At 37.9% G+C, this 72,089-nt stretch overlaps 1 protein-coding gene and 3 gene segments (V, D, J or C); 2 read left to right on the top strand and 2 right to left on the bottom strand.

Moving 5' to 3' along the window:
• Positions 1–372: 372 nt before the first annotated feature.
• LOC119807224 lies at positions 373–889 on the bottom strand. The segment is given in 2 exon segments: positions 373–695; positions 816–889. Coding segments are annotated over 2 exon segments (372 nt in total).
• A 19,879-nt stretch (positions 890–20,768) lies between these two features.
• On the top strand, positions 20,769–26,230 carry LOC121677082. The segment is given in 3 exon segments: positions 20,769–20,779; positions 25,662–25,783; positions 25,920–26,230. Coding segments are annotated over 3 exon segments (444 nt in total).
• A 186-nt stretch (positions 26,231–26,416) lies between these two features.
• On the bottom strand, positions 26,417–31,053 carry LOC119807223 (abl interactor 2-like). The gene is given in 5 exon segments (XM_038319319.2): positions 26,417–26,536; positions 29,890–29,903; positions 30,121–30,249; positions 30,252–30,790; positions 31,019–31,053. Coding segments are annotated over 5 exon segments (837 nt in total).
• An 11,311-nt stretch (positions 31,054–42,364) lies between these two features.
• LOC119807222 lies at positions 42,365–43,185 on the top strand. The segment is given in 2 exon segments: positions 42,365–42,429; positions 42,785–43,185. Coding segments are annotated over 2 exon segments (450 nt in total).
• The last annotated feature ends 28,904 nt before the right edge of the window (positions 43,186–72,089 follow it).

Genomic DNA, 72,089 nt, shown 5'->3' with positions numbered 1-72,089 from the left:
AGTTCTTTTCTTCTAATAGAGGAATGCCTCAGTGTGATCTATGCTGCAACAAGGTATCAAGGATTTTATTCAGAATTAAAGTGAACATCAGGAAATAAAAAATTCAACAGAACAAAAGCCCTGCATGAAATCTACAACTCAAGAAATGTTAGTATTTCATGTAAGTCAAGAGAACAACCCCCACAATTTTAATGCTACTTAGGGTTGGGTAAGATACTTAGGACAGAAAAGTTTATCTGGTCTCTATACAAAACCATAACATAGACCCTAGAATCTTGGGCATAAAGAAAAGAGAAACACTCTCAGCATCTGCAGACACCACAAGGAGCAATTGGGGCAGCCTAGTCTCTCACTTCTGCTTCCCCGGGTGGTTTATGTTATGACTTGAATCACTGTGGGAGGTAAACTATTATACTGTTGACAGTAATAGTTAGCCACATCTTCAGGCTGCAGGCTGCTGATCTTGAGAGAAAACTGTGTGCCAGATCTAGTGCCACTGAACCTTGATGGAACCCCTTCTGCCAAGCTGCTTGCATAATAAATCAGGAGCTTAGGAGGGTTCCCTGTTTTCTGCTGGTACCATGCTAACTGGCTACCAATGTTCTGACTTGCCTGGCATGTGATGGTGACACTGTCTCCCAGAGATGCAAAGTGGGAGTCAGGAGACTGGGTCATCTGAATGTCACATTTGGCACCTGAGATGGAAAAATTGAAAACAAATTCACAATTCTATTATAAGAGAACATTTCGGGACACGAGACAACACTGACCACACTTGCTGAACAATTTTCATTTTCTAATGCTGTCTTCCTTACCTGCAAGCCAGAGCAGCAGCAAGCCCAGGAGCTGATTGTGGGACCTCATGTCTGTGCTGTGTCCTGTGTGTGTAAGGCTGACTCCAACACAGGGTGTGACCTGACTATGAAGAATTCCTCAGGGTGGGACTGTGGTCAGGGCATATGCAAATCAGTAAGGGCTGGACACAGACACAGGATTGGTCAAGTGACTCAGGATAGGCCTGTGGTACTCCTTTTGAACAACAGAGGACACCATCTCACTATGAGTTACATCTTATTTTGATTTCTGTCATGTTCAAAGTAGAACAGGCTTGTTATGTTTTCCTCCAGGGCATGGTCTGTCAGATATGGGACAGTTCTAGAAAACATGTAAATGGTTACTGGTCTTTTCATAGGGAGGCACAGATGTCACTGAGGCCATGCAGCTTCTCCTTTCTCCCCAGTTTATTGTTAGAGTGTATTTGATTACAATATTTAAACCAGTTTCTTCTGCCAAACTTTCTGAAATATCCCTCTTTCAAATTCTTGGCCTTTTTTTTCATTTTATGGCATGAATATATGTATTTTAGATGCACATATATATTTAGATTATATATCTCTATCTATCTATCTATCTATCTATCTATCTATCTATCTATCTATCTATCTATCTATCTATCATCTATCTATCTATCTATCATCTATCTATCATCTATCTATCTATCTATCTATCTATCTATCTATCTATCTATCTATCTATCTATCATCTCTGAGCCTTAGCCCATATCAGTGGACAATCAGTTTCTCTGAACACCTCTAACACCCACAATTTTAATTGTAGTACTTGATGTAGAACTAAGGCTTCATGGGCTTTCCACTGTCCTGTTTCACATGTTTGCTTGTGTCTACATTATTTAGATCCCATTTGTTTGGTAATACTGGTGAGTCTTTACAGGTATAGCTTCTTATGGTATGAGAAGACACAATATCACAGCAAACTCCCTGATTCTATGGCTCTCACAATCTGTCCACCACCTTTTCCAAAATATTTTCTGAGCCTTAGTTATTGAGCATTTCATACATGCATTCATTAGGACTGAGCTCCATAACTCACTATGTCACGCCTTGCTCATGATAATCCCCACCAGAATACTGAGAGCCATGGCTTTTAAGGAAGCATGGGATCTCTCATAACTAATCCAGCTTTTCAGGTGAACAATCTTACCTTACTCTGTTTTTCACTGCTCAGTAATTCATGAACTACTTTCACTAAGATAAGACAAGATCAGGGGTTTTCTCTCCCTTCATCTGTGCATATGAGCTCCTTTTCTAAATCAAGCAGGGATTATATCTATGTCTAATGTTCCTTTGAGGTTTCAGATTATAGGATCAGATGTGCATCCCATTTAAACACACGATATGGTCTTTAAGGTATATGAGTTTTCTTTCAAAAGCAATCATTCATGTCCTTGTACACAGTGTTTTGTAAACTTGAATATGCTATGGGCATCATATCTATTCCAGATACTAGGAGGATATGCATGTTAGATTAGGCTTAGGGAAGAGGGGCACCAGATGTGTGTTAAGAGAAGCATGTAAAAAATGTAAAGAAGAAGCTACACAAGGGGAGTTATATACCTAGGAGGGTCTAGAGTCTGTCCTCATTGGGAGTAAAGATGTGGTGAATTTAGTGTGAGTTTTTTTTTTTTTTTGTTTTGTTTTTTTTTTTTCGAGACAGGGTTTCCCTGTAGTTTCTAGAGCCTGTCCTGGAACTAGCTCTTGTAGACCAGGCTGGCGTCGAACTCAGAGATCCTCCTGCCTCTGCCTCCCGAGTGCTGGGATTAAAGGCGTGCGCCACCACCGCCCGGCCAGTGTGAGTTTTCATGAGGAGTTGAATACAAAGAATTTTATATTTGCAGACAAATACTTTGTAGGAGATAGTAATAATGTAGGGTGAGAAGGACAACAAATAGGGACTGAAAATGGTGACAGTCACAAGAGAAGTGCCAGAAGGAATAGGTGGGGGGATTTGTTAAGAAACTTACTGACCAACAATTCAATGCCGCTGGTGTCTCTGATGTTTGTGATCATAGAATTTGTGTTGAGAGTTATAACAATGAGTCTGCAGAAAAGATAAAAATAATTGCCCTGAAATAATTTTATGCATTTTATGAGTATATCTCATATAATTACACCATATATGTATGTTTTTATTAATCAATAAAATCATTTTCACAGAGTCCAAAAAAATGGAAATTTATTCTACAGCTGGCAAGAGCTGTTATAAAAATACAGTTAATATACAAATGTTTTTCCTTTAGAGTCTGTGCTGAACATTACTGAAAAGTTTCATTAAGTTTATAGAAATTGGCCACGCTCTCCAGGCACAGTGGGGTGCACGCTGACCCTCATGGAAAACCACGCAGAAAATGGAGCCTTAAAGTGCCCGCACCCACCTTTCTGAAGTGCGCGGCCCAGTGTACAGGTGTCCAGCCATAGAAGGAGTCCTCGGCATCCAGGAATCCCTGATTAGGTGCAGTGGAGTTCCATCTGGATGGGTGAGTGTGTACAACCCTGGGGGCAACCTGCCCTAGAAGAGAGCACAGACCCCCCTCCACCAGCTCCTGCTGCAGGATTGTCTTTGCTTCTCACGTTGCTGCCTCTCCCAAGCCTTCCCTAGTGTATTCAAGTGTCCTGCTCCTGTACTAAGGCCATCCACCCAAAGGGGTGAGAGGCTGCGCTCCAGGCAGGTCTGAGGATTCCTGCAAGGGAGTGCCGGCTCCTTCAGATTGTGCTGCCAGGTTCGCTGTGTGATACTCCATCCCGCACTGCCCCCACCTTGGACCTTTTATCCTGGCGGCTTCCCTGGGCTGCCAGGAATCCCTGATCAGGTGCAGTGGAGTTCCATCTGGACTGGTGAGTGTGTGCGACCCTGGGGCAACCTGCCCTAGAAGAGAGCACAGAACCCCTCCCCCAGCTCCTGCTGCAGGCTTGTCTTTGGTTCTCACATCCCTGCCTCTCCCAAGCCTTCCCTAGTGTATTCAGGTGTCCTGCTCCTGTACTAAGGCCATCTACCCAAAGGGGTCAGAGTCTGGCCTCCAGACAGGTCTGAGGATTCCTGCAAGGGAGTGCCGGAACCTTCAGATTGTGCTGCAAGGAATAGCTCCTGCTCTGACACTGAGGAGATCCAACCAGATTCAGTCACAGCAAAGATTGGTCTAAGACACCAAGTACCTCCTGGATCCATTTGAAGGGAGAGATGGGCAGGCACCAATGCAAGAACTCCTCCAACAACATGAAGGCCAACAAGACATCACCAGAATCCAGATATCCCAAAACAACAGGAATTGAACACCCTATTTCCAGAAGAAATAGAAGAAACCGATCTTAAACAGTACTTTATGAAAATAATAGAGGACCTTAAACGGGAGGTAAAAAACTGCCATAAAGAAATGGAGATGACAAACAAAAAGGTAGACGAAATAAATAAATCTCTCAAAGATATCCAAGAAAAACAAGAAAAACAAGAAAAAGCAATCAAACAGGTAAGGGAAACAGTACAAGACCTGAAAAATGAAATGGAGGTAATGAAGAAAACACAATCCGAGGGATGACTGGAAAGGGAAATTCTGAGTAAATGAACAGAAACTTCAGAGACAAGTATTTCCAACTGAATACAAGAGATGGAAGAAAGAATCTCGGACTCTGAAGATACTATAGAGGAAATAATGACACAGATTAAAGAACAAAACAAATCCAACAAATTCTTAACACAAAACATCCAGGAAATCTGGAACACCATGAAAAGACCAAACCTAAGAATAATTGGGGTAGAAGAAGGAGAAGAAATACAACTCAAAGGCCCAGAAAATATATTAAACAAAATTATAGAAGAAGATTCCCCACGCCATATAATAATCAAAACACAAAACATACAGAATAAAGAACAGATATTAAGAGCTGGAAAGGAAAAAGGTCAAGTAACATATAAAGGGAAACCTATCAGAATTACAACTGACTTCTCAATGGAAACCATGAAAGCCAGAAGATCTTGGATAGATGTGTTACAGACACTAAGGGAACATGGATGCAAGCTTAGACTACTATACCCAGCAAAGCTTGCATTTACCATCGATGGAGAAAACAAGATATTCCAGAACAAAAAGAGATTTAAACAATACATAGCCACAAATCCAGCCTTGCAGAAAGTAATAGAAGGAAAATCACAAACCACGAAGTCCAGCAATGCCCACAATAACTCAGACACCTAGCGACCTTTCACCAGCACAACTAGAAGAAGGGAAACACAAAAACTCTACTACAAAAAAAATGATGGGAGTTAACAACCACTGGTCATTAATATCACCTACTATCAATGGAATCAATTCACGTATAAAATGGCACTGGCTAAGGGATTGGATACAAAAACAGGATCCAACATTCTGCTGTTTACAAGAAACACACCTCAACCACAAAGACAGACATCTACTCAGAGGAAAGGGTTGGGAAAAGGTTTATCAAGCAAATGGTCCTAAGAAACAAGCCAGTGTGCCCATACTAATTTCTAACAAAGTTGACTTCAAACTAAAATCAGTCAGAAGAGATGGAAAGGGACACTTTATACTCATAACAGGAAATATTCACCAGAATGAAGTCTCAATCCTGAATATCTATGCCCCTAATATAAAAGCACCCACTTATGTAAAAGAAAAATTACTAGAACTCAAGGCAGCCATCAAACCACACACACTAATAGTAGGAGACTTCAACACTCCTCTCTCACCAATGGACAGGTCAATCAGACAGAATCCTAACAGAGAATTAAAAGACTTAAAGGAGGTAATGAACCAAATGGACTTAATAGACATCTATAGAACATTCCACCCAAATAGGAAAGAATATACCTTCTTCTCTGCGGCTCACGGAAACTTTTCGAAAATTGACCATATACTCAGTAACAAAGCAAACTTCCACAGTTACAAAAAAATATTAGTAACCACCTTTGTCTTATCAGATCACCATGGATTAAAATTAGAATTCAACAACAATGCTACCCCCAGAAAGCCTACAAACTCATGGAAACTGAACAGTCAACTACTGAACCACACCTGGGTCAAGGAAGAAATAAAGAAAGAAATTAAAGTCTTTCTTGAATTTAATGAAAACAAAGACACAACATACTCAAACCTATGGGACACAATGAAAGCAGTGCTAAGAGGAAAGTTCAAAGCACTAAGTGCCCACTTAAAGAAAACACTAATTGGAGACTTAACAGCATACCTGAAAGCTCTAGAAAAAAAAGAAGCAGACTAACCTAGGAGGAGTAGAAGACTGGAAATAATCAATCTGAGGGCAGAAATCAACAAAATAGAAGCACAGGAAACAACCCAAAGAATCAATGAAACAAAAAGCTGGTTCTTGGAGAAAATCAACAAGATTGACAAACTTCTAGCCAAACTAATCAAACGGCAGAGAGAGAACAAGCAAATTAATAAGATCAGAAATGAAAAGGGGGACATAACCACAGACACAGAGGAAATTCAGAGAATTGTTAGATCTTACTACAAAAGCCTGTATGCCACAAAATTGGAAAATGTAAAAGAAGTGGACACTTTTTTAGATAAGTACCACATACCAAAGTTAAACCAGGACCAGGAGAACAATCTAAATAGTCCTGTTAGTCACGCAGAAATAGAAACTGTTTTCAAAAACCTCCCTACCAAAGAAAGCCCAGGACCAGATGGTTTCAATGCAGAATTCTACCAGAACTTCCAAGAAGACCTAATACCTATACTCCTTAAGGTATTTCATAATATAGAAACAGAAGAGTCATTGCCAAATTCCTTTTATGAAGCTACAGTTACCCTGATACCAAAACCACACAAAGACTCAATCAAGAAAGAGAATTATAGGCCAATCTCACTCATGAACATTGACGCAAAAATTCTCAATAAAATATGGACAAACCTAATTGAAGAACACATTAGAAAAATTATCCACTACGATTAAGTAGGCTTCATCCCAGAGATGCAGGACTGGTTCAACATATGTAAATCTATCAATGTAATCCATCATATAAATAAACTGAAGGAAAAAACCATATGATCATCTCATTAGATGCTGAAAAAGCATTTGACAAAATTCAACACCCCTTTATGATAAAGGTCTTGGAGTGATTAGGGATACGGGGGTCATTCCTTTATATAATAAAGGCTATTTACAGCAAGCTGACAGCTAACACCAAATTAAATGGAGAGAAACTCAAGGCCATCCCAATAAATTCAGGAACACGACAAGGCTGTCCACTCTCTCCTTATCTCTTCAATATAGTGCTTGAGGTTCTAGCAATAGCAATAAGACAATATAAGAGGATCAAGGGGATTCGAATTGGAAAGGAAGAAGTTAAACTTTTGCTATTTGCAGATGATATGATAGTGTACATAAGCGACCCAAAAAACTCCACCAAAGAACTCCTACAGCTGATAAACTCCTTCAGTAACATGGCACGATACAAGATCAACTCCTAAACATCAGTTGCCCTCCTATACACAAAGGAAGGAAGCAGAGAGGGAAATCAGAGAAGTATCCCCTTTCACAATAGCCACAAATAGCATAAAATATCTTTGGGTAACTCTAACCAAGGAAGTTAATGATATATTTGATAAGAACTTTAATTCTCTGAAGAAAGAAATTGTAGCGGATACCAGAAAATGGAAGGATCTCCCTTGCTCATGGATTGGGAGGTTCAACATAGTAAAAACGGCAATTCTACCAAAAGCAATCTATAGATTCAATGCAATCCCCATCAAATTCCCAACAAAATTCTTCACAGACCTTGAGAGGACAATAATCAACTTTATATAGAAAAACAAGAAACCCAGGAGAGCCAAAACAATCTTATACAATAAAGATTCTCCTGGAGGCATTACCATCCCTGACTTCAAACTCTATAACAGAGCTACAGTATTGAAAACAGCTTGGCATTGGCATAAAAACAGAGAAGTTGACCAATGGAATCGAACAGAAGACCCGGATCTTAATCCACAAACCTATGAACACCTGATTTTTGATAAAGGAGCCATAAGTACACAATGGAAGAAAGAGGGCATCTTCAACAAATGGTGCTGGCATAACTGGATGTCATCCTGTATAAGAATGAAAGTAGATCCATATCTATCACCTTGCACAAACCTCAAGTCCAAATGGATTAAAGACCTCAATATTAATCAGAACACACTGAGCCTGATAGAGGAGAAAGTGGGAAGTACTCTACAACATATGGGCACAGGAGAGGGAGGGGAAGTAGAAGGGGGAGGGGGGTAAATGGGAGGTGCAGGAGGCAGAAATTTTTAATAAAAAATAAATAAATAAAAAGTTTATAAAAATTTTAAGTATATGACAGTTTTTCCTGCATTATTCATATATATGAATAATATATATATATATTCAGTTATTCCTGAATTATACATATATATCTGAAACACAAGGAAGTCAGAAGATGGTGATCCATCTCATGGAACTGAACAGGTTTCAAGTCATCATGCATGTGGGCACTGGGAACTGAACAAGGATCATCTGTAAGAATAAGTTGTGCTCTTAGCTTCTCAGCCATCTTTTCAATCAGTTCCTAAAAATTATAACTTTCATTTATCATTTTTCCCTTTCGATTTTTTGGCTTTATATCTCTCCCTAACCACATACTTATTTTCACATTCTCTATTGTATTCCATAGAAGTATGGCACAGAACATTCACATATAGTGATTATATGAAAAATATATATATTTCTTGTAGACTGTGAGAAGAGTATCCATTGTTACTCAGGTAACAGAGGGGTAATGTTGCTTTGGAAGACTGTAGTAACATTTCATTTGTATTTTAATAGATGAAGCTTGCTTGAGGATCAGAAAAGTAAAACAGTCATGCTGACCAGCCTTACAGACCAGGCAACAATGACATACTCCTTTAATCTCAGTAGCCACACTAGTGTGCCATAGAAATCAGAAGGTAGTGGTGTAGATCCTTAATTCCAGAAATAAAGAAAATTATAAAACAGGAAGAGACAGCTCTAATTCTCAGTCTCATTCTGAGATTTTTGGAGGCAGCTTTGCCATTTTGGTCTTAGGTAGAAGGAAGAGCCAGTGGACTTGCTGCTTTGCTTTTCTGACCTTCAGGTTAAACTTCAATTTCTGTATCTGAGTCAGAAGACATTCCTTGCATGCTGCACCAGCCCCACACCTGAATGAACCAACACAGAAACACATTTTCTGTTTTATTCTCTGGAAAAACTTTACAAGGAACATGTATTTTATGGTTGGATTGTCACAGTGTCTAAGCTCTATCAGGTGGCTACCTCTACTTTCACAAAGTTTCATTCTCAGAACATTCTACAGATATTATTGTGCAAAAGATATGATAAAATGGAGAGAAACTGGTCAGCCTTTGACCACCATAAATCATTCTTCTTTCCACAGTGCTCTGGAAGTCAATTGTCTTTGATCAAAGAACATTGTGGTCCATCTGTCATATAATTCCTGGACTGCTGTTTAAACCTCCATAGCATCTATAATGTATAAACTATAAAAGTAGGTAAAATGATGAGATTAATCAGAGGAAAAAGATATTGTCAATGGTAGGAGTTGTCTGGTTCTGATATCATGGGCTAGTTCCTTAGAGTATGACTTATGTGTTGATGATTGAAGGTTACTGGGAAACCACATGTTATGATGCTACTCATTTAGTATAGATATGGTACTGCAAGCATTCAGATCAAAAGTTTTCAGAGATATGAAGTTCACACTAACATTAATTCACAACCATTTTCTTCATGGCTCCAAATAAAGGGATGGTGTGGTCTATTTTCTCAATTCTAAGAAGTTTTGAACAGTATCCCAAAGAGGAACATAAACAGGGAGAAAGTTAATTTGCCTACTTAATATCACTACCAATATTAAACATAGAAAGCAGGGTCTGTACCTGGGCAGAAAACTAGAACAAATTCTGTTGTTGGAGATGCAGATGAGCTGAACCTGAGGGCATGAGAGTAGGAGTGTGGACATCCCTATGTCCTCCTTTCTATTTCCCCTACAGCAATGGGGAGAGAGTGTCCTGCACCTCATTTGGGTAAAACAGTAGTGCCTGACCCTAGAACTACCAGGGCTTGTTATCTAGATCTTAGGACCTTAGAATGGGAGAATTGTCCCTTTCCCAAGCTGAGGCTCTACTGGGTAAGCTACCTGATACAGGGATGGAGAGCTTGCCCCAGTAGTGATGATGAGAGAAAGCTACCCACCGAGCTCAGCTACCACCCAGTCCCAGACCCCAGGGCTATGAGTTAGTTCATCATAACCCACTGCATCTATGAACTGGTGGAGCACGTGAAGGGGAAAACCTACAATCAACACTGCAGGATCTCTGTGACTCAGGACAAAAACAGGATATCCAAGACAGGATTCATTATCGATAGATAATGTAGCATAAACCCGAGGGCTCGAACCAGACCAATGACACATAGCAATGGACACTTATAAGTAAAGATAAATGGCCTAAATGGAAAATTTCATGACTCAGTGGGCTACAGTACAGTAGCCAGGACAAGATTCTACTCCTTTCTTTTCTTTTGGTATTGTTTTTAGTTTACTTTTGTTTAGTTTGAATTTTTTTCTTTTAAACTTTGTTTTAAAGAGGAGGTTGCAAGAACAGATGGCAGCTACATGGGGATAGGGAGATAAGTGGGATTAGGATGCATGATGTGATTTACCTCAAATAAAAAATTAAAATCTTTTAAAAATGGACAAAAAAAGACTTTTCAGTAAAGTCATTCCTTACCTGTGTTTCACTTCTTATGATGATCTTTTCTGGTCAGAATGGTGACAATGTATTTCAGCTGCATCATGTCAAATGTTTTCTCTCAGATTTAGTGACATGATTTCTTCTCATTCCATTTTAGTTGCCAACTTTAAAAGCTCTTTAGCACAATAACCAGCTACTTCTGTACAGGTTAAAAGAATACACAATTCAGCAGTGGAGCAGCTACACTGTACTGGAAGACAGTGGGTGCCAATTGAGAAAGAATCAAGAGTGACTCCAATCTTACTAACCACAAAGATTATTATTCAGGGCCAGAGTTCTAGGACAGATTTTTCTAAATCAGCAACACACGGAATTCTCAGGATCTCCAGTCTCCATTGACTAAGAGTTGGTATGAAATGTACCTAGACCACTCTGACTGAAAAGAACAAGTACTAGGAGAAAGTTCAGGATGACAAGTGAATCATAAACTAGAAACATTTTTTGTCCCTAGAATTACAATGATAGACAGTCCAAAGGTGGGTGGGATTAACAGGATAGAAATGTATTATTGCCTCCTACTGCAGCAGAGATTGTTAAAATTAAGACAGGGTGTCTTCTTTGGTTTTTTTTTTTTGTTTTTTGGTTTTTCGAGACAGAGTTTCTCTGTGGCTTTTTGAGCCTGTCCTGGAACTAGCTCTTGTAGACCAGGCTGGCCTTGAACTCACAGAGATCCGTCTGCCTCTGCCTCCCGAGTGCTGGGATTAAAGGCATGTGCCACCACTGCCCGGCCAGGGTGTCTTCTTTGTAAGTGCATCCTAGACAAATATAGATGATGATAGGTGGCAAATTGCAAAAACTCAGAAAAAAGCCAATGCTTACATGATTTCTGCCTGAGGATGAATAGAAACAATAGGAAGAATTTTGGGTAGGCTATCACTCATAAATATGTGCAGAATATATATTTACACAGTTCAATTCAGTTCAATTAAGAAGTGAAAGAAACTATTATGCTGGGAAATAGATTGCTATTTTTATTTCCCAATATAAAAAAAAATCCCTGGGTTAGAGACTCAACATTGCAAGAACTGGGCCTGGTGATGCACTCCTGCAGTCTCAGTTCGTGGGAGTTGAGAACAGGGGTGCTAGAAGTTCAAGGTTATCTTTTCCTACACTTCTGAGGCCAGCCGCTGCTAGTGGAGACCAAGAATTTAACAGGAAAAGAAAATTTAATTTTGAAACAAGCTCTGAAGTATTAACAACAAAATATGACATATAGTAGTAAAAGTTAGTAAGGTAGAGAGCTTAATAGTTCCTACACAAGCATTCAACACACATTTAAGTTAGATCAGATCAAGTCATATAGATTGGAAATAATATTAGCCAGGAATACAGTCAATATAGCTACTCATTTTAATATTTTATGTATACTAATATTTGGCAATATTATGGCAAGACTATCCAATATGAAGCCATTCTATAGTTCTATAACAAATTGTATGCAGTTTATTGAAGCTTATAAGTAAATAAAATACATTGGGGGGGGTTTTCAGTGGTCACCTGGTATGCTGGTTATTGCTGCTGTTAGAGCTTCTAAAACTCAGAATAAAGGAAAAATGCTGGCAGCCAATCCACAATGCAGAAGAAGTAAACATTTAAAATCTGAAAGAAAGATTATATTGAATATGTAATGCTTTAGAGTAAAATTTTTAAAGGTGATCCATTTGAGTCATTGTATTTAGGACCATAGTTGGGGGATTCTTTCTTTAGATATGTGCATCTACAATCTCTTAAATTGGAAGCCAGCATTATATACAATGTTCTCAAGCAGTAGAATGAAGACACTTTGGCACAATTTGAAAGAGTTACATCTTTCTTATATTAGTGCTTGTTTAATAGGCACACCCATTTCTACAGGGCTTCATAGTCTGCTAATATGCAGAAAGATATTATCATTAATATTTTTCACCTCATGAAGAGATGATAGAGAATTCTGGTTTCAGTGTTTACTTCTTCGCATTAGAGACCAAGATGATCTCTAAATAAAGAACTGTTCTGGAGGAAGAACTGTTGTTTCTGCCCAAATTGGAAACAGCTATGAAAATATGAGTCCTACAACACTGTATATCTTCTCAAAATCCCAATGACTTCATCTATAGACTCAGTACCCAGCCCTCACATATTCTTCTACACAGGGGGGCAAAAAATGTGGCCTCTGGTTGCCTTCATCCAGTATATCCATTTACATTTTTTTTCAAGTTCTTTACCAGAAGAGGGGGCTTAAGACCTTCAACTGAAACTTAGCCCTCCTTCCATTGCTGAAATATTTGGAGATTTTTTTTTTGCCATATACCAGTCAAAATCTCCACCATATGGTTTCTTCTCATCTGTTCCTGAGAGCATAAAAGAGATTTTTGTTCTTCTCTGTAGAACTGTGAGAATAGGACAGTTACAAATGGCAGCATCTCCAGCTTCCATGCTACTGACTGTAATATTGCGAAAGATCCCAGACCCACTGCCACTGAAGTGAGCTGGGACTCCAGAAACTAGATTGGATATTCCATCAATCAGAGAACTCCTGGCTTCTGGAGGTACTAATGGAAGTAATTGGAGCTTATAATTGAGCTGGCACTGAAGGTGATGGAGACATTCTCCCTTGTGATATAGTTATGTATAATGAAGACTGAATGAGAATAATTTCACCATCTGATATTATGGAGAGAATGATGAAGACCGATAGACATTAGTAGAAAACAGGATTCCAGAATAGCTTCATTTTACACAGTATGCAAAGAAGGGAAAGATGACAACAAAGAAGTAGAGGAGTCAGAGGATAAAAGCAAGGAAAGGAAGAAGGAAGAAAAAAAGGGAGGGAGGAAGAAAGGAAGGAAGGAAGGAAGGAAAATAGGAAGGAAAGAAAAAAGGGAGGGAGGAAGAAAGGAAGGAAGGAAGGAAAAGTTTTGCTTTTAAACTAAAACTTCCATAAGGAAAAGGATGATTTGTTTCAGGTGGAGCCTCCTTTCTTTCTGATCCACTATACCAAGCAGCAATTAAATTGACAGCTTGAAACCAGTGAACCCATCTTGTTGTCTGGTCTTTGTTTCTGACTACAAAATTGTCTATTCTAAGTTAATTCTCTTAACAGCAACTCTGAGCTTTCTGTGCTCTGAGGAGTAAATCAGCAAACAGCAGTGTGTTCAGCCAGGATGTTCTTGACTCATAAACACAAGTGTGCTTACACTTACTTGTAGTATTTAAGTTGGTAAGGACAAAAGTGGTCAACATTTTGCTTTATTTTGCTTTGATTTTAGCTACAATATCCCCCACACCTGGTCAAAAATATTCTTTACATGTTTTCTCCTAGCATGACAAGTTCTCTTTTTCAGTGTGTGAGACTTATTTTTTTCTATGAAAAACTCAGCTGAGGATGACTCCAATGTATCTTGGAAATATTATGCCCATATCTGACTCCTCATTTATCTGGCAGATGCTCAACTATGACTTACTTCATCCATCCCAGTCTAATCTAATAGATCTGATCCCACGAGCATCCCCGATAAAACCATTGTGCCAGTATGTGTTCTGGAACTTACATATTTTCAGGGAAATCTCCACAGGAGCCACGCACACTGATAAACCCTCATTTCTTAAACAGAATAAACCATGTATTGATTTTATACTAGCTATCATGGTTCCAACCCTCTGTCTCATGCTGCTTTTAGGAGTACCTTGAGCTTCTTATCTTCCTGAGCCAGGCTTGTTATAAATAAGAATGAGATCCTGAAACAAGTTTTCCAGGGTCCCCAGCTTTAGTGAGTCTGTCAATGAAATATGCTTGGACCAATCTCACAGAAGGTGTCAAAGGCTTAGAGACATTTGTGGGTTTTTTTTTTTTTGTTTGTTTGTTTGTTTTTCGTTTTTGGTTCTTGGTTTTTTCGAGACAGGGTTTCTCTGTAGCTTTGGAACCTGTCCTGGAACGAGTTAGATCTTGTAGGCCAAACTGGTCTCGAACTCACAGAGATCCACCTGTCTCTGCCTCCCAAGTGCTGGGATTAAAGGTGTGCACCACCACTGCCTGGCCAGGAAACTTCTTTAATACTAAGTATTACCATGGTTGTCAACACTGAGGCCAGTGAACTTGACTATAAAGTATGCTATTGCCCTCTGCTGGAAAGACTAGAAATAGGCCAAACTGGAGCCTAAAAGAAAACTACAAAGATAGTGCAAATCCTACTGTGCTAGGGAAATGGGTGGTTGGAGAGGAGGAACTAAAAAAAGCCAAAGCCTGGAGAGTTCCTCACAATGACTGATGTAACAAAAATGAGTAATTGAGCAAATGAGGTCAGATATACATTTTACACACAATCATTTTTCCCTATTTCTTTTATTATTATTATTATTACTATTACAAATTTTCACCTCCTCTCCTCCTCCTATTTCCCTCCTCCTTCCTCCATTTCCCTCCTCCTTCCTCCATTCCCCCTCCCCCTCCCTCTCCAGTCCAAAGAGAAGTCAGGGTTCCCTGCCCTGTGGGAAGTCCAAGGTCCTATCCCCTCCATCCAGGTCTAGGAAGGTGAGGATCCAAACAGATTAGGTTCCCACAAAGCCAGTACATGCAATAGAATCAAAACCCAGTGCCATTGTCCTTGGCTTCTCAGTCAGCCTTCCTTGTCAGCCACGTTCAGAGAGTCTGGTTTGATCACATGCTCCATCAGTCCCAGTCCAGCTGGCCTTGGTAAGTTCCCATTAGATCAGCCCTACTGTCACAGTGGGTGGGTGCACCCCTCAGGGCCCTGACTTCCTTGCTCATGTTCTCTCTCCTTCTGCTCCTCATTTGAACCTTGGGAGATCAGTCCAGTGCTCCAATGTGGGTCTCTGTCTCTATCTCCACCCATTGCCAGATGAAGGTTCTATAGTTATATGCAAGATATTCATCAGTGTGGCTATAGTATAGGGCCAGTTCAGGCGCCTTCTCCTCAGCTACTCAAAAAACAAAGTGAGGACATCTCCTTGGACACCTGGGAACCCTTCTAGAGTCCAGTTTCTTGCCAACCATCAAATGGCTTCCTTAATTAAGATATATACTTCCCTGCTTCCATATCCACTTTTCCTCCATCCCAACTGTCCCATTCCCCCAAGCTCTCCCCATCCTCCCCTTCTCACTTCTCTCTCCCCAACTCCCCTTACCCCTACCCCACCCCCACCCCCAAGCTCTCAATTTTTGCCTGGCAATCTTGTCTACTTCCAATATCCAGGAGGATAACTACATGTTTTTCTTTGGGTTCACCTTCTTATTTAGCTTCTCTAGGATCATGAATTATAGGATCAATGTCATTTATTTATGGCTAGAATCCACTAATGAGTGAGTACATACCATATTAATCTTTTTGGGTCTGGATTACCTCACTCAGGATAGTGTTTTCTATTTTCATCCATTTGCATGCAAAATTCAAGATGTCATTGTTTTTTTACCGCTGAGTAGTACTCTAATGTGTATATATTCCACACTTTCTTTATCCATTCTTCCATTGAGGGGCATCTAGGTTGTTTCCAGGTTCTAGCTATTACAAATAATGCTGCTATGAACATAGTTGAACAAATGCTTTTGTAATATGATAGGACATCTCTTGGGTATATTCCCAGAAGTGGTATTGCTGGATCCTGGGGTAGGTTGATCCCGAATTTCCTGAGAAACCGCTGGGGAATATAGAGAAGGCATTAAAGTAGTTGTGAACATGTGTAAACTGTGTGTACAAACACATCTCTCCTTATTTTCAGCCATTATTTATTATATTGGATCAAATTAAATTATGTTCATCAGAAAAGTCATAATTCAAAAGTTCATTTGACACACATATCAAATGTGCCCATAAACTTACAGTGACATACAGAGGGACAGAATCACTTAATATAAAACCATTTCATAACACACTGTTGAATATCCAATGTAATTCATTCTATACAGTACAGTGTAAATGGCCTGCAGCTTTCAGCTGTGAATTACAGTCACTGCTCAGCAGCAAATATGGACATTTATAGTGTGAGATACGGTTTCTATTGAGCATATAGGCTTTGTGAAAATTATAAAGATAAATTCACTATAAGTATTCACATGGAAACTTTAGAATGGCATATATATGTTTGCAAATAAATGAGTGTCACCAAAATACAAAATTTAAAGTGTTGTCCAAATAGTTTCCTATTTCTTTCTATATAAGAGTATGGCTAGTTATGAATTAATGAGTCACTCTTAGGAAAATGTAAATAAATAATAATTGTTTTAATTTCTGAAAACACATAGGAAACATGATCTTTGGCTTGCTTGGCAAACTTCACTAAAAGCCAAAAGGAATGAACACAGAGAAATTGTGACATTCAAATAAAAATTTAAGATTAAGTAATTTAGCAGGAAATAACACAACTTTATAATCATTTCTATTGTTAAATATCTGAGAGAATATCAGACTATATTTTAGGTTTGTGTTCTCCACTTTTCTTAGGCCAGTTCCCTTTGCTGGGTTTCTATTTTATAATTGGATGTAGGTGAAAAATGTCATGAAGAATGGGCTGCCTGAAAACAGATATAAACTTTATTATAGTGAGGATGCAGGACTAATGAAATGTGTGTACAATGTTGTTGGGAATGTCAGTCAGTCAGTATGGCCTCTAGAAAAAATAGTAAGGAGTTTGCTTTGTAAGCTAAAAGCATCGATCCCATAAAATACAGATTCACATGCCTGGTCTTTAATGTAAATGTATCTAAATCAATGTGTAGAGAGACAATTGCATGCATATTCATTTTGTCCACATTGTCCACATCAGTTAATCAACCTAGATTTCTGACAATTTTAAATAGATAAATAATATATGGTATATTTACACACTTGTTGTTTATTCAGCTATAAAAATGAACCAACTTATATATGCAGGCAAAAAGTGACTTAACTGGAGATGATTAGGCTAATCTAAGTAAGGGAGGATCAGAAAGAAATCTTAGAGGGTATGGGGAAAGGAGAGGCAAAGGCAATGTAGCTGTATTTTCATTTTAAAAAGTGAAACAATCTCAACAAAGAAAAAATATTTCAAGAAACAGAAGAGAAGGTAAGGAAGCCAACTAATGCTACACAACAGGGTGAGGTTAAGTCTCTTCCCCACTTTACTTGGTCTCAGCCTGAATGACAACAACTAAACTATCAGTGTGGGTCACATTTTTACTCTTCAAAGAGAATCAAAAATCTGCTTGCAAGAAACACAGATGAGAAACTGAAGAATAAAATAGTTAATTTGCTATGGAGAAATCGAGATATTTAAAGGAATGCTATAAAGGATCTGTGAAGATATGCCAAAAACATCTAATCAGAGTATAGATTTTTACAATCCTAAACATAGAAAGTCATCTGTGACCAGAAGTGAAATAAAAGGAAAATGAAGGTTGTAGTTTTCACAGACCAAGGCAGTGAGCACAGAATTCCCACTGATGGAGATAGAGACAGAGACCCACATTGGTGCACTGGACTGAGCTCCCAAGGTCCAGTTGAAAAGCAGAAGGAGGGAGAATATGAGCTGTTATAAGGAGAAAGGTGCCCTTTGTTTGTCTCAGCCACCTTGGCTAGCTTACATAATAAAATACCACACAGAAATTGTATTAATTAAATCACTGCCTGGCCTATTATCGCTAGGCTCTTATTGGCTAACTTTGACATCTCAGTTTAACCCATTTCTATTAATCTGTATATTGCCACATGGCCCCGTGTCCATCTAGGAGGAGGATCCATGACTTCTCTGTGACTCTGCATTCTTTCTCCCCAAATTCAGTCCTGTCTTCTCCTCCTACCTAAGTCCTACCCTAGGCCAAGACAGTTTTCTTTATTTATTAACCAATGAAAGCACCACACAAACAGAAGGGACTCCATACAATTTCCCCTTTTCTGTTTAAACAAAAAGGAAGGATTTAAAATAGTAAAATTATGTGGGTCTCCATCCCTGTTACTATCTGTTGTTGGAAAAAGGGTATATGGTGATATTTAAGATAATTATCAGTTTGACTACAGGGCAACATCAGTTCAGGCAACCTCTCCTCTATTGCTTAGGGTCTTAGTTGGGGTCACCTAGGAATTTTTCTGGAGACACTCTTCTTGCTAATCCCATAATGGCTCCCTCAATCAAGATATCTCTTTCCTTGTTGTCATATCTGTCCTTCCTCCATCTCAACTATCTCATTCCCTCAAGTTCTCCTCAATCCTTCCTTTCTCCCCTTCCTTATACCCCTGCCCCAAGTCTCCTAATTTTGTCAGGTGATCTTGTCTATTTCCAAATTCCAGGATGGTCTACAAGTAAAATAGCTAAATATAAAAAAGTAGTATACAGCAAGCCAACAGCTAACATCAATGGAGAGAAAATCAATGCAATCCAAATAAAATAAAGAATAAGACAAGGCTGTCCACTCTCTCAATATCTCTTCAACATAGTTCTTGAAGTTTTAACAATAGCAGTAAGACAACATAAGGAGATCAAGGGGATTCAAATTGGAAAGGAAAAAGAAAAACTTTTATTTTTTGCATATGATATGATAGTGTACATAAGTGACCCCCCAAAACTCTACCAGATAATTTCTACAGCTGATAAATACCTTCAGTGATGTGGCAGGACACAAGATTAACACACACACAAAAAAAAAAACCCAAAACAAAACAAAACAAAACAGTTGCCTTACTATACACAAAGAATAAAGAAGCTGAGAAAAAAATTATAGAAATATCACCTTTCAAAATATCCTAAAACAACATAAAATGTCTTGGCTAACACTAAACAAAGAATTAAAAGATCTATTTGACAAGAACTTTAAGTCTTTGAAGAAAGAAATTTAAAAAGACACCAGAAAATGGAAAGATCTTCCATGCTCTTGGATTGGTAGGATCAACATATTAGAAATGGCAATTCTACCAAAAACAATCTATATATTCAATGCAATGCCCATCTAAATTCCAACAGAATTCTTCACAGACCTTGAGAGAACAAGAGTCAACTTCATATGGGAAAAATAACAGGATAGACAAAACAATGCTGTACAATAAAAGAACTAGAGGCATTACCATCCCTGACATCAAGCTCTATTACAAAGCTACACTAATGAAAACTGCTTGGTATTGGCATAAAAAGAGAGGTTTTAGCAATGGAATTGAATTGAAGACCTGGATATTAATCTACATACTTATTAACACCTGATTTTTGACAAAGATGCTAAAATTATACAGTAGAAAACAGAAAGAATTTTTAACAAATTGTGCTGGAAAAGCCAACATGTAGAAGAATTAAAATAGATTCATTTCTATCCATGCACAAAACTCAAGTACAAATTGATTAAAGACCTCAATATAACTCTGAGCGCACTGAACCTGATAGAAGAGAATGTGGGATGTAGCCTTTAATGCATGGACACAGGAGACCACTTCTTAAATATGACTCCAGTTGCACAGGCAATAAGAGCAACAATAAATAAATGGGACCTCCTGAAACTGAGAAGCTTCTATAAAAAAAGGACACAGTCAATAAGACAAAAAAACAACCTACTGAATGGGGAAAAAAACACATCAGACAAAGGACTGATCTCCAAAATATATAAAGAACTTAAGAAATTGGACATTAAAATTCTAAATAACCCAATTAAAATGGTGTACTGAACTAAACAGAGAATTCTCAACAGAAGAATTGCAAATGGCCAAAAGATACTCAGGGAAATGCAAATCAAAACAACTATGAGATACCATCTTACACCTGTCAAAATGGCTAAGACCAAAAACACTAATGATAGCTTACACTGGAGAGTATGTGGAGTAAGGGGAACACTCATCCATTGATGGTGGGAATGCAAACTTGTACAACCACTTTTGAAATCAGTATGGTGGTTTCTCAGAAAATTGGGAATCAACCTAACTCAGGATCCAGCAATACCACTCTTGGTAATATACCCAAAAGATGCTCAATCATACTATAAAAGCATTTGTTCAACTATGTTCATAGCAGCATTATTTGTAATAGACAGAATGTGGAAACAACCTAGATGCTCCTTAACTAAAGAATGGATAAAGAAATTGTGGCACATTTACACATTTGAGTACTACTCAGTGGTAAAAATGAAGGACATCTTGAATTTTGCATGCAAATGGATGGTGGAATTAGAAAACACTATTCTGAGTGAGGTATTATGAGTGAGAGGTATGTACTCACTCATAAGTGGATACTAGCCAGAAAGAAAGTACATTGAGCCTATAGTTTATGATCCTAGAGATGCTAAGCAATAAAGTGAACCCAATAAAAAACATATATAGACCCACCTGGAAGTTAATTTATCTCAATTTACATTTTTGTAGAATGTGTATCACTGTGGAAATGTCATACACGTCATGTATATGTATCTTAATATATTTCCTATATGTACCTAAAAAGCAACCACTATTGTAAAACTGTCAAATTATGACAAAGCATCTCCTTTATATGATCTAAAGTACGTGTTAAGAAAATTGTATAATATAGCCTTTAAATTTTAGAATCTGGAAATATGCATTATTTATATATACTCACATACAGATGTTACAACAATTTTCCTGCATAAAATGATTTACCTGAATAATTCGAAAACACATTACAAGCCATTACATACTCAAACAATTCTTCTGCCAGATTTATAAATGTTTATCTCTTCCTGGACTGGGATTTATGGGTGCTAGGATTTTTCTTAACTGGGAGCTACTGCTTCTACAGTAGGGGTAGAATCAGCAAAGCCACTGTTGTTGTTACAACAACCATGTGAGAACAGTGGTAAGACCAGTATCCCACAATAAAGTAAATTAACTAAGCTACATGAAAAATCTTCAGTTTGTTATAGAACTAGGGAATACCTTCAAATTGGATGGACTTGCCACAATATAACTAAGATACAAGTTCTAATCACACACATGCTTAGAATGTTACAAGGATTAAGTTTAAACTGTATTATTAGCTAATACTTGTCTCAATCTACATGATTTTATCTGATGTAACTCAAATATATATTGAATGTGTTGAAAGTAAAAAATTCTGCACTCCTTTAACTTTTACAACAATATTGAATCAATTTCCATTATATTTTATTAATGTTTTCCAGACTTATAAATTTTCCTGATAAAGTCTGGGTCTCATGTAGCTCTGGCTGGCCTCAAAAAGTAGTGAATAATCACCTTGAAATTTAGGAACTGCTGCTCGAGGCTCCAAGATCTGGAATCCAGTTCATGCAGTGCTGTAACTGTAATTCAGGATTCATTTTTTTATAGTAGGCAAGAAAACCATGATTAAGCTTTATCCAAGCATGATATTTTATTACTTTTTGGTAGCAAGAATTGTATTGCATATATATCTGTTTCTGTACACATTCATTACCAAATCTGCTGATTAATTCACAGGGAGAAAGAGTGCCAGATTTGGTTCACTAGTTTTTGCTGAGTGCACTGCAATTTTCAACAAATCATTGTCACCTCTTTTGGTATCCCACTTGGACAAAACTTAGTCCTGTCCTTATTTTAGTACACTCTCTAACAAGGGAGAGAATAGTGAATGCTTATACATTCACAGTCACCAGTTCCAAAAACTGTACCACAAAGGACAAGAAAAGTTTATCTTTCCTGATTCACTTGGCTTACAGCATTTTAATTCTAGCCCTGCCCACTTACATGAGAGTGGTCCTAGCACTTTTTCTTACCCACTGTTAGTCAGTCAGAACTGGAGATCCTGACAATTCTTTTTGATGCAAATGGAGAAAAGACTGTCCCAGACATCTGGCTCTGAACAATGATATTCCTGAATAGGGGGTCAGTGTGACACCCACTTCATTTTCCTGGCACCTTATGTAGTTCAGTGCACAACTGATGCAGGCTGTTGAAAAATCTCTTTTGCCCATTTTTCCAATCTTTAATATTGCTGATGGTATAAATCTATGAAAATGAACTCTTTCCATGCTTGTAGGTTTCTTTCTCTTTTTAAGGTTCTCCATATCTTTTTAAAGCATTGAGACAGGATATTTGTCTCAACAATATTACCCTAACAGGATATTTTGGGTAATGAAGAAACTTACTATGGAACAATGTTGTAGTGAACTTCATGATTTCCAAATGCTCTTGTCACTATAGTGGGAAGGATCTAAAGACCTGTACTTTCTCCACACTAAATTAGTGGCACTTTAATATATGTTTTTTTTGTTTCCCTCTCAAGCCAAAATGTAGACAGTTCTCTAGGGACCATACACATGATATTAAAATTAGGCTAACTCTACTAATGATAATGTGTTGTTTCCATTGATGAATCTCATCATTTTACACACTTTTATATATAATACATTATGGATGCCATGGAGGTTTAATCAGCATTCCAAGAATTAGAATGTAGTTTGACTGTATTATTTTTTTCTGTGGCAATGGCATGTAATGGAAAACAGACTTCTAGAGAGGTATGAGGATGACAGATTTGGCATGAATAGGGACTGACCAGTTTTTTTTTTTATCATATCTTGTGACTCATAGTAACTGTGAGATATTCCTGCAATGCAACTTCATGAAGGGAGTAAAGATAGAGGTAGCCACCTGAAAGCTGGTCAGACACTGTGCTAATCCCACCATGAAATAGATTTATTGCAAGTTAAGTCTTAATTCCCAGAGAATAAGACAGAAGATATTTTTCTTCATTGATTTCCTTCAGGTGTAGGTCAGGTATAGCATACACAGATTGATATCCACCAGCTTTCCTGACATGAGCTGTGAATAACAATGAATTCAATTATGTTAGTATGTAGAGAACAAATACACTCAATATAAACATTTTGTGGGTAATGATCTGGGCCAAGGTTATGTGATGCAGCAAAAAATGTTGAGTCAGTTCATGGTTGGAGTAAGTTCTAAGAACAGAAAACAGGAAGGAGAGAACAGTATAAATGTGACTTTGTTTGAAAAAGAGGTATAAGTCAACAAAATATATAATATTCAGAGACTGTTTGGAAAGATGGCTTAGCAGTTAAGAGCACTTATTGTTCTTGCAGAGAAATCATTCTTAATCCCCAGTAGTCACATGGTGGTTTGAAACAGTTCTAGTTCAGCTATGTTACCCTCTTCTGATTTCCATGTGAGAAAGACGTACTGGTATTGCACATGCAGCCAAATGGTCATTTACACAAAAGAAATCTTTAAAATTTTAATTTTAATTTTTAGAATTGTTCAGATAAGAAACCAAATAAATAACATTTCCAGATCAACTTGTTTTTTTCAAGGCAGTTGTTTACAACTGTGAAATAAGTTACTACATTGATGGATTCACTATGTTTAAACTAAACATACACTTACAGTGTCAGCATGTGAAATATGTTCAGGTTAATGCATGTTAATGCATAGAATTTGGGCAGAGGGCACTGATTTTATCTCTGTTTTAGACTCTTTGGTATATCCCTTGATGCAAATCTATGAACACATACAACAAAATGCTGCTGTCATTTATTTACAGGTCAATCAGTTTCTGATTATTCAATTTCTCATAAGCCTATTATATTACTGCTGCCTGATATTGACATACTCTAGACCTTACTTGGGCTATAACTCCCTATGTTTGCCTCCAACATTCACTTTCTTACATATTTTCCTCACCATGAAGCTTGTATTTTTCTGTACAAACCTATAGCTACACATCCTCTCAATATATGCAAGAAAAAATGATGCCCACATCATGTGCAAACTATAAACTATTTTACATTCAAGGACATAAAGGATAATTTCTTAGTGAAATCTCATATTCCTTAAAGACAATAATTTGTTACAAGAAGGGAGAATAGTCAGGTCCTATAATCTGAAGACTCACAGGAACTTTGGGCATAGATATAATCCCAATGTGATCTGGGAAGAGAATTCATATGCACAGATGCAAGGAAAGAAAATCCATGAGCTTTTCTGGTCTTGATTGAAGTAGTTCTGGTGTACTTGACATGTGATAAATAAGGAAAATTAGAATGTTTACTGGAAAAGATGTGTTACTTACAGGAGATCTTGCCCTTCTTTAAAAATCATGTCTATAAATAAAATTCTATTCCTCATGTGGGAATCTTTGTGGGCAAGAGATTGCATCATACTTTGTAGAGCTCAGTCCCAGTGGATGCATCTACACAATATGCTGAAACAAAAGGCTCCAGGAAAGTTTTTAAAATTGGGATGAAAATATTGTCAGTGGAGTTTGCTGAGAGATTTTTCTTTCTAGTAACATTAGGAGATATGCACACAAATTCTCTGCAACATTACTAACAAAATATGAGTTTAACAGAGAGGACACTAAAATAATGCCAAACTAGATGGGCCCATGAGGTTCAATTTTGCACCAAGGATTACAGACAATTGAGTACAGTTGGGATCGAGATAGGTGTTTCTCCTTAGAAAAGAGCACACTAGTTTGTTACCCAGGCCCAATGAACAACTAAGAAAACATACATACAAGTATAATGAACAGTTAAAATTTAGGAATATTCTTACACACACACACACATATATGCACACAATAACAAATAAATAAAAAATAATGAATTTTAAGTCATAGATTTTAAGGTAGTGAAGAAGAATATAAGTGAGATTTGAATGGAGGAAATGATGAGAGAAATGTCTTAACTAAAATATAATCTCACAAATAAATAGAAAAACAGAAGTCACTGTATATCATCTTCTGCTAACTATGGAAAGACCCTTTAATTTTTTATTCTTTATTTTATTTTTTGCTTTTTCATACAGGGTTTCTCTGTAGCTTTACAGCAATGTTTTTAAATTTTTATGTACTTTTTAGAATTATGCCATGTTTTACAGTCCCTACCATGATGGGAAACAACACGAAAATTGTATGTTGAACATGAAAGAAGTCAACATAAAATACAGTAGTTAGATGGACACTGTTATTTATTATCCAAAGAGGAGCACATTTCCTACAAAGAAACATGTGTTGCCTTTCTAATCTGAGATGCAAGAATACCATGGTCTTTTAATAAGCCATCAATCTGGCCAATTCTGTGACTGTATTCAGTTATTGCTGATTTGCATGTGCCCAGAGCATGCCTACTGCTCTTCTTCATAATCAGGTCACATATGTGCTGGAGTCAGTTCCAGACTGGTCACAGAACAGACATGTTCCCCACAAAACTCCTGGTTCTGCAGCTGCTCTGGCTTATAGGTAACAAATTTAATTTCTATAAAGAGATTTCCAAATAGCTTTGAGTTTATTCTGGTTAGTACTTGGTTGTGTAGTGAAAGCTCTTTTTATAATAGGATTAATTGTAAAGAATTTTCTTTTCAATTTCTGATCTCAGGTAGCAAATGTGATATACAGATGACCCAGTCTCCAGCCTCCCTGTCTGCGTCTCTAGGAGAAAGTGTCACCATCGCATGCCAGCCAAGTAAAAGCATTGACTGGAGTTTAGCATGGTATCAGCAGAAACAAGGGAAACCCACTAAAGTCCTGATCTATCTTGCAAACAGGTTGGCAAAAGGGGTCTCTTCCAGGTTCAGTGGCAGTAGATCTGACCCACAGTATTCTCTCAAGATCAGCAGCCTACAACCTGAAGATGTGGCAACTTATTACTGTCAACAAGGTTATGAGTATCCTCCCACAGTGACATAAGTCATAACACAAGCCTTCTAGGAAGCAGAAGTATGTGGTTTGGCTGTACCAGCTGTTCCTTTACATGGACCACCCACTGAAACTGTTTCTCAGACATTACAGTATTTTGAACACAACTGGTAATAAGTCATTTTATTTTGTTAGAAGAGGTTAATCAGTCCTCTCTGTAGCCTATTAGTCTTCTGCTTAATCTCCAACACTACAGAGTATGAATGTCTTTTCTGCCTTAACAGAGGACACAGTTGTTCCCTGTGATGAGTCTGAGTTGTATCTCCAGTTGAGACTCATAAAGAAGAGTGAATGCTTCTATGAACATTCAATACATGTTCTTTATGTACAGAAAATTAACCCTGTATACTATATTTAAAAGCCAGGGTATCATTTCTGAGAAAAAGGATTCCAGTTTTTCTGAGAAAAGCAGGAGTAAGAGAAAGCTGATTACCCATAATCTTCTGCTGTGACTTGAAATTCAAGCAGTGTGTGTTTATGCTTTTATCTGTCTGCTATCACTGTGATAACACATCACATAGAATTTTTATGACTTCTCTGTTCAATGGTCTGCTTACAAGATTCAAACCATATTGAACCACCCTAATATGACTTTTAATCTCACAGTATTAAAAGAAACATAGACATTTCTATATAAAATCAAAGAGAGTACAGGACTCTCTTAAATATGATTCCAAAAAGATATTGATGAAGTCTTTATTACAGGGTATACTTTTAGGAATGGTACAAAACACTAAATCAACAAAAGTGAACTGTACTCCATTCCGTCTGTCTCTGTTTCTGTCTCTCTCACAGAAATATCATCTATCTTGTGTGAATACATTTCCACTTCTTAATGATGTCATTTTTATTGTCTGTGTATGTACAGTTCATGAATATTTAATTACTATAGATTTATATAAATAAAACAAATGTGTCAGAAAATATAGTACCATATTTCTAGAATTTTCTTAATTATTCTATCTAATGAATTTCTATATAAATTATAGACTGAGTTTATCAACTTTTGAAACTTCAAGAATATTGATTGCATTACATTGCATTTGTGTACCTATTTGAAAAAATATATATTTTTAAGTGTTTTACTGAGATGGAAAGAATGCCTCTGGTAAAAAAAGACTTGGAGAGGACCTTGGTTTGATTCTCAGCACCTGCATGGAAACTGATAGCTATCTTAACTTCATTCTCAGGGATTACACTATCCTCCTCTATTTTATTATTTTTATTAATTGCAATTACATTTATTTCTATATATTTTGAGCACAGGGGTATGTCAAGCATGTGATGTGTTTTTTTATTTTTTTATTGATTTTATTGAGCTATACCTTTTTCTCTGCTCCCCTTCTTTCCTCTTCCCTCCCCTTCAACCCTCTCCCATGTCCCCATACTCCCAATTTACTAAGGAAATCTTGTCTTTTCCTACTTCTCATTTAGATTAGATCCATTTATGTCACTCCTATGGTCCTCTTTGCTGTCTAGGTGCTCTGGAATTGTGATTTGTAGGCTGGTTTTCTTTGCTTTATATTTATAGACCATTTATGTGGGTTCATATTATAATTATCTTTCTGGGTCTGGATTACTTACTCAAGATGATGTTTTCTGGCTCCATCCATTTGAGGTCTGATCTTCAAAATATACAAAGAACTCAAGAAATAGGTCATCAAAAGAACAAATAAACTAATAAAAATAGAGAAAGCACTAAACAGAATTCTCAACAGAGGAATCTAAAATGACTGAAAGACACTTAAGGAAATGCTCAACATCCTTAGCCTTCAGAGAAATGCAAATCAAAACAACTCTGAGATTCCATATTACACCTGTAAGAATGGCCAAGTTCAAAAACACTGATGACACCTCATGATGGATAGGGTGGGATAAAGGGAACACTCCTACATTGTTTGTGGGAGCGCAATATGACACAGCCCCTTTGGATATCAGTGTGGAGATTTCTTAGAAAATTAGGAAACAATCTTCCTCAAGACCCAGTAATACCACATTTGGACATATATATATATATATATATATATCCGAAGAATGCTCAATTTTACCACAAGAACATGTGCTAAACTATGTTCACAACAACATTGTTTTTTATAGAAAGAATCTGGAAACAACCTAAATGGCCCTTGACCAAAGAATGGATAAGGAAAATGTGGTACGTTTACACAATGGAGAACTAAACAGCAGAAAAAGTAATGACATCCTCCTCTATTTCTAAACTCACCAGGAATGCACACTGTATTCTTACATGGATGCAATCAAAACACTCATGAATTTAAAAGTGTTAAATAGCTAACATTATGAACATAGATATATTTTCAGTTCATTTTTATGCTTTCAATTATATAAGGTCTATTCTGCTATCCTCAGTCTATGTGTACTCTTTTTTCTTTTTTCTTTATTCTTCTTCCTTACAATATATAATGACCACATCCTCCTTTTTCTCCTCTCCTCACAGCAGACTCCAAACACCCTTGTCCCCCAGATCCAATGCTCCTTCATTTCCCTTCAGAAAAGAGCAGAACTCGGAGATTTCAACCAAACAACATGGGATAAGTTGAAATAAGACTAGGCACAAACCTTTATATCAAGGCTGGACGAGGCAACCTAGTAGGAGTAAAAGTGTCCCAAAACAAGGAAAAAGAGTCAGAAACATCCATACTCCCATTTTTAGGAATTTCACAAAATCCACAAGCTAAACAACCACAACATAATAGCATTGAACCTAGCACAAACTCATGCAGCTGCCATGATTGCTGCTTCAGTCTCTGTGAGACCCTATTAACCCTGCTTATTTGATTCTCTGGGCTGTGTTCTCTGGGTATCCTTGAAAACTCTGGTTCCTACAATTCTTCCACTCTTTCCTACTTCAGAGGTGTTTCCTGACCTATACCTAATAAGTATTGCTTTGGGTCTCTGTATCTGCTCCAGTCAGCTGTTGGAGGAAGCCTCTATGATAATAATTGGTCTAGGCACTGATATATGAGTATAGCAGAATAGCATTAAGAGTCATTTCATTGACTTATTTTGCTGTCGTGTTTGAGTCTACCTTAGGTCTCTGACCCATCCAGTTTCCAGTTCCTGGTGACAGGCCTGGGTGCTTTCATGTGGCATGGACATCAAATTATCAGTCATTGTTCAGCCACTGCCACAAGCTCTGTACTACCATTGCTCCATCATATTTTGTAGTCGGAAATGGCTGTAGTGAAAGGATTTGTATCTTGATTGGTGTCACATTCCTGCCTTATTACAGAATATGGCATGTTTAGGTTTTATATCCTCCATTAGTTGCTTTTCCTGCTAGCATCACCCTACTAATTTCAGGGAAGTTTTCACTGCACTAGAGTTCAACATCACCCTCCTGTACTCTCCCTCCATCCCTCTGTTCTCTGCCTGATCCCTTCTGTTCCTATCCACACCTGTGTCCAGTCCACCACAAAATATATTATATTTCCCCTTCTTAGGGCTAGTGATGCACTACCACTAGAACCCTCCTTGTTATTTAATATTTTTTGGTCTATGGATTCTAGCTTGTTTATCATTTACTTAAGATATAATGGTCACTTATAAGTGAACATATACCATGCTTATTTTTCTGGGTATGAGACACCTCCCTCTGATTTTTTTTTATTCAGACTCAAATTTGATTTTTTTGTTTTTAATACTAGGAGATGAACCAAAACATAGAAAAAATAACTTCATCATTTGTATGCTTATTTGTTTCACTGGGAGGAAATTCCCAGGGCCTCTAGCTAACCTTGGAAGACCTGACTTTCTGAGAGTGAAGCACAGCTGTGCTGAGCTTTCCTCTGAGTAATGCATGATGGACTCAACATCGGGGAAGAGCCCAGTCACTCCATTCATAATTCCGTCATACCAACCATCGTCGTTCTTCTTGATGACATAAATAATGGCTCCTCCCTGAAAGGACAGCTCATCTTCCTTGTCTTTTGTATAATCATAAATTGCCACAACCTTTTCCAAGTAAGACCTTGGAGCCCACAGTGGTCCTCTTCAGCATAAGGATCACTGTACTCAACCACCGCTGCTTCCTCCTCCTCATATTCTTCTGGAGGTGGCGGTGGAGGAGGGAACTCATCAAAGTCTGGCTCTTTCACAGGTGGTGGTGGGGGTGGTGTATCTGAAACTGGATTCTGGTTATAAAAAGGCCCTCCATTCATCTGACTCTGAAGGCTTGCCTGCGAAGTTATGGAAGGAGGCCGTCTACAGGGCAATGAGCCCCTGATTGTTGGTGGCGTATGGTGAGAGGCAGGCCTATTCATGCTGTAGAACTGAACAGTATGACCTGGAAAGACGCTGGGAGGAGAGGGACTAGGAACAGTGATAGGAGCCCTCACACTTCCGCTTCCAAAGTTCTCCCGACTGCTGCTCCGACTACTTGGGTGGCTTCCTCCACTGCTCCCACTGCTGCTGTAAGTTCGATTTCTTTGATTCACAGAAGCTGTCCTCACAGGGCTCTGCTGCAAGGGAGCCATATTACGGGTTGGGCTAGGTACGTAATCATTGCAGTTATTTTTGTTTGTTTTATGGCTGATAAGTGGTCAATACAGAATGAAAATATTAAGACAACTTCTCTTTTGATCCCTTTCTACCTTGACTTAACACAGGTCATTCTCCACTTGAAAATGAATATACAGAAATACTTCCACCTTCAAGGAAGTGGCCTAGGACCACTATTCATTTTTGTTTTTTATGCTTCAGGGAAGATCTTGGTAAATGTTTGCCACAAGCAAATGCCAAGTGCCAGAGGACACTCACATCTGCAGTAATGGCATGGGAGGAAGATAAGACATTCCAAGGTGATTATTTGAAATAAAACACAAGCCTAGGCTTACAAGATAACAGCAGGTTATACATTTGCTTAACAGAAAGTGAGTGAATAAAATCAACAGCAGCAACAACAAATACTCACAATGACAGGAGATTATCATCCAAGAAAGTAAGAAGGGGAGTGGGAAAAATGTAAAAAGAATCTAAATATGGTGATTTCCTTCTTGTGGCAAGAGAACAGCACTAATTCCTCTGTTGTGGTGTCCTGGCTAGTATTGTGTTAATTAATATACAAGCTGCAGTTGTCTGTAAGAATGATCCAGCAATAAGACATTTTCTTAATTAGTCATGAATGGATAAGGGCTAAGCCTACTAGTTCCATCTCTGGGCTGGTGGTCCTGGTTTCTATAAGAAATTAGGCTGATCAAGCTACAGTGAGCAAGCCATTAAGCAGCTTGCCTCCATGTTATCTGCATCTACTCCTGCCTTCAGGTACCTGTCCTCGTCAGCTTCCTTTGATAATGAACATTAATAATAAAATGTAAGCCTTATGAACCCTTTGTTCCCTGAGTTTCTTTGGTCATGGAGTTTCACTGCAGAAATAGTTAAGTGCAACTAAGATCAGTGGCATCACAACTTCAGCCAAGAAATCTAAATAAACAAACAAATAACAACTGGAGCTGGTCTGGAAAGAGTTAAAGTATCAGAAACAAGAGGACAATAACACAACAAGATGGAGAGTCAGGAGAATTCAAACAGTGGAGGAGACAGGGAAATGAGAAGGTGTTTAAGAGAAATTTGACTGAAAATAGAAACTTAAATGAAAAAGTAATCTACAGCAAAAACTTCAAAATCGAAGAAATAGAATATGCAACTTTGTTCATAGCAAATAATGGGAATTTGAATTAGAATTTTTAAATTGTAAAACGGAATCAGGTAGAAGGAAAATTTCAACATATTAGGTTTATATTTCATATATACATGAAAAAAAAATCTGAGAAGAAACAAATCCTGGGCTAAGAGATTCGGTGAACACCTTTTAGAGAAGCAATTATTGGAGTTCCAGCATATTCTGTATAGCTCCTTTGGCAGAAAACAGACTTTTAAAGAGAAACATAGGTTCTATCACAATTTTTAACTTTGTAATACAAGGTATTGAAACTTCCCCAGGAATCCCATTTTGGGGTAAGGAAAGGACTAAAAGCACAGTTTATGCAAGAATGGGAGTTTTAACAAATCATCAGAGTATTTTGTGAAGGAAATGATAATTATGGGACAATAAGAATTAATAAATAGTGGTAAGGACTGATCTTGACCAAGACTCCTTAATTTTGTTCATCTTTTCTCTTTATTTAGACTAACTTCCAAGTATATTCCAGAGTTGGAATCTCTTTGTCCCTGAATCTTTGTATGGTTAGGATTTAAATGTACTTTAAATATGGCAGTACTCCTGAAAATGTCCCAAATGGTTCAAGGGTCCTGTGCAAAGAGGGCTCTCACCTGGCAAATAGAATGATTAACATCAGGTAAACAGAAATCTAAATTAGACTTTCCTATGAAACCTTGTAAAATGTGTTGCCGCTTATCTAAAGAGCTATTATTTCTCTTATCTTCCTCCAATAATCTACTAATTCAGGCAAAGTGCATCGAGTTCCTGATTAGCCCAAACAGGCTTAAAAAAAAAAAACCAGCATCTTCAAGCTGATTCCCAGGCTGCTCTGGCCTGCAACCCACAACCTGATGCTACCTTTCTCCAATAAAAGTAGAAAGAGTATTCTCTTAGGCAGTCTGGTGGTTTGTGTCCCCAAAACATACATTTCTTTTGCACATGTAATGGTCTAGTTGGGTGGTTTTATGATTCTTTCTTATATTTATTTGTCTTCCCAAAGAGTCACTCTGGGTAAAATGTAGTGAGGAGCAGAGGGCTGCTTCCTGCCCCGCCGCTCTCACCCTCCTGGCTAGCTTGTGCCCCGAAATAACAACACACAAACTATATTCATTTAAACACTGCCTGGCCCATTAGTTTCAGCCTCTCACTCCCATCTTGACTAACCCATATCAAATAATCTGTGTAACACCACAAGTGGTGTCTTACCGGGAAAGATTCAGCATGTCTGACATGGTGGCTGGCTTCATGGTGACTGACCCAGAGAGGAGAGGTGAGGCAATTGTCTGAGCCATCTACCTCACTTCCTTCTTCCTGTTCTGTCTACTCTACCCACCTAAAGGCTGGCCTATTAAATGGGCCAAGGCAGTTTCTTTATTAACGAATGAAATCAACACAAACAGAAGACTCTCCCACATCATTTCCCCTTTTTCTGTTTAAACAAAAAAGAAAGGCTTTAATTTTAACATAGCAAAATTACATATAACAAAACAGTTATCAAGTAAGAATTACAGTTACAGTATTTATATCTACTTTATCTTTTATCATAACAAAGGAAAACTATAACTATCTATTCTTCAACTCCATCAAAGACTCCAGCAGGACATAATATTACCTAAGTAAATGAGAAGTAAGCAACTTACAAAACTCTAGAAATCACAGAGATATCTTGCTGCCTGGACAGTCACCCAAAGTTCCTCTGTACCATTGGGGCATCCATCTTTGGCCTACAGGCCCATAGTTTCCAGCAGACATTTCCATGAAAGCAGGAAAATTAAAAGACAATTCAGTCACTTTCTGCTGTGTCCTGCAGAATGTCTCGAAGACTCTTTCATGAATTAGGAACCCCGAAAGATCATCTCACCTTTAGGCAAGTTCAGCAGTCCTCTCTCTGCAGGTTCTTTGTGTCCAGTTTGTGCAATAGTCCAGACAAGAGCAGTTTCTTGCCCAAATGGCTATCAAACTCCATAAGGAGCCTCTTTGAAGCCCATCTTCCTCTTGAAGTAGATCCGTGCTGCCAAGAGCAGACATGTCTCATTGTCATGAAAAGCCGTAAGTTATTAAAACATTTAAAATGTTTTTAAAATATTCTGTAGTCTTTGAAAGATATTAAGAATACCTATCTGAAATATATCTATGCACATATAGAAAATCTAACATAACTACAAACTTGACGATTATCAATGATTGTCCACTAACAACCTATATTTCCTAATTATACATTACATTTTAAATGAACTACACAATCACAATACCTTAATCAGTATCATAAATACATATACATATAACAAAATTGACCTTAAATTTAAATCACTAAAGGAAAATCCATATCAATGCAAATTATTCATACCTATATCATATCCCCCTTTAAATGTAAAAGAACATTTATAAGCAATATTTGGGAATATGGACATAGTTATTTCTCTCCAATCTGCTTCCTGCTGTATGGGGATGATGTTGATCAGATCTTTCATGGTATAACCTGTGTGCCAGGGTCATCTCAGTCAGCAGTTGAGCGAAGTAATTTTTTGAGGGTATTCATAGCAACCTTTTAGGAGGGTGTGGTCTATCATACCATATTGGGATAGAAGCAATCAATAAGGTCTCATTTTCTGTAAAAACAAAAGAAGAAACACCTTTCCAAAGCATCATGTCCTTAGATCCAAATTTTAAAGTCGAAGTATTTTCAAAATATCTATCTTGGATAAGTTCAGCAGCATTTATAAACAAATATCTTTTAGCAGCTGTTTTCTCTTTTTTAGCATTCGAACAATTCAAAGAGAGCATAATAGCGTACAGTTTCAAGATTCTCTGTGTATTTTCCATCTTTGTGTGGCTTTATTTTAACCTCTATTTCATTTATTTTTACTTTTCGAGACAGGTTCTTTGTATATCTTTGTCCTGGAATAACTCTGTAGACCAGGCTGTCCTTGAACTCACAGAAATCCACTGACCTCAGCCTGGGATTAAAGGTGTGTGCTACAACTCCTTGAACTCACAGAGATCTGTCTGACTCTGCCTCCCAGGCATTGGGATTAAAGGTGTGTGCTGCCACACCTTCAAGTCACAGAGGTCAATCTACCTCTGCCTCCCAAGTGTTGGCATCAAAGGTGTGTACCACCACACCCAAACTACTTCCTTTTTTCTTTTTTACTTTTAAGAACTTTAACCTTTAGCCTGCATATATTTTTAACACATAGTAAACCATTTAGAGGTTTTCTTCATCTTTGAATCTATCTTTACTGTATATCTCTCTAATCACATGTGTCTTTAATTTACCAAACAATATCGGTAGAACTAAAGCCTTGGCTTTGACAGCTAGATCCAGCCCATTTCTAAGCTTTCTGTGATTCCAGTTTTGTGGCTGAGATACCGGCCAGAGCCATGTTCATTGCCACAACTCTACAGTGTTTCAAGGTCCCTGCCAGCAAGCAAGCTGCAGCATTCTGCTCACAGACCACACTCAAATCCTCCATAGTCAGATTGCCTGCCTGAAAGAGTCAGTGTTTGCCCTAGCAGGACGGACCAAAACAATGGAATTGTAAACCGGCGTAGCTTTTTTTCCTGCTATGGCTGAAAACCGAAAAGCATGCAGTAAATTTTCATCAACACCATTTAAGTGTTTAGTGGCAGGACCTCTTAAAAGAGCTGCATGGTTTTGCAGCTAAAGCTGAGTCAGGAAACCTCTCTTAGATGAGAGCACTTACTTACCTCTAGCAAGCAGAGAAGACCTGAGAAATTGCTGCTACCAAGAAAACATGCTTTACTCTATTCTTTCCCAAGCTTTCTCAGGCTTTCTGTGGATCCAGTTATCCACGTCTGGGTGCCATTCTGTAGTGATAGTGATGGGCTTCAGTAAAAAAAAAAAAAAAAAAAAAAAAAAACAGATTACAAAACAAAGCAAACAAAATTCCCCTCGACTTTCTATTATAAACTATCTCTTTATTTTTAAAATTGTTAAGATTTTATTTTAAATTTAATTATTTTTCTTTTATATATTATATCTAAATCATAGCTTCCCATTCTCCTATGCTCTCCTCCCAGTCACCCCTCTACCTTAATCTTACCCAGACAAACTACTTTTCCTTTTTTCCTTCATAAAACCGCAAGCTTCCGTGTGATATCAAATGAACACAGCATTAGAAGTTATAGTAGCACCATACCCTCATATCAATCTGGAAAAAGCAACCAAAAAGGAGAAAAAGAGGTCCAAAATCAGACAAAAGTGTTAAAACAGCCCTTATTTCTACAGTTATGAGTCTTACAAGAACGCCGAACTACATAATCACAACATATATGCTTAGGATCTAACTCAGACTAATACAGAAACCTTAATTATTGCTTAATATTCCCTGCTTAATTGGTTCTGAGAACCATGATCTTATGAAGCCTTTAACATTTTGATTCTACAATCTTTCCTTTTCTTCTTCTACAGCATTGCCTCACTCCACTGAATTTTCAAATATGGGTATCTGTATATGGTCTTACCTCTGCTGGATGAATCCTGATAAATGTTATGATAGGTTCTGGTCTATGAGTATAACAGGAAATCATTAGTAATCCTTTCTTTTTGGCCTGTCATTTTTGGGTCTATCCTAGGACTTTGCACATCCATGCCTCTGGTACCAGACCAACCAGGAAGTGTCAAGCATGGGTTACCTCTCCAAGCCTGGTGTGAGCCTCAGGTTGTACCAGTCATTGGTTGTCAATACTCACACTTTCTGAGCCACCATTACCCAAGCACATGGTTAAGAAAGGACAAACTCTAGGTCAAAAGTTTTGGTTCTGGATTGGTAATTCAGTTCCAACACATGGAACATTGTCTGGTTACCAAAGATGGCCAGTTCAGGCTATATATCCTCCATAGCTAAGTGTCTTCACTATGGTCACCTTCATAAATCCCAAGTGGTATCCAATGCACAAGAATTGCCCCCAAATTCTAATTGTCTCTTACTGTACTCTCTCCCTCCATCCCTCTCAACCCTTGACCCTTGATTTTCCCAAAACCAATGGTCTCTAGGCCATTCTGAAATCTATCCTATTTTTTCAACTGAGATCCATGTACCACCACCCATTTAAGCCCTCCATGATGCTTAGCCTCATTGGGACTATACGTTAAACCTTATTACCTTAACGAGTTATATCCATGTATAAAACCAGATATGTTGAACCTGATGGAAGACAAAGTGGTGAATAGCACTTTGACCACATTGGCACAGCAGATGATTTCCTGAACAGAAACCAATAGTTCAGGCTATAAGATTAACAATTAATAAATGGAACCCCATAAAGATGAAATGTTTCTTGAAGCCAATGGATACTGTCAGTAGGACAAAATGGCAGCATAAAAAATGGGAAAAGATTTTTACAAACTCCACTTCTAACAGAGGGTTAATATCTAAAATATGTAAAGAAATTAAGAAACTAGACTTCAACATACCAAATAATCCATTTTAAAAATGGGTACAGATTTAAACAGAGATTTTCAATAGAAGAAATTCAAGTGCTTGAGTCAAACATAAAGAGATCCTCAAAATTCTTAGCATCAAGGAAATGCAAGTCAAAGCTAGTGTGAGATTTCACCTTACCCCTTTCAAACTGACTAAGACCAAAATCACAAGAAATGGCTTACAGTATTGTTCTACTAAATATGAAATCGGGGAACCAAACTGGGTCTACTACAAAATTAATACCTTCCTTAAGCTTCTGGACCATCTATCTTGCCCATTAATTCATATTTCATGTTTCTTTAAGTAAAATGCATTGAAATCAGTTCATTGAGGCTAGCTTGTTAGGGCTCTCATGTCTCAGATTATTATTCTAAAATCTCTGGTAAAAATTGGTTGAGCATATACTCAAAGACTAGGTAAGTAATTGAAGCATAACAGTTTGTACACAGAGCCAAGTACTCTCATGTTGCTTCTAGAAGATGGGGAAGTAGAAGAGCATCAACTATAAGAAAAACTGGGTAAAGAAGTAAGGTCAGAGCTGTAGTAGTTCTTTATTTTTAAGAACCACTGAAGAACTAATAGAAGTGGAAAGAGAGCAACACACTTGAGGAAGAGATTTATGTTACATTTTCTCTATCATTTAAGTAGTTTTAACCATTTTATCTGTCTCTTAAATACAATCCACAATAGAAATCTAGTTAACAGATGTATTTGTAAATAGTATATAATTTATCTCATTTAAAATTGTGTATGGTAGCTCTCCTGATTCCAATTACTTTTCATACTGGGAGCAAATTATTCAACATTTAATGCCACTACAAAATATTATTTGTGTCATATGTTATCATGTTTGTCATGAAGTAACTATCCTTCTAAACCATGTGAAGTTGATAAAATTTTCAAGTACTGGGGCTGGAGAGATGGCTCAGCGGTTAAGAGCACTGACTGCTCTTCTCAAGGACCTGGGTTCAATTCTCACCACCCACATGGCAGCTCACAACTGTCTGAAAATCCAGTGCCAGGGGATCTGACACCTTCACACCAATACACATAAAATAAAGTTAAATAAACCATAAAAAAATTAAAAAAAATTTCAAGTACTATTCAGTTAGCAATTAACATCATGAGTTTGACTATGGAGGAATTAACATTATCTTCCAATTTGAGAGAGAACACAAGATGACTTGTTTGTTGATGAGCTCTGACCCTCTACCATATTCTGTAGTCTATCTCCCATGGGTCTGGGGATCAGAAATGATTACCCAGAGTAACTAAACTTTCAGTCTATTTTCATTCACCTATAGTGTAGGATGTCCTTCTGTCTATGTGTTGCTTTCATTAGTTAATAAAGGAATTGCTTTGGTTCTATAGCAGAGCTGTGGAAAACAGAGCTAGACAGAGAAAACTTAATGGCAGGCTGGTAGAAGGAAGGTAGAGAGAAGCCATATGGAGCCGCCGCCAGAATAAAACATAATGAATCTTTGATGGTAAGCCACTGCCATGTGTGGATATACAGATTAATAGAAATTGCTTAAATTAATATATGAGTTAGATAATAAGAATCTAGAGCTAATGGGCCAAATAGTGACTTAATGAATACAGTTTCTGTGTAGTTATTTCGGGACTAAGCTAGCCAGGCCAGCAGGATGAACAAGCTGGCCCTCCTCCTGCTCACCTATGTGAAGTCTTCTATGAAATTGGATACTTTGTTTACGAAAATGACATCAAGGCCTATGTGGGGCAAGATTCTCATTCAAAACTAACAAGAATCTAACAGAATTTGTTCTTCCTTATAGAAAAAATTTCTGAAATAGGAGAGTATTTCTCAGCCTGTTCATGTAAAAAATATAAAATTGCACAAGTACATTCTTTCATGTATTTCTAACCTTGCCTTTCTCTCTTTTTGTTTCCAGTTTATTTATTTTTTATTAAAAATTGCCATCTCCTCCCCTCCTCCTCCCCCTTCCCTCCCCTCCCCTCCACCCATACCCCCACTCCCTCCCTCTCCAGGCCAAAGAGCCATCAGGGTTCTCTACACTATGTTGAGTCCAAGGTCCTCCCAACTCCTTCCAGGTCCAGGAAGGTGAGCAACCAAACTGACAAGGCTCACACAGAGCCCGTCCATGTCGTAGAGACCAAGCCCATCGCCATTGTCCTTGGCTCCTCGGTCAGCCTCCACCATCAGCCACTTTCAGAGAGTCCGATTTGGTCGCATGTTCCCTCAGTCCCATTCCAAGTGGACTTGGTGGTCTCCCATTAGTTCTGTCCTGCCGTCTCAGTGGGTGAATGCATCCCTCATGGTTCTGACTTTCTTTCTCATGATCTCTCTCCTTCTGCTCCTTATCAGAACTTTGGGAGCTCAGTCCGGTGCTCCAATGTGGGGCTCTGTCTCTATCTCCATCCATCACCAGATGAAGGTTAAGGCTCACAGTGAGCCCGTCCATGCTGTAGAGTTCACATTCATTGCCGTTGTCCTTGGTTTCTCAGTCCTCCTCCACCGTCAGCCACATTCAGAGAGCCAGTTTGGTCCCCTGTTCCATCAGTTCCATTCCAACTGGACTTGGTGGTCTCCTGTTAGATCTGTCCCACCGTCTCAATGAGTAAACGCACTCCTCATGGTCCTGACTTCCTTGCTCATGATCTCCCTCCTTTTGCTCCTCATCGGGACCTTGGGAGCTCAGTCCGGTGCTCCTATGTGGGGCTCTGTCATTTTCTCCATCCAATGCCAGGTGAAGGTTCTATGGTGATATGCAAGATCATTGCCAAATTCCTTTTATGAAGCTACAATTACCCTGATGCCAAAACCACACAAAGACTTAACCAAGAAAGAGAATTACAGGCTAATCTCACTCATGAACATCGATGCAAAAATTCTCAATAAAATACTGGCAAACAGAATCCAAGAACACATTAGAAAAATTATCCACTATGATCAAGTAGGCTTCATCCCAGAGATGCAGGGCTGGTTCAACATACGAAAATCTATCAATGTAATCCATCATATAAATAAACTGAAGGATAAAAACCATATGATCATCTCATTAGATGCAGAAAAAGCATTTGACAAAATTCAGCACCCCTTTATGATAAAGGTCTTGGAGAGATTAGGGATACAGGGGTCATTCCTAAATATAATAAAGGCTATTTACAGCAAGCCGACAGCTAACATCAAATTAAATGGAGAGAAACTTGCCTTTCTCTTAAGAAGTCTATTTTATTAATTGGGTATAGGAGCTGTGCAATTGCTCTGGAGGTCTGTCCTAGATTGCTCTTTATGGTTGTGCTAAATACTATGAGAAAAGTCAACTTGTGAAGAAAAGATTTAGTTGTGTATGTAATTCCGTTTCATAGTCCATCATTAAGGGAAGTCAGGGAAGGGATGGAAGCAGGGCAGGTACTGGGAGTCAGGAACAGAAGCAGGGGCAATAGAGGAATGTTGTTTACTTGACTACTCCCCATAGTTTGCTCACCCTGCTTCCTCATACTACCTACCACCACCTGCCTAGCATTAGCACTATGTATGTTGAGATGGGCTTTTCCATATTTGACCTCAATCAAGCCAATACTGCACAGACTTGTTTAGAGGTGAATATCATAGAAGCCTTTTCTCAGTTGAAGTTCTTTCAATGCAGATTGAAATAAATAATACAAGATATTACTATCTTGTATTAATTTGATGAAAATATAACAAATAACAAATAAATAAACAAAACATCCAAAATATTTCCCATCAGTTTAATAACCTGACATTGAGCTCCAAATTCTATTTCTGAGGTATAAAAACTTCCCTTTCTCTTAACTTTGTCCATAATAGCTATTAGCTTTCTTTCTATGTGAAAGATGTTTATCTATTTTATCAGTTTTAACAGACGTATACTAATTGGAGTCATTTTGTATGTAAGAAGACATAGGTGTGTGTCTGGAGGTGCCAATAAAGGCAGAAATGGATATTGGATTTCCTGGAGATAGATTACAGAAAGCAGTGAGCAACTCCACATAGGTGCTAATAATCAACTCCATGTGTTCTGGAAGAAAAGTAAGAGCTCTTAACTCCTGAGCCATCTATTAGTCCCACTAAAGAGAGTTCCTGTCAAAACATCATACTGAAGTCATTTCACTGTATGTTTGATGAGATGTCTCAAAAAATAAAATTGCCTGCCACCAAGCCAACAACTTGAGATTTTCTTAGCCTAACATGGTAGGTCAGAACTTCTCCAATCAATTGTTCTCTATGTTCTCTGTGTGTTCTGTTGAATGAACATGACTCTATAAACATATATACAAACATAAAATGAATAAATAAGAGTAAGGAAATCATTTAATTAATGTATAATGACTACATAATAAGCAACACATATTTAATTCTTATAAAACTGACTTTGAATACACCTGTAAAATATTTTATGCAAACACTAGCAGGCCATCAATTACTTCCAAAGTTTCCTCACACTTTATATCCCTGAAAAATTATAATCCATCTTATTTACATTTTAATTATAAATATTTAAGAAACACCTTCTTCCTTTGTGTTTTATTTTTTTCTGCTCCCAGTAGAAGTATTCAGTGGAACACAGAAAAGACATCTCCTAAGTTCTACATTGAAAATTCTTAAAATGAGATTTTTTTTGTAAAATTGTTGAAAGAAGAGTAAATAGAGATATCAACTCATAAAGAGTTAATACATACATATACCTTCAATTACATTTCTTTCTGTATTTCTGTAATTTAGAACGTATTGCATGTCTGGTTTTGCCTAGATTGACAGTTTTCAGCATGCTACTTTCATATCAGGCATCATATTTTGTTTTGTTATTGTCACCCCTGACATAGGAGATATATTTGATTTTTTTAATTGTGAGAAACCTGCATAACTCTTTCCTATATATATAATGCAGCTCTAACCCCTGTCTTTGCATATGGCACCCTTGGGAGGACACACCCTTGCCAGTCACAGATAAAAGCTCAGTCGTCATTTTGCAGTGACTGATCAGTCTCCGCAGACTGCTTCTTCAAAATGAAGCTGCCAGTTCAACTGTTTGTACTGCAGTTTTTCTGGATTCCTGGTGAGGAAAATAGGAAGTGAGAGGGGAGGAATGGAGGATGAGATTATGTGTTCTGTCCATGCATGAGCAGATGATTATTGTCCTCCGGGATGGAGTCTGTGATATTCATATCTGGGACTTGGATATTCCACCTGAGACCCTGTGCTATAATGAAGATTATGACACAGATAGAGATGGGATGAATTATGCCTATAATCAATTTTGTAATTTCAATTCCCTTGTTTTATAAAGGGGAATTATAGTGCATAAAGTATTGCATATGAAAATTAACATCTGTTGAAATAAATAACAAAAACTGTAAATACAAAGATTGTTCAGAAAGTTTTGTTGTAACTTTGCATTTTTATCATTTCAGCTTCCAAGAGTGATGTTCTGATGACCCAAACTCCAACCTCCTTAGCTGTAAGCCTTGGAGATCAAATCTCTATCTCTTGTAGGGCTAGTCAGAGCCTTAAACATAATAATGGAAATACCTATTTGTATTGGTGCCTGCAGAAGCCAGGCCAGTCTCCAAAGTCCCTGATCTACGAGATTTCCAAGCGATATTCTGGGGTGCCAGACAGGTTCATTGGCAGTGGGTCAGGCACAGACTTCACACTCAAGATCAGCAGAGTGGAGCATGAGGACTTGGGGATTTATTACTGCATGCAATATACACATCTTCCTCCCACAGTGATTCAAGCCCTAACAAAAACATCCTTGCTTGGATTGGCCCAGCTGCTAAATATGTTATTCATCTGTGTCAAAAAATGTTGAGAAACTTCAGATTATTGATTGCAGCTGAGGGACTTCTTTCATGAGTTCCTTGAGTACAACTCCAAACTTATTCATTTCTGTCTTCAACAGCTGCAATAAAAATGATATTGTACCTGCCTTCAGAGAATGGTGAACAGGTGCTCTCTCAACTGCCAAAAATGATGTGGTAAGGCTGAGTGAAAACTGGATTTGGTAAATCCATGTTTCAAGTGTTTTATTTAAGAGGTGCGAGTGGCTCTGGAAGTAATAAATAATTTAGACTTACAGGAAAATTGCAAAACAAGAAACTACAGGAGTTTGCAAAACCCATGAATTGATGTCTAGTGGAAGGAGAGGGTGCAGAAACATGGGTAAAGTCCCCTTTCCCTAGGGCCTGGACTAACAACAGAAGCCAACTTCCATGAATGAAGGGAAACCTAGCCAAAAACCTTGTTTTGTAAGGCATGTCCCCCTTAGTCTAAAGGCGTGTCCCCCTTGGTCTAAAGGCGTGTCCCCCTTAGGCGTGTCCCCCTTAGGCGTGTCCCCCTTAGGCTAATATTGACTTATAAAATCTTGCGGGCCTGCGGCCTGACTGCTCTGTTTTCCTGCGCTCCTCGCTGGAACCTTGGATTTGTAAGTTCCCTTTCCTTTCCTTTATTAAAACTGAATTATATATATTAAAGCTTGTCTGGTGAATCATAACTGCCGATCAACCACGCACCTTCATTTGGCGTCCAACTCGGGCATTTGGGAGCCTTTAGCTCCAGTTCCCGCACTGCGTGGCAGGGACTCAGCCTTGGGCTCTTGATTGCTTCAGAGCAGTTTCCCAGACTAGTCCCTCCCAGCCCCGCTTGTATGGAGCAAAGGACATGTGCGGGTGACTCAGTCTGAGCTCGTTAACCCCTCAGGCAGCACCAGTCCCGGCTGAGTTCGGCCTGGGCCCTGACCTGCCGGAGACTAGCGGTTACTGCCTGCATCCCAGCATTCGAGCTCCGCCGGTACTGCAGACTCGGTTTGGCCGAGCGGTTACTGCCCTCACCACCTACTGGCAGGGAACGGTCATTACAGGTAAAATTTCTTTTGATTAAAAAAAAAAATGTCTGACCATATCACCGTTGAAAGCTTCTGCAGTTTATTTAATTATACTATGGTAGAAATCTTGCAGGATACATATGATATTCCCATAACTTGGATATTTATAGGGCTTGCAATTTTTCTCGTATTTGGTTTCTCCCTTACATGGTTTGAAAATAGAAAAATGATAAAGTCCTTACAGAATAAAACCAGGATTCTTAGGACAGAGGTTGAATGCTTAAGAAAGGGCACAACTGTTTTGAGTGACAACTTTAAGTCGGTCGAGGTATTTGCAAAAACAATTCAGACTGACACCAAGAAAGAGTTTGAAGGTCTCAAGGAAGGGAATAGGGCTTTGTCTGATATGACTCTGTCAAATGAGCAAAATTTAGAAAAACTACAGTCTGATATTAAGGAGAGATTCATTGCTGCGGAGGAGAGAACAGCTGATTTGGATCGTAAACTTCAGTCCCTGTCTGAAACATTATCAGAGAGAATTAAAACTGCTGAATGTGAAAATCGGACTTTGTCTAAAGGATATGACAGATTGGCTGACAGATTGTCAATACAAGAAGGCACAATTCATGCCATGAAAATTCTATCCAAGGATGAGATACTAACTCTACTGGACAAACTTCATGTTTTGGAATCCTCCATGAAGGCCTTGGAGCATAATTCTGGACAGGAGATCCAGGCCTTACAGAAGGCAATAGTAAGCAGATTAGAAAAGATTGAGGAAATTATAGACTGTGATGAACAGGAGCAAATTGTAGAAAGGCGAAATTTAACTCCATCAATGAGTAAAACTCTCCGGGATAATTTCCATAAAGTTCTACCTGCCTTTCCAATAATAACGTCAGAAAAGGTGACTGGTTCCAAAAACCCTAGGGTCATCAAGGAATATACATGGGAACCCATCCGTATGAATGATCTCAAAGAAATTAAACAAGCCATTATGAATTTTGGGCTACATTCGTCCTTTGTTAGAGAGATGCTCAAAACTTGGTCTATAAGCAATAAGGCAACTCCCCACGATTGGGTACAATTAGTATCAGCTGTTCTAGAGAGTGGGTCACAATTAAATTGGAAATGCATGTTCAGACAAGAGGCTACACATTTAGAACAGCAGGAAAGAGCAAAGGGAATTGAGATCTCCCAAATCAAATTCTAGGTGAAGGACTTTTCTCTGATCCTCTGGAACAAGCTAATTATGATGAACACACCTTATCCATATGTACTACAGCAGCCTTAAAGGCTTGGGACAGGATTCAAGACCCAGGACAGAGACTGGAATCATATATCAGAGTTAAACAGTGTCAGAGAGAACCCTTTAGTGATTTTTTACAAAGGCTAACTAAAGCTGTACAAATAGGAATATCTGACCCAGAAGCAAGACGTATAATAATTGAGTCTTTGGCTTATGAGAATGCCAATGTGGAGTGTAAAAGGATCCTGGGGCCTTTAAAGATGAGATCAGTGCCCTTGGATGAATGGGTCTTACATACAATGAATGTTGAATCATTTGACTATGGCACTGAAGCATGGGTAGAAGAAGCAATTTCTAATGCAAAAAGGAGGCATCAAGTTACCAAATGTTTTAATTGTGGCAAGATGGGACATATTAAAAGGAATTGCAGACAACGGATTTTCAGAAATAATAATAATAATAATAATAACAATAATAATAATAATAATAATAATAATAATAATAATAATGCCTCTTCTAGAAATAACAGACGTAGGAGGACTCAGCCTTCAGGTATATGTAGGAGATGTGGAAAAGGCAGACACTGGACAAATGAGTGCAGGTCAACAAGAGATAGACAAGGCAACCTGTTGCCACTGGGAAACTCAATGGGGGGGGGGGCTCTCGCAGGCCCCCATGGTGAATGTGGTCCATTCATTTCTGGTTACTGCCAAGAACATGCCTCGTCAAGAAAATTAGAAAGCCCCATGCCTGCTGTTAAAAGCAAAAATGGCCTGAAAGATGAGTTACGTGTATTTTGGCAGACTTTTATAAATGAACAAAGACCAAAGTTAAGAGTGTGTATAAATGGCGTTTTTATTACTGGCCTACTGGACACAGGTGCAGATGTAAGTATCATTACTCCAGAATCTTGGCATCCATATTGGCCTCTTCAGGATGTAAATGTTCAGTTCCTGGGAATTGGAACCCTATCTCAAGTAAGGCAGAGCACGAGATGGGTTGAATGCATAGGGCCAGAAGGACAAATAGGAAAATTAAGGCCATATGTAGCCAATATTGCAGTGAATTTATGGGGCCATGACCTGTTGCAGCAATGGAATACCCACATTAACATTCCTGCTGCTTCTAGAGCCTATTTTACTGAGGAAAATATTAAAAGATATTACAGAAGGCAGAAACCGGCCATTCGTGCTGTACAAGAACACAAAGAAATTGATGCTCCTCACTACACATGAAGCTTTCAGTGGAGGGAAAATGTGCATTGATCCTGTGGTGGTAATGAAGAATGAAAAGATAGTATGACCCAAGAAAGGACTAAATTACAAAAGCTAGATGATGGCCTGTCACCAATCCATCACACTGTACCCTATATTAAATATTTTATTTTGTTAAAAATTATTTTTCTTAAAATGTGAGTATGATCTCTTTAGTTTCCTTTCAAAGACACAGGGCAGTAAGTGAGTCATAGGTTGTATGACATATCACATGAAATTTTATGATTATGTCCATGATACAATAACATTGATAAGATCAAGGGTCCCAGATCTAACCAAAAGCCTATGTTAGGGCAGTGATAGTGATCATAGCATGATTTAGTACTCTTACAAGCAGATATCCACTATTGTATGTTTGAAGTTCACAGCTGTACAAGAATTTTGATAACTTTCTTGCTCTAGCAATTCATAGAGCATATTTCTGAACTGCGAAAGCTGCAAAGCTACCATCATTTCCTAATGTACAACCAAAACTCATTGTTTCTTTAGCAATAAGATTTATATCTTAGGGTTTTCTTAATTGTTTTGTTTTTGAAAGCAAAATAACTGACAAAAGCCTGTGTTGTTTTGTGATTTGGGGCCTCTCTCATAATAAGGGTTCCTATACATGAAAGTGTAATCTTTGTTTTATAACCCATGGTTTCTGGAGGAACTTTACCCACCATACACCTTGCTTCACTTTTTAAAAATAGAGTTAGAAAGTATGCTTGATTTGACTGTAGGCAAAATACCTAGCAGTGTAGAAGGAGATTGCACTTTCATTTTCTGTCCACCTAGACCCAAATAATCACATAGAAACTGTATTAATCACAATACTGTTTGGTCAATGGTTCAAACATATTCCTATTACATCTTACATTAACCAATTTCTATTAATCTATGTATTGCCACAAGGCAATGACTTACTGGTTATATTCCGGCATTTTTTTTCCTTTAGTGGCTACATGGCATCTCTTTGAGTCTGTGTACTCTCTCTATAAATTTGTTTGGAATTCTCACCTGATTTTACTGATTGCTGAAATGACTTTACTATTCAACCAATAAAAGCATTACATATACAAAAGGACATTCCACATCTCCTCCCTTTTTCTGTTTAATTAAAAAGAAAGATTTTAACTTTAACATAGTAAAATTACATATGCAAAACAGCTATTAAGCTAGAATTATAGTTACAATATTAGTCCATTTACATTTGGCAAAGTCAGGAAAGTACTCTATCATCTATCTTATTTTTGTGAGTATAAAGTTTTACATATAAATTATTTTTATCATAATCCAGGAAAACTTTAAAACCCCAGAAGTATATATTACTTATGTATGCAGGAAGTGAATTATAAGCAACTTTCAAAGTTTTAGAAATGAGAGACACATCTCGCTGCCTGGGTAGTCACCCTAAGTTCTTTTGTAAAACTGGGATATCCATTTTAAGCCTACAGGCCCATAATATCTGGCAGACTTTTCAATAAAACTGAAAATTTGAAGATCTGTTCTGCCTTGTACTGACAAATTTCATCATTTTCTCTCTTCTGTATTCTACTGAATGTCTGTCCATTTCTTCTGTAACAGCAGAAACCCTCAAGTATCATCACACCTTTTGGAAAGTTCAGCAGTCACATTTCTGTGAGTCCTGTGTGTCCTGTTCAGGCATCATACCATGAAGTAGTCCAAGCATAAGCAGTTTATTTCCCAAATGGCTAGCTTTGTCACATTGACTGTAAATTCCATAATGAGTTTCTTCAATGCCCACCAACCTCTATGAAGACATGCCAGAAGACATGTCTCACTGTTGAGAGAAGTCTAAGTTCTTAAATTTTTAAATGCTATATTCTATAGATCTTTGAAAGGTTTGAAGAATAGCTATCCATCTGAAATATATCACTGTACACCTAGGAAACCTAACATGAATATAATTTTGACTATTATAGATGACTATCTATGAATTTATAATTTTAAATTATACTTTTAAATAAGCTGTCTAAATATAATACATTAAACAAGAGTAGAAATAAACATCAGACAAAATTGACTTTAAATTTGTATTAATAAACCAAACTCCATACCAATGTACAACATTCATTTCTGTATCCCTTTCCCTTTTTTGTTAGAAAGACCTTGACTGTGATGATAAACCATTTATAATCAACCTGCATTAAATGAAAACAAACATTTATGAACAATGTTTTATTTGTGAACAACTTATGAACAATTATGAACAATTTATGAACAATTCATATTGAGGTCTTTAATCCATTTTGACTTGTGTCTATTTTCATTCTTCTACATGTTGATATCCAGTTATGCCAGCACCATTTGCTAAATATGCTTTTGTTTCTCCATTTGATATTTTTTGCTTCTTTGTCAAAAATCAGGTGTTCAAATGAGTGTGGATTAATATCCAGGTCTTCTATTCAGTTCCATTGGTAAATGTCTCTGTTCTTATGCCAATACTGGATTGTTTCAGTACTGTAGCTCTGTAGTAGAGTTTGAAGTCAGGGATTGTGATGTCTCCAGAAGTTATTTTATTGTACATGATTGTTTTGGCTATCCTGAGTTTTTTGCTTTTCCATATGAAGTTGAGTTTTGTTCTTTTGAGGTCTATGAAGAATTTTGCTGAGATTTTGAAGGGCATTGCATTGAATCTGTAGATTGCATTTGGTAAGATTGCCATTTTTACTATGTAAATTCTGACGACCCAAGAGCATGGGAGATATTTTCACTTTTTGGTGTCTTCTTTAATTTCTTTTTTTAAAGATATAAAGTTCTCACCATACAAGTCTTCCACTTGTTTGGTTAGAGTTACTCCGAGATATTTTATGCTATTTGTGGCTATTGTGAAGCACCCTTTTATTATTTCTCTGATTTCTTTCCCAGCCATTTTATCATCTGTGTAAAGGTGGGCTACTGATTTTTTTTTACGTTAACCTTGCATTTGCAACATTATTGAAAGTGTTTATGAATTGTAGAAGTTCCTTAGTAGAAATTTTGGGGTCGCTTTGGAAACTATTATACCACCAGCAAACAGTTAAAGTTTGACTTCTCCTTTTCTGATTTGTATTCCTTTGATCTCCTTTTGTTGTCTTATTGCTCTAGCTAGGACCTCAAGAACTATATTGAACAGATATGGAGAGAGTGGACAACCTTGTCTTGTTTCTGATTTCAGTGGAATCGCTGGTTGTTTCTCTTCATTTAGTTTGTTGGCAGTTGGTTTGATGTATGTTGCCTTTCTTATATTTATGTATGCTCATTGTATCCCTGGTCTCTCTAAGACCTTTATCATAAAGGGATGTTGTATTTTGTCAAAATCTTTTTTGGTATCTAATGAGATGATCATGTTTTTTTCCAGCTTGTTTCTATGGTATTTTCATACCATATTTTCATATGTTGAACTATCCCTGCATTTTTGGGATAAAGCTGACTTCATCATGGTGGATCATGGTTCTGATGTGTTCTTGGATTCGATATGCCACCATTTAGTAACTTTGCATCAATGTTCATGAGTGTAATTGTTCTGTAATTCTCTTTCTTAGTAATGTCTTTCTGTGGTTTGGGTATCAGGGTAAATGTAGCCTCATAAAAAGAGTTTGGCAATGTTTCTTCTGTTTCTATTATGTGAAATTATTTGAGGAATATTGATATTAGTTCTTCTTTGAAGGTCTTGTAGAACTCTAAGCTGAAACCTTCTAGTCCTGGGCTTTTTTTTTGTTTGGAAGACTTATGATGACTGTTTCTATTTCTTCAGCACTTATAGGTCTGTTTAATTTGCTTATCTTGTCTATATTTAACTTTGGTAAGTGATATTTGTTCAGAAAGTTGTCCATTTCCTTTAAATTTTCCAATTTTTTTGGAGTACGGGTTTTCAAAATATTCACTGGTAATTCTCTATTTTTTTCTATGTCCATTTTTATGTCCATGTCTATTGTTATGACCCGCTTTTCACTTCTTATTTTATTATTTTGGATATTCTTTCTCTGCCTTTTGGTTGTTTGGATAAAGGTTTATCTGTTTTGTTGATTTTTCTCGAAGAACCAACTCTTTGTCTCCTTGATTCTTTGTATTTTTTTGTTTCTATTTTGTTGATTTCAGCTCTCAATTTCTTTCCTGCTGTCTAGATCTATTAGGTGAGTTTGTGTCTTTTTGTTCTCAAGTTTTCAAATGTTCTGTTAATTCACTAGTGTGAATTAAACAGAACTTCCCAGAGCAAAGACAGTGATCAAGAAGCTGGACTTGAATCTGTTCTTGTCTGTCTAGAATTCTTTTTTTTTAAGATTCCTCAGTATGGCATTCATTGGGGGGTTATTCTCCCCGGATACTGCCTCTCTCTTCCTGTCCCTTCCCAGCTTGCACCCAGAAACACTCCCCCACCTCCCCCCTCCCCCGCCTCATCCTCCCGTCTTTGGGGCCACAAAATCCCACAGCTCAGCGTGTTTGGGCGCCGGGGACCTGGAATTGAGTGCACCCAGGCCGGCGGGAGGTCCCCTCCCTCATTAGTCTGCCTGCGGAAAGGTAGGCCCTTTGTCAGCCAGCTTCTTGGCCTACAAGGGGACCTGACAGTCTGCCAGAGGATCCATCATTCTTTGGGGTGAGTGAGGAGTGAGTGCCTGAACCGCAGCAGCTGCCCGGAGAGGGACCACCAACATTTCCCAACTCCCCCCACAACCCGCACACTTCCTGCTCTTCCTGCAGGGGTTATTCTCCCCGGATACTGCCTCTCTCTTCCTGTCCCTTCCCAGCTTGCACCCAGAATTCCTCCCGCCCTGCATCATCCTTCCGTCTTGGGGGCCACAAAATCCCACAGCTCAGCCTGTTTGGGCACCAGGGACCTGGAATTGAGTGCACCCAGGCCGGTGGGAGGTCCCCTCCCTCATTAGCCTGCCTGCAGCAAGGTAGGCCCTTTGTCAGCCAGCTGCTTGGCCTGCAAGGGGACCTGACAGTCTGCCAGAGGATCCATCATTCATTGGGGTGAGTGAATTTAATTCATTGGGGTGAATTGAACTTCTAAAAGAAGACCCAAAGGGGATTATTCAGAGGAACAAATGGGCAGGCGCCAATGCAAGAATTCCTCCAACAATTTGAAAAACAACATGAAAGCACCAGAACCCAGCGAACTTATAACAGGAGGACTTGAACACACTAATCAAGAAGAAGTAGAAAAAAATTGACTTTATGAAAGTAATAGAGTCCCTTAAACAGGAGGTGAAAAACTCCCTTAAGGAAATGGACGAGAAGAATAACAAAAAGTTTGAAGAATTGAGTAAATCCATAAACGATATCCTAGGAAACCAAGAAAAAACAATCAAACAGATAATGGAAACAGTGCAAGACTTGAAAACTGAAATAGAGGCAAGGAAGAAAACAAAACCCGAGGACCAACTGGATTTGGAAAATCTATGTAAACGAACAGAGACTACAGAAACAAGCATAACCAACAGAATACAAGAGATAGAAGAAAGAATCTCAGATTCTGAAGATACCATAGAGAAAAAAAAACGCACTGATCAAAGAAAACAGCAAATCCAACAAATCCTCATCACAAAACATTCAGGAAATCTGGGACACAATAAAAAGACCAAACCTAAGAATAATAGGCGTAGAAGAAGGAGAAGAAATACAGCTCAATGGTTCAGAAAATATATTTAATAAAATTATAGAAGAAAACTTCCCAAACCTAAAAAAAGATATTCCTATTAAGGTTCAAGAAGCTTACAGAACTCCAAATAGACTGGATCAAAAAAAAAAAAAAACATCCCCTCGCCATATTATAATCAAAACACAAAACATACAGAATAAAGAAAGAATATTAAGAGCTGCAAAGGAAAAAGGTCAAGTAACATATAAAGGTAAACCTATCAGACTAACACCTGACTTCTCTATGCAAACCATGAAAGCCAGAAGGTCCTGGATAGATGTCTTGCAGAAACTAAGAGACCATGGATGCAAGCCCAGATTACTATACCCAGCCAAGCTTTCATTCACTATAAATGGAGAAATCAAAATATTCCAGGATAAAAACAAATTTAAACAATACATAGCCACAAATCCAGCCTTACAGAAAGTAATAGAAGGAAATTCACAAACAAAGGAGTCCAGCATTGCCCAAAATAACTCAGACATCTAGCGACCCTTCACCAGCACATCTCAAAGAAAGGAAACACACAATCTCTACTACCAAATAAAAAATGACAACCGGAGTTAACATCCACTGGTCATTAATATCACTTAATATCAATGGACTCAATTCACCTATAAAAAGGCACAGGCTAAGAGATTGGATACGAAAACAGGATCCAACATTCTGCTGTTTACAAGAAACACACCTCAACCACAAAGACAGACATCTACTCAGAGTAAAGGGTTGGGAAAAGGTTTATCAAGCAAATGGACCTAAGAAACAAGCGGGTGTGGCCATACTAATTTCTAACAAAGTTGACTTCAAACTAAAATCAATCAGAAGAGATGGAAAGGGACACTTTATACTCATTACAGGAAAAATCTATCAGAATGAAGTCTCAATCCTGAATATCTATGCCCCTAATACAAAAGCACCCACTTATATAAAAGAAACATTACTAGAACTCAAGACAGCCATCAAACCAAACACACTGATAGTGGGAGACTTCAACACTCCTCTTTCACCAATGGACAGGTCAATTCGACAGAAACCTAACAGAGAATTAAGAGACTTAATAGAGGTAATGAACCAAATGGACTTAACAGACATCTATAGAACGTTCCACCCAAACAGGAAAGAATATACCTTCTTCTCTGCGGCTCATGGAACCTTTTCGTAAATTGACCACATACTCGGTAACAAAGCAAACTTCCACAGTTATAAAAACATATTAGTAACCACCTGCATCTTATCGGATCACCATGGATTAAAATTAGAATTCAACAACAATGCTACCCCCAGAAAGCCTACAAACTCATGGAAACTGAACAGTCAACTACTGAACCACAGCTGGGTCAAGGAAGAAATAAAGAAAGAAATTAAAGTCTTTCTTGAATTTAATGAAAATAAAGACACAACATACTCAAACTTATGGGACACTATGAAAGCAGTGCTAAGAGGAAAATTCATAGGACTAAGTGCCCACTTAAAAAAAAACGGAGAAAGCACACATTGGAGACTTAACAGCACACCTGAAAGCTTTAGAAAAGAAAGAAGCAGACTCACCTAGGAGGAGTAGAAGACTGGAAATTATCAAACTGAGGGCAGAAATCAACAAAATAGAAACACAGAAAATAATCCAAAGAATCAATGAAACAAAAAGCTGGTTCTTGGAGAAAATCAACAAGATTGACAAACCCCTAGCCAAACTAATCAAACGGCAGAGAGAGAACACACAAATTAATAAGATCAGAAATGAAAAAGGGGACATAACCACAGACACAGAGGAAATCCAAAGAATCATTAGATCTTACTACAACAGCCTGTATGCCACAAAATTGGAAAATGTAAAAGAAATGGACAATTTTTAGATAAGTACCATGTACCAAAGTTAAACCAGGACCAGGTAAATGCTATAAATAGTCCTGTTAGTCGCGAAGAATTGGAAACTGTTATCAGAAACCTCCCTACCAAAAAGAGCCCAGGACCTGATGGGTTCAATGCAGAATTCTACCAGAACTTCCAAGAAGACCTAATACCTATACTCCTTAAGGTATTTCATAATATAGAAACAGAACAGTCATTGCCAAATTCCTTTTATGAAGCTACAATTACCCTGACACCTAAACCACACAAAGACTTAACCAAGAAAGAGAATTACAGGCCAATCTCACTCATGAACATCGATGCAAAAATTCTCAATAAAATACTGGCAAACAGAATCCAAGAACACATTAGAAAAATTATCCACTATGATCAAGTAGGCTTCATCCCAGAGATGCAGGGCTGGTTCAACATACGAAAATCTATCAATGTAATCCATCATATAAATAAACTGAAGGATAAAAACCACATGATCATCTCATTAGATGCAGAAAAAGCATTTGACAAAATTCAGCACCCCTTTATGATAAAGGTCTTGGAGAGATTAGGGATACAGGGGTCATTCCTAAATATAATAAAGGCTATTTACAGCAAGCCGACAGCTAACATCAAAATAAATGGAGAGAAACTCAAGGCCATCCCACTAAATTCAGGAATGCGACAAGGCTGTCCACTCTCTCCTTATCTCTTCAATATAGTACTTGAAGTTCTAGCAATAGCAATAAGACAAAACAAGGGGATCAAGGGGATTCGAATTGGAAAGGAAGAAGCTAAACTTTCATTATTTGCAGATGATATGATAGTGTACATAAGCGACCTGAAAAACTCCACCAAAGAACTCCTACAGCTGATAAACTCCTTTAGTAGTGTGGCAGGATACAAGATCAACTCCAAAAAATCACTCGCCCTCCTATATACAAAGGATAAGGAAGCAGAGAAAGAAATCAGAGAAGCGTCACCATTCATGATAGCCACAAATAGCATAAAATATCTTGGGGTAACTCTAACCAAGGAAGTGAAAGGCCTATATGACAAGAACTTTAAGTCTTTGAAGAAAGAAATTGAAGAGGATACCAGAAAATGGAAGGATCTCCCTTGCTCTTGGATTGGGAGGATCAACATAGTAAAAATGGCAATACTACCAAAGGCAATCTATAGATTTAATGCAATCCCCTTAAAGATCCCATCAAAATTCTTCACAGATCTTGAGAGGACAATAATCAACTTTATATGGAAGAACAAGAAACCCAGGATAGCCAAAACAATCTTATACAATAAAGGAACTTCTGGAGGCATTACCATCCCTGACTTCAAACTCTATTACAGAGCTACAGTATTGAAAACAGCTTGGTATTGGCATAAAAATAGAGAAGTTCACCAATGGAATCGAATAGAAGACACAGATCTTAACCCACAAATCTATGAACACCTGATTTTTGATAAAGGAGCTAAAAGTACACAATGGAAGAAAGAGGGCATCTTCAACAAATGGCATAACTGGATGTCAACCTGTAGAAGAATGAAAGTAGATCCATATCTATCACCATGCACAAAACTCAAGTCCAAATGGATTAAAGACCTCAATATCAATCTGAACACACTGAACCTGTTAGAGGAGAAAGTGGGAAGTACTCTACAACATTTGGGCACAGGAGACCGCTTCCTACGTACAGCCCCAGCAGCACAGACATTAAGGGCAACATTGAATAAATGGGACCTCCTGAAGCTGAGCAGCTTCTGTACAGCAGAGGACACTGTCACTAAGACAAAAAGGCAGCCTACTGATTGGGAAAAGATCTTCACTAACCCCGCAACAGACAAAGGCCTGATCTCTAAAATATATAAGGAACTCAAGAGACTAGACTTCAAAATGCTAACTAACCCAATTAAAAAATGGGGCACTGAACTGAACAGAGAATTCTCAACAGAAGAAGTTCGAATGGCCAAAAACACTTAAGGGCATGCTCAACCTCCTTAGCAATCAGGGAAATGCAAATCAAAACAACGTTAAGATACCATCTTACACCTGTCAGAATGGCTAAAATCAAAAACACCAATGATAGCCTTTGCTGGAGAGGATGTGGAGTAAGGGGTACACTCATCCATTGCTGGTGGGAATGCAAACTTGTGCAACTGCTTTGGAAAGCAGTGTGGAGGTTTCTCAGGAAATTTGGGATCAACCTACCCCAGGACCCAGCAATACCACTATTGGGAATTTACCCAAGAGATGCCCAATCACATTACAAAAGCATTTGTTCAACTATGTTTATAGCAGCATTATTTGTAATAGCCAGAACCTGGAAACAACCTAGATGCCCTTCAGTGGAAGAATGGATGAAGAAAGTGTGGAATATATACATATTAGAGTACTACTCGGCGGTAAAAAACAATGACATCTTGAATTTTGCATGCAAATGGATGGAAATAGAAAACACCATCCTGAGCGAGGTAACCCAGGCCCAAAAAGATGAACATGGGATGTACTCACTCATAATTGGTTTCTAGCCATAAATAAAGGACATCGAGCCTATAATTCGTAAAAAATCCTAGAGAAGCTATATAAGAAAAGGAACCCAAAGAAAAACATATAGTTACCCTCTTGGATACTGGAAGTAGACAAGATTGCCGGACAAAAAATGGGAACATAGGGGTGGGGTGGGATGGGGGGAGGGAGGATGGGGCGAAAAAAAAAATAAAAAAATTAAAAAAAAAAGATTCCTCAGTATGTATGTGGAAATCCTTGCTCAATTTTTGAATGCCACTTGTAGAGGGAAACTACACTCTCATTTCTAGGCTGCCCAGACCTGAAAATCCACACAGAAACTGTATTAGTTTAATACTGTTTGGTCAATTTCTCAGGAGTATTTTTAACTAGCTCTTACATCTTAAATTATCCCATTCATATTAATCTATGTATCACCATGAGGCTATAATTTACTGGTGATTCTGGCTTTCTCCTTCAGGGCTACATGGCATCTCTTTGATTCAGCTTATTCTCTCTTTATATCTTTTTTTGTGTTGCCAGCCTGCCTTTACTCTGCTGAACAATTGACTGAAATGGCTTCATTCATCAACCAATAAGAGCAACACATATACAGAAGGACATTCCATATCTTGGCTGGGTATTTCTTCTGTGGGCAGCACTCCCTTCCTGTTTTTCAATTTCAAGACAGGCTTAAGACATACTTGCCCAATGCTACCCTGCTGTTCAAAGTGATGAACTTTAAAGTAGGGGGCAGAAAAGACTCTTCAAAGTTCCTTTAAGACCTTAGCCCTCAATTAAATACAAATCACCCAGACCACCACTCTTTCTTCAGAGGATCTTCGACTCTTTGTGCCTTTATGAGTTTTAGCCCCAACTGAGGCCTTCTTCACTTACTGATTATGTTTGCTGTTATAAAAGTTTCCCTGTTCCTACTGATTTCACTTGAGATTTGTGCCAAATTTTATTTTTTTTAACTCTCAGGGAAAATGACAATGATGTAGTTTCTTTTGGGGGTTAAAATTAGATATTAGGCTGCATTACTTAAATATCAAAAGATTTCTAGAAAGGAAAAACTGAATTTCTTTTTTGGTTTTTCGAGACAGGGTTTCCCTGTAGTTTCTAGAGCCTGTCCTGGAACTAGCTCTTGTAGACCAAGCTGGCCTCAAACTCAGAGATCCTCCTGCCTCTGCCTTCCGAGTGCTGGGATTAAAACTGAAAAATTTTAAATGATTAGTTTGTCACAAACTTTGGGAATATGATCACACTAAATTCAAATACTAATAACAAGGTAATTGCTGATTCTCCATCTGTGATCAGCATGTATTCACAATCCAAATCTAAACTCTTTAACCATCCATCTTATGGAATTTTTGAGAAGGCCAAGTATAACTGTGCTGATGGCTCAGTTGTCTTGAACAACTCTTTTAAGATTTTCAATCTACTTCCAATGCCCTACCTTCCATCCTAATGGAATAACACTGTGTATTTCCCTTCTGAATTCACTATTTTGCAGAGGCCACTCCTTGACCACCTTGCTAAGAAACCAAATGGAGAAAATGAAAATGAAATATCTGGTTCCAGGTTTATTCTTGTGATTATCCTATTTTACAGGATTTTTTCCTGTTAAATCACCAACCTAGAATTAATTTGTGATGGCTAATGATCAATATCAACTTGATTACATCTGGAATTAACTAAAAGTCAACCTACTAGGTATATCTTTGATAGATTATTCTTGATTGGATCATCTGAGGCAGAAAGACTCACACTAAATCTGTTCCACTTCCACCAGCACTGTAGAAGTGTTCCCCAGATTTTGGATCGTCTCCAGCATAAGCTGTCCTAAGTATTTTTGATTTTAGCCAATCTGACAGGTGTAAGATGGTATCTGTGTCATTTTGATTTGTATTTCCCTGATGATTAAGGATGTTGTATAATTCGTTAAATGTCTTTCAGCCATTTAAGTTTCTTCTGTTGAGAATTCTGTTTAGCTTTCTACCTAGTTTTTTTTAATTTGATCATTTGGTATTTTGATGTCTAGTTTCTTGAGTTCTTTATGTATTTCAGAGATCATCCTTCTGTCAGTTATGAGGTTGTTGAAGATATTTTTCCATTCTGTAGTCTGACATTTTGTCTTGTTCACCATGTCTTTAGCCTTACAGAAGTTTCCCAGTGTAAGGAGGACCCTCATATTGATGGTTGCTTTCAGTTTCTGTTCTACTGGGGTTATATTTAGAAAGTGGTCTCCTGTGCCAGTGCACTCAAGGCTACTTTCCACTTTCTCTTCTATCAAGTTTATGTAACTGTGAGAGCAATCTTATACAGCTATTCTGGAAATCAATATGGGAATTTCTAAGAAAATTGAGAATCTATCTACCTCAAGGCTCAGTGATATCACTCTTATGTATATACTCAAAGATACTCAATCTTTCCACAAGGACATTTGCTCAACAGTATTCATAGCAGCTTTATTTATATTAATCGGAACCTGGAAACAATCTAGATGTCACTTGCCTGAATAATGCATAAAGAAAATATGCTACAATTACACAGTAGAGTATTACTCAGCTGAAAACAACAATGACATCACGAAAACTGCAGTTAAGTGGATTGAACTAGAAAAAACACCTCCTGATTGAGGTAACCCAGACTCAGAAAGACAAACACAATATGTCCTCACTCATAAGTGGATGGAAGATATAAATAAAAGCAAAAGATTACCAGACTACAATCCACAGCTCCAGAGAATTGGGAGTACGTGGAGCATGGCCAAAGGAGGAAGCAAAGAAGTGAGTAATTAAGGGGAGTAGGAAAAATGTATAGTTCAACTAAAAATAAAACCAATTAAAAAGTTTTTAAAAATTTGAGCCACACTCTCTGGTGGTTACAATCAACAAAGTAATATCACAACCATATATTAGAAATATAACATATATTCCACAAATAGGTATTAATTATATCTATAATTTCCTCATCATACAGTTATAAAATTTTCCTTAAAAATAAGACTCCACCCAAAGAAAGAATTTTCTCACAACTCTACTTTTCTCCATTCCACATTCTCATATTTTCTTCTTTATACAGTATGGAGGAAATACAACACAGAATTTGCCTGTTGTAAAGATATCAAAAGAAGAAAATTCTATCTAAATTGTTTTTTACATTTCAGGATGAAATTCAGTAAGACTGTTCAAGAGAAAAGTGTGAAAAGTTTTAGAAGAGTTTTAGTCACACAATGATGAAATAAAATCATTGTTTTTTGAATTCCTAGTTGGAATTAAGTGAAAAAGATAAGTATGCTGTTTTTGGACAACATAGAAATGTGTGCCTTATTAACAGAACTTGACTAATTAAAATTTAATACAAAATTTGATCAATCTCACCAGGTAGTGTTGACACATCCCTTTAATCCCTGTACTTGAGAGGCAGAGTCAGGCAGATCTCCTTGAGTTCAAGGCCAACCTCGTCTAAAAATATCTAGTTTCCAGGTAAGACTCCAAAGCTATGGAAAAACCCTCTCAAAACAAAATTTTTGATTAATCTCAAAGAAAATAAAGCTTGAAGATTTTGGCTGAAAGTAGTAAAGGACAACATGAAAGGAGCACTTGAATGTCAGTTGTTCACACACTGAGCCTATGACTCACACTGGATTTCTGAAGCAAGCAACGCAGTCAGTGATGAGTCAGTGATGTGAACTCTGGTGTATTTCCAGTGGAAAATCCAACAGTTTCATGTTCTTTACTCTTGTCATTGTAACCACAGAGAAAAGTGACAAGTCACACAAGTAGCAATCACTTGTTTCTCTAGGCAATCACTGAAGATTCCCTCAGAGGAATTTCTAGCCCACAATCTCCATTCATAACATGTAGACTCTTTAGGTGTACTATATTTTATCTTTCACACAGTAGTAATATAGTATCAACTAATTGTTTAAACATGTTTAAATCTTTACTTACCTACCACTGTTTTACTATTGAGTCCATAGTCAATAAGTTCAACTTTCCTACAGGTGCCTTGCCAAGGAACGGTAGCATGTAACAAAAGACTGGCTGAACATAGGGCTTCATAATCTATGCTTATATAAGGTTCCTCTGTGATGCTTACAAATAACAAAATCCTTTCTTTTTATGAATAAGCTATAAGAATCCTGACATTTCCAGAATTTATTGTGTGATTTATTCTAGGATTTATTTCTGTTCATAAATGTCTTTATATAGACGACATTTCCTTCCTGACTATACTGAATAATGCTAGTGTCATCAGTGGTGTGCAAACTGTCACAGTGCTTTTAGACATTAGTTCTTCTGAATATATACCCTAGGGAGGAATTGGTCAACTAGGAAGTATGAGTTTGTCTGAGATCGTCATTAGGTCGCATGTTTTCTGTGAACCCCACATTTCCCTGCCTCTAACAAAGCAAATGTTTATGAGTTAATCATGTAACACCGCCATTGTGTTTATCACTTTTCTATTATCATATTAATAATACTTTTGAATTATTATTGAATCATGGTATTAATTTTGAATTCCCTATAAATGTTATATAGATTTATCTAGGTATTGGAGTGAAAACAAAGCTCTTTGTCTTTCATATGTTGGCAGTAGAAACCTCCAGAGCTTTCATGTTCTACACATATTTTATATTTGCTTTCAGTCTGCAATAATGCAATTTTGTAGATTCAGTGTCTATTCTCTTCCTATGAATCCATAGAATAATATTGTATCATATTCAAGCCATTCAGAATGCCAGATGACTCTGGTAGAAGAAACTGGAGAAAGATGAAAATATCTGACTTAGACTTTTTTTTAATTAATTTTCTATGAAATCCACTCATAGTCAGTGGCAGAGAAATTATAATATATTTCAAACTCAAAGTCATCATCCTGGAGTCTAAAGACAGTGCACCTGTCAGAATCCACATTATCTCTCACATCATATCACCAAAGAAAACTGAACTCTACCCATGAAAATGACAAACCAGAAAATATCAAGTTTTTCTAATTCTTTCCAGTGTACTTTAAGGCCATGACTTAAGCAATATTTAGAAGTCTGACACACATATCTGGAGGAAAAACCTAAACCATTCTTTTGTTTTAAACTTTTATATTGATTCTTAGTGGATTTCACATCATGCAGCATGATTTCACTCCCCTCCCATTCTCCGCAGTTCTGCCCTCTGCTTTTTCATCCTTTCCTTAAAACAAAACAAAATTTTAAAGTAAATCCAGGGATTCACCCACTGAGACAGTTTGCCTGAGCTAATGGGAGCTCACCAACTCCAACTTTAACAAGAGTGAACAAGCATGGGATCAAACTAGTCCCTTTGAATGTTGTTGACATTTGGGGCAGACTGGGGGGCCATTGACAGTGGCACTGGGATTTGTCTCTACTGCATGTACTGGCTTTTTGGGATCCTATTCTCTTTGGAATACCTTCCTCAACCTAGATGTAGTAGGGAGAGCCTTGTCCTCTCTTACAATTATAGGGGGAGGGATGGGAAGGTGTGGGAAAGGAGTGGGAGGAGCAGAGGGAGTGGGAATTTGGATTGGTATTTTTTCAAGTAATAAAATAATAAAACAAACAAACAAAATAAGTAAAACCAAAATAAAGCCATACAAAATTCTTGGCATGAAAGCTGTATTGTGACAGAGTATAACATTAGGAGCATACATCTTTTCTTGTAGGTGTTTATTGCAATGAATCATTGGCCTGGATCAATGCTTTTGAGTTCTTTTGCCTTATCAATTTTGATCCTTCACTGGGACTTTTCTTAGATATCAAGTCAAACCCCTTCACATACTCAAGGAGTTCATAGATGGTGTGGATGTTGGGGTGTGCTAACTAATAACCCCAGTTCTTAGAATGGGTATTAGCTGTGTTGTCCAACCTATCAGCTCTCCTTCATTACCACCAACCAGATAAGCTCTCCACCACTGTTCAGCTATCTCATTCAGTGCAATAGGCAGCAAGGAACAAGCTAATTTTTTGGCTTTCATCCCCTTTAATCCAGCTCACCCAAACTCACAGCTCTACTCTTTTGCCTAGATGAGATGCAGGATCAACTCTCCTTATTGCTGCAGGGGTTATGGGGCAGGACCAGCTTTTCTGCTCTCATTACAAGTGGCAAGGGATCAGGGAGAGCATTTCCCCTCAAACATGCCCCAAGAAGGCATACCATACGGGGTCCAGGGATTCTCTCTTGATTTCATGCCAGCATGACCAAATTGCCTGTGCCCACCTCACAGTTTCAGCTCTACTATTCTACCCAGGTGAGATACTTGACTTGCTATATAGCCCGTGAAGTGCACACACAACTCTACCACTCTCAGGAGCTCAGGGCCATCTCTCCTGACTACCACAGTTGGCAAGAGAGTATTCCACTCACCTATGCCACCACATGGAAGACAAGAGGGAGGTGATCAACTCTTCTGCTCTTAAATCTTCTGGAACAGTTTACATGTAACCCCACTAAAAAGGTCAACTCTATCGTGCTGCTCAGGTGAGGTGCAGGTCATGCCCTCTCGAGCACTCTACCTGTTGAGGGGTAGGGTCAGCTTTCACACTGTTGTGAGTCCTTTACCAGTTTTTCCCACAAAAACTGGGTGGTAAGGGATGACAGGCAAGTGGGTTATTTCTCCCTTGGACACCCAACCTCATGACAGATAGTGGAGCTACTTCTCCCACTTTCACATCGTCAGGACCAGCTTGCCTTCACTTCTGCCAACAGGTACAACTCTATTCTGCTGCCCAGGTGAGGTGGTACATTTAATAAAATTTCTTTTCTCTGATTTTTACTTTCAAGTCACTTTATTGAGAACAGGCTGCCAGATCAGGCTTGTGGCATAGTAAGTTATGTAATAATTTGAGATTCTCTGAGACTTTATAAGGGGAATATGTTGAGGGGTTCAACCTAATTAGTACCCAAGTCCTCAGAACAAGTGGTACATCTATAGATTGAACAAAGAAATAGAATCTGAAATACACACCGAACTAGCTAAAGGTTTAACTGAACAGCAAGCAATCTAACAAGCCAAAAATACAAATGGACTAGTAAAATAAACAGATAATTAATAAAAGACAAAATATGAATAAGTAATAAACCACCTCTGCCTCTTATATATTTTTTCTGCGCTCCTTTTGGTAAAGGTCCCTGTGACTTGGAAATGAGGTTTGATATAGATGACGCATTTGTGGCTGAGCAGAGCACTGACACTATTTTCTGCACTTCACCATTTGTGAGTATTTGTGTTGGCCTCCTACCAAAGCACCAAGAAAGTTCACTAATGATAACTGACAATTGGATAAATCTATATTTAGAGAGATAAGAAATTAGAGGGTAGTTTGACACTAAGTCTATTTAGCAAAATACTAACAGGAGGTTTGCTGCTGGGGCATTTGCTGCTGTTTGATATTTAGTTTTGGACCTGATTTGCAGCACTAACTCTGAGTTAAGTATGGAGCTTAACACCAATTAAAAAAACCATTATATAACCCCAAGACATTGATTTTTATGATGATTTTGGTCACATGAAAAATTTACATTCAAGGTCGTTATTGAATTTCATAAGGGTTCTCAATAAAGTGTTGATTTTTTTTTACTCCTCAGCAGGAAACATGAAACATTTCATTACAATAAAAACCAAATATCTTTGTCTCCCTCCTCCTTGTTCACTAAATTAATTTCTCCACATTCATTGACAAATGGGCATAGAGTCCTTTGAAATGGCATTTTACCATAAAATTCTGCTGAGGGCTCTTTTCTACCACTCTTCTGAAGAAGTGGGCAGGTCTTTGAGCTGCTGCTTATCTCTCTCTGTCTCTCTGCATGTCTCCCTGTCATTTTGTCCTCCTCTCTGACTTCTTACGAGGCTTCTCTGTGTGCCTCTTCTCATTTCCTTTGCTCCCTTTTCCCCCTGCCAAAATAAAATTTTCCACATCAGTGAGGTCTGCATAGTGTGTGTGTCCCTCACCCACTGTGTAGCTCCTTTGCTCCAAACTAAACACCAAGGTCCATATCAAGCCTTATCATAACTGGCTTGATTAAAGGATTACCAAAATTAACATGGATTGAAACGAATTCCAGGCTATCCAGCAATTTCAAGTCAGATCATATTTAAAGAAAAAAGGTAGACTTGGTGGTGCACAACTTTTTTCCCAGCACTAAGGAGGCAGAAACAGACACATTTCTGTGATTGCAAGGCCATCCTGATTATATACTGAGTTCCAGGCCAAACAGCAATGTATACACAGTGAGACCCTGTCTCAAAAAAATTCACACATTATCAACTAAAGTAGTGCTAGCTGTGGGGACTGATAAAGAAAGGTTCCTACCAGTAACCTTGACCTGAGTTGTGGTCCTGGTTTGTGTAGAAAGCCCAGTTTGAGGCAGAAACTAAACAGCTGCATGATTGCACTCAAGAACACAGGCTTCCATTTTCCAGAAGGTATAAAAATTCAGTTGATCATCCAGAAACAAGCCATTGGTAAGGTCAAGTAGATTTACTTACATAAGGAATCAACTAGCAGGCAACTTAATGTTTCACACCTATAATACCTACACTCGAGAAACTGAGGCAGGAAGATGGAGACTTTCCTGGAAATGGACTTACATTTGTGAAGCCACAATTTTGGTCCTGGGAAATGAACCCAGGTCCTCTGTAAGATTAACAAGTGTTCATGATCACAGGGTCACCTCTCCAACCCTGAAACATAAACTTTACCTTTTTTGGTCTCACTTAAGATGCTTCTCTTAGGCCAGGTAGAATGTCAAAAGACTTTAATCCCAGCACTCAAAGCAGAGGCAGGTGGATCTCTATGAGTTCTGGTTCAGCCTGATCTACATAATGAGTGCAGTTCTGTGGAGAGAGACCCTGTCTTAAAAAAGAGATTTTTTTCCTATTATTTTCTGTTTGTTTGTTTATTGAGACAGGGTATCATGTATCCCATGCTAGTCTCAAACTTAATATGTAGTCATGGGTGAACTTCAATTTCTAAGCCACCAGCACTTACTCTGTCATGGGCCACCATACCCAGTAACTCCATATTCAATGTAAATGAAAGAACTGAACCCAGAATTTTATTAATACTATGCAAGCACTCTACCAACTGAGCCACGACCCCAGTCCCTAATTGAGATTTATAAAAAATTAAAATGTAGGCTGGCAAGATGGCTCGATGATTCCAAGAACTTGCCACCAAGTTTGATGGCTTATGTTCCATCACCAGAACATTATGGTAGGAGAACTAGCTTGTGAAAAGTGTCTTTTGGCCTCCTTGGCCACGTATACACTGTGGCATGCTCCTGCCAAATACATAAGTAAATTTTAAAAAAATTTTGTGAGGAATTCTAAAATATAATAAAAAAATCATTCTCATAAGATATTTTTAAGTATTTGTTCAAAACAAGAAGAAACTTACAGATGTCCTAAACAGGATAAATCGCTAAGTAACAGATTTAGGAATCAGGAAAGCTTGATGAAATATAAGATGCAAGTATTTCTATCCTGAGAGATTTAAGGGTGAAGAGATGTTAAATCTGTTGGATCTAATATAAACTTTATGTGCATTTATTAGAAGCCCCTTTTATGATCTAAATTAGAGTTACTACATAATTATTATCTAAGATATACCAATGTAATATATAAAATATTTCTTAAATTTTCAGTTCTATATTCATCTTTCTGTCTCTTTCACTCTCTCTCATCCTTCCTCTTTCCCTATTTCTCTCTATTCTTCCCTCTCTCTCATTTTTGTTTGTATATATTGTATATGCGTGTTGTTCCTATGTTGTTGGTAGAGTCCCTCATGTGCTACACCATGTGCTTGTTGATTACAGGAAAGACTTGTGTGAATTCCTACTTTTTCACTTTGAGATATGTTTTTTGAGATGTTTTTTTCTGTTGCATAACCAGGCTACAAGGCCCATGTGGTTCTGTTAATTCTTGTGTATCCATCTTCCCTTTACTGTAATGGTGCCAAAATTATTGACACAAACACCAATGTGTCCAGATTTTATGTGGGTTCTGTATATCTAAACTGAAGTCTTTAGGTTGCTTTAAAGTGATATTCCTATTGAGCCATCTCAATATACTTAATTGTCAACAAATATACATCCTAAAGAATCACCATGTTTCACACACTGGAAGACAGGAAATGTACTAACTCATTAAGGGATTTTAATTTCCCTCCCATGAATAAAGCAGTGGCAGGGATTCTGACAATTGATACATTTCAAGAACAAGGATTTGTGAATTGTGCTAAGTTGTGTTTCTCAGAAACAAGACTGCAAAGTCAATTGGTATACTGAAATGGTATGTAAAATATTTGGCAGAGAATAATAAAATGAGCCAGGATGTTAGGAAGGGCAATAAATTCCCATTAGCTGATGAGCAGTAACCTGGATAACTAGATTGAATTTCATTAACTAACTAAAATGTAACAAGATACCTATGGACACCACAGTAGAGAGGTAATATATGTTGTCCTGTTGTCATCCACTAAGAACTGTCCTGTGTGATGCCCAGTTAACTGGATTTTCACCAAGTGAAAGGACACTTCTACTTTGCTTGTCATACTTATCTTTGTTACTCACAGGAAACTTGAATACCTTATCCCACTTGGAGACACCAAGGAATTCCATTCTGATTCTAGCTCCCCATGGAGACTATACTGTCATTAAAAGTGCCTCTTTCTTTGCTATATATGACATAAGCTACCTTACACTTAGAACTGAGAACCATGTTCTCTTAGAATCAGAAATTGATTTGAAGATCATAGGTTATACAGGTTTTGACAGAAGAGATAATTTTCTAAATGAGCACTTGTTAGAAAGAGCGCTTGTATTTGTGAAGAAATTTTTAGATTGAGGGGATAGAAACTAGGTTTGTTAACCAAAAGTTAAAAAAAGAGAATAATTAGTGCATAAAAACAAACATTTAGAAAGTGAAATGGAGTCCTTCCTTTATTCTGGTGTTTCTCACCTTGCTGATCAACAGTGGCTCTGTTGATTTCATTAACCAAACACAATGACTATTCTAAAAAAAATCAATAGGGTCTGGAGAGACAGCTCAGTGGTTAAGAACATTGCCTTCTCTTTCAAAGGTCCTGAGTTCCATTCCCGGCAACCACATGGTGGCTCACAACCATCTGTAATGAGGTATGGTGCCCTCTTCTGGCATGCAGGCATATATTGTATACACAATATATAAATAAATAATAAATAAATAAATAAATAAATATTTAAAAAATCAATAAAATGATTTCAAGTGATGCCTTTTTATACTCACATTGGTTTTGTATTCAATCATCATAGAGATTTTTCATCTGATAGAAGATGAGAACAGATCCAAAGAACCAAATCAGGACATTATGTGGAGAGAGGCTAAACTGAAGGTCTACTTCAAATTGCATATCCTTAGAATTCAGGGATTCCAGTAGAAGAAGAGGCAGAAAGTGTAAGAGCCAGAGGGGAAGAAGGACACAAGGAGAACAAGGCCCTCTGCATCAATTAAAAAAGGATTATATGAGCTCATGGAGACTGAAGCCACAAAATGGAACCCACATGGGTCTACAACAGGTATCTGTGCATATGTTATAGCTGTTAGCTTAGTATTTTTATGAGACTGCTGATGGTGATAAGTAGTGCACTCCTGATTCTTGGGTGTGCCCTTGGTACCCTTTTCAATTTATTCAATTTTGATGAATTAGTTTTAGCTTTATCTTACTAAATTTTATTTTGTCATGTTTGGATGAGCACTACCACACTGGCTTTATGCGGTATTAGATACTCCAAGGTTCCATACATGGTAGACAAGTTTCTGAACCAAGTGAGGACTATTGGTAGCTCCAAGTACTTTTTAAATTTTTCTTAATATAATTTTTCATTGGTGACCACCTGATCAGAGAACCAGAATATTATGAAATAGATATATTTATGACCTGTTTCTGAGATCTACATAGATATACAAACATATTTAAATACTTTTGTCCATCAAAATAAGAGAATTCAAAAGCATTGAGAGCAGAGAGATGGTGTAGGGAGGTCCTTCTGTCTATGTGTTGCTTTTGTTTGTTAATAAAGGAACTGCTTTGGGCCTATAACAGAGCTGTAGGGGAACAGAGCTAGGCAGAGAAAACTAAATGGAATGCTGGGAGAAGGAAGGTGGAGAGAGTGATGCCATGACAGATGCTAGAAATTTTACCTGGTAAGCCACTGCCATGTGGCAATATACAGATTAATAGAAATGGCTTAAATTAATATAAGAGTTAGCCAATAAGAAGCTGGAGCTAATGTGCCAAAGATTGTTTTAATTAATATAGTTTCTGTGTGGTTATTTCTGGGCTAAGTTAGCTGGGCGGCCAAGATGAACACGCGGGCCCTCTTCCTATAGAGATATTTTCTGAGAATAGAGGTTTGTCTACTATCTTAAATTACATACACAAGTCACAAGGTTTTCTGTATAGTCAGCATATTTATAATATGCAAAAGATGCTGAGAGAGAATAAAAAAACACAAATTAAGGTAGACAATAAAAAATTGTTAGCAACTGAGCAACCTATAAGGAAGAGTAACAGTGAAGACTATCAAAAAGCACAAAGAATTTCTCACAGCTGGCCTATTACAGCAGCGAGAAAAGAGTTATGATTTATGTGTAAAACTCCTAGAATCATTTATTCATTGATTGCTTGTATGTTGTTCATTTTAGGGTTCCACTTTTCATGTAAATATTGCCCTCACCACACTCTGCTTGTCATCTCATCTGAACATTCAACATCATGTGAATCATGTAGGAATACCATCTGTACTTCATTTTGGCAGCAGCAATCAAATACACATCATCCATATTTATTCCAATGTACTTCTCTATTCATGTAATTTGATCTCCACTGATCTAAACACAATCATGGAAATCTGTGTTCTCTTAGTAACTATGGAATATATGGTCATCAAAAGTTGAATGGGAACATATTATAGCGAGAATCTCCATTTCTGAGGAAAATGGCACATTATAACAGGGTATAGAGTGCACCAAACAGTAATCTTAAGCATCTGAGAACACCAGGAACATATGTTTATAACCACAAGACCTATTAAAACACTTTATTATACAGATAAGAACAGAAGATTTCTGACATTGGAGAGCCTTGTTAGAACTTACAAGAGAAGCATTAATAAATTCACAAACATAGCAGAGCATGAGAATACATATCACGTCTTTCATGTAAATCATAACTCCCCATTAAAAAACCTATCTTCAATATCATCTTAAGCACCGGACTGAGCTCCCAAGGTCCTGATGAGGAGCAGAAGGAGAGAGAACATGAGAAAGAAAGTCAGGAACGTGAGGGGTGCATTCACTCATGGAGACAGTGGGACAGAACTAATGGGAGATCACCAACTCCAGTTGGAATGGGACTGATGGATCATGCGACCAAACCCGTCTCTCTGAATGTGGTCAACAGTGGGGGCTGACTGAGAAGCAAAGGACAATGGCACTGGGCTCTGATTCTTCTGCATGGACGGGCTCTGTGAGAGCCTTCTCAGCTTGGTCGATCACCTTCCTGGACCTGGGGGGAGTTGGGAGGACCTTGGTCTTAACATAGAGTAGGGAACCCCGATGGCTCCTTGGCCTGGAGAGGGAGGGAGGAGGGGTATGGGTTGAGGGGAGGGAAGAGGGAGGAGGAGGGGAGGAGATGGAAATTTTTAAATATAAAAAATTAAAAAAAGAAAAAAAGAGAAGTACTTCTCCAAGCCTAGTACCTTTCAAACCTAGCTGGAGAATTCAGTTTGGCTTCTGATTTTCTCAACTGTCTTACCTGATAATTCTTCATCCCTATTACTGCTATCTGAGAGAGGGCAGCCTCCAGCCACAGAGGGTTATGAAAGAACCCAGTCAACTTGGCATAGTCTAGATATTTCTATCTGAGGAGATTATAGAAAAACAAACACTAACACGCTCTATTGATGGCTTCCTTATTTATTGTTTGGCTCTCTCGTGATGTTTCTATGTTCTTTCTTTGTTGTTTTGTATAATTTTTTTCTACAGCTTATATGTTTAGCCAGCAAATATTTAGGCAATATAGGAATTAAAACATGGTTGTGTTTTGTTTTTCATGTAAATGATTGCAATGAATACAAAACATACAGTAAAAACAGCACGTTTGCCATATCCCACATACATTCATACCCAAGTAACTTGCTATAGATTAACTATGTGAACAAGCAAGAAATTATTGTGAGTTATTTTACAGGAAAGCTGCATTTTTGAGAATGAGAAACAAAAAGTGTTTGGGTCTGGGCCACTTATCTTCTCCTTTGTGGCAGAGAGACATGGGACTCAGAAAAGTTCCATAATTTAGGTTCACCTTCTTATTTAGCCTCTCTAGGATCATGAATTATAGGCTCAATGTCCTTTATTTATGGCTAGAATCAACTTATGAGTGAGTACATATCATATTCATTTTCTTGGGTCTGGGTTATCTCACTCAGTAAAGTGTTTTCTATTTCCATCCATTTGCATGCAAAATTCAAGATGTCACTGTTTTTTACCACTCAGTAAAACTCTAAAGTGTACATGTGCCACACCTTCTTTATCCATTCTTCTATTGAGGAGCACCTAGATTGTTTCCAGTAAAATAACTCACAATAATTTCTTGCTTGTTCACATAGTTAATCTATAGCAAGTTACTTCCTGGATATTGGAAGTAGCCAAGATTGCTGGACAAAAGTTGGGAACATGGGGATGGGAGTAATGGGATATGGGGAGGGAAAAGGGAGTAGGGGAGGATTGGGGAGAACTTGGGGCAATGGGATGATTGGGATGGCAAAAGGGTGGATATGGGAGCAGGGAAGTAGATATCTTAATTAAGGGAGCCATTTTAGGGTTGGCAAGAGACTTGACTCTAGAGGTGTTCCCAGGTGTCCAAGAAGATGTCCCCAGCTTGTTCCTTGGGCAGCAGAGGAGAGGGTGCCTGAACTGGCCTTATTTTATAGCCACACTAAGAACCTTCATCCAGTGATGAATGGAGATAGACAGTGACCTACATTGGAGCACTGGACTGAGCTCCCAAGGTCCAAATGAGGAGCAGAAGGATGGAGCTAAGGAATTGCTCATTCCTTCCATTCTAATCAGATGGCAGTACCTACAAAGGTCTTGAAAAACAAGCATCCAAGTGTGTGAACCTAGGTGTCTTCAGAGACATTTCTATAATAACCAATGACCAATGCTATCCCTAGGACATTAGGGAAAGAAAAATCACCACTGAAATTGGTGAAACATAGGTTCTAATATTGGAGCAACTGTCATATATTCAGGATTCAACCCTATGTTGGATTTTCTGGAATCTTGGCCTTGGAGGTTCCTGAAGATGAATTCATTTGAATAACCACAATT

This window comes from Arvicola amphibius, chromosome 2 (assembly GCF_903992535.2).
Source record: "Arvicola amphibius chromosome 2, mArvAmp1.2, whole genome shotgun sequence".
NCBI classification, from domain to species: domain Eukaryota; kingdom Metazoa; phylum Chordata; class Mammalia; order Rodentia; family Cricetidae; genus Arvicola; species Arvicola amphibius.
The sequence above is the reverse complement of the archived record's forward strand: the minus strand, read 5'-3'. Positions and strand labels throughout refer to the sequence as shown.